The 64451-nt window shown below is 43.7% G+C and overlaps 1 protein-coding gene across 4 annotated transcripts; it reads right to left on the bottom strand.

Moving 5' to 3' along the window:
* Positions 1–9416: 9416 nt before the first annotated feature.
* HOMER2 (homer scaffold protein 2) lies at positions 9417–61923 on the bottom strand. Of its 4 annotated transcripts, none has more exons than XM_085070515.1 (10): positions 61661–61923; positions 39234–39390; positions 23988–24119; positions 17927–18019; positions 16790–16816; positions 16507–16691; positions 14856–15012; positions 12618–12728; positions 10640–10720; positions 9417–9700 (listed from the first exon to the last, which is right to left on the bottom strand). In XM_085070515.1, the coding sequence occupies exons 1-10, from the start codon at positions 61750–61752 to the stop codon at positions 9512–9514; spliced, it is 1224 nt and encodes a 407-aa protein (XP_084926641.1). In that variant the 5' UTR covers positions 61753–61923; the 3' UTR covers positions 9417–9511. The 4 variants fall into 4 exon arrangements, with proteins under 4 accessions (XP_084926641.1, XP_084926643.1, XP_084926642.1 ...); XM_085070517.1 differs by having other exon boundaries at positions 16507–16646; XM_085070516.1 differs by lacking the exon at positions 16790–16816.
* Between the last annotated feature and the right edge of the window lie 2528 nt (positions 61924–64451).

Here is a 64451-nt window from a genome sequence, read left to right as displayed (position 1 = left end):
ATTCAGTAGGATGTGTCTTGCTGCTGTGCCTGTACAGCCTCAAAACCAGAAGCTGGGGCTCATGCTGGCTCACAAAAATCTCAGATTTTCAACACACAGTTTTCCATCTAGAGATCATTTCATTCCAGACAGTGCTTCTGAGAAGATCTAACAGTTCTGAAAAGTTACTGAAATACATTCAATGTTCAAGAAAACTTTTAAGACCCAAAGGGAATTTCATAGCACAGAGATATGTCTTTGAAAAATTCAGAGGCAGAGGTCAGAGTGAAACACCCCTTGGCTGCAGTGATCTGTTACATGTTCCCAGCAATGCATTATTGCAATGGGATCGGAATGTTTGCCTTGCAAAGGTTAGCTATGCTTTTTAAATTCACCAGGACTCAGATCTCCACAGCCTGAACAGCTCCATGGCAGTGCAGCCCTGACACTGCTAATGACAAAGTGGAAAGCTGTGGCAGGCTCTGGCACAGCCCTAGCAGAGCTGCTTCACGAGCCTTTGGATGGCCATTTTTAGCCTTGCTCGCTGAAATCAAACCTGGCAGTGCACCTGGCAGGGCATTTTTTTTCCAATTTTGAAGGATGGTTGGACTTTGCTCCAGTGGGTTCAGTGGCTGAAGCATGGCTGCACCACCACTGCAGGTCAGGCTGGGCTTCTGTCATCACCTGGCTTTGCTTTTTCAGCTGCTACTGCCACATTTTTTTATCTAACATTAACATTTCAGTTGTTCTCAGGAGAAGAACAGTCCATTATGTATTAGTCTCACTGATGCTGCTCTTCTGCTCTGGTAAGCAATGCTGATTATGTAAAGGATATTTAATGTTGTAAATAATTAAAAATTTTTACAAGATTTTGGCTACTTTTTAGGATTAAAAGAGAAATAAAAGAAAATGTATGCAATGAATTTGAAAAAAGGCTCAAGTCGCCTAGGAAGTGGGGAGACAGTTAATAATATATAATTAACATATCTTCATTCCTTCTCTTCTTGGTACAGACATGCCTTTAGATGAAAAGCATGGAAAATTAAAAGTGTGTGGGACTGAATAATGTTGAATTTTATATAAGTTCAACCTTGTCACCAGCTACACGGGTTATGGAGAGAGCCATCCTGTTCCTGCTCAGGGATCTCATCCTGTACTCCCTTCATACAGTCCTCCCCCATGGTGCCATGCTGGGAGTTTTCCTCCAAAAGGAGGGAAATTATGGCCTATATTATCCCACACTGCTGAAGGAATCCAAGGTGTCCAAAAGGAGTCCATATGATAGGGTAGTTCATCCACTTAGAGTCAAACACTTGATTTAAAGTTCACCTCATGTTTCCATCACTCATCCTGAGGTGGCATATTGCAGCTCAGCAGCCCACAGCCAGGTAAAATGCTTTTTAATGTGTGACTGTGGAAGGACACACTCCACTGAGGGGGCTCCCGAGTTTTCTGTCAGCAATCCAGCCAAACATGAAAATTAAGAGATCCCAGACAGCAGCAGCAGCAGTTATCCCTGCTGGCAGCATCACCCAGCACAGCTCCCAGACCAGGCTGCTTCTCTTGGAACCACTGGTCACTTGCACAAGGAACAGCTGGCAAGGAACAGCCTTTCACACAAAACAGAGACTTTCTTGATGCTACAAATGTACCCTGGGCTTAATGAGGCAAAAAGGCTGCAGAAGTGCCAGGTGTGGCTGTACAAACAGGTCCCTCTGTGCCCAGCAGAAGCACTGCCCAGTGCTCATGAGGATGGATGGGAATGTCCATTGTGGGACCAGCAGCCTGCTAGGAACAGGATGGGGCTTGCTTCTGGCAACTGTGGGTGATGGGATGTTACACACAGCTACTTCTGTTGTACTAACATTCATAATTATGCAAATCCAAATACATACATGGGGGTGTTTTTCGCTAAGAATTAGAGACTTGTGTTTTACTACAACGCACGTAAGCTGGTTTTGTAGCTACTGGTTTTGTAGCTGCTGGTTTGTAGTCCCTGGTTATTTGGAGACTGCAAGAATTTGCTGCACTGCTTGTCAGAGCTGTTGATGGCTCCTGGTAGAAAAGCTCTGGCTAAAGGTCAGGGGCAGATGAGTTTCTTGCTCACCCCAAAGCTGACATTTGCAGCCCTGTAGCCCAGAGTAACAAAGGCACAACGAGCCTCAGCCACTTACCAATCTTCAAACGCTCTTATTTCCTTTGAGGGAGCCTGGTTTGGTGCAGAGACAGCAAACCCTGCTTCTGTAGGATGAATACAAGTGCTGAGAGCATCATTCTCTACTGTCTGTGGGTGCACTGCAGTGCCATTCCCTCCCAGGGATGTGCTGTTGTCACAGAGTCACTGGGCTCCAGCAGGGACCTTGGGGACAGTCCTGTCTGAGAGGGCTCCCATCAACTGGGAGCCAAAACATCCCTCATTTCAACACAGAAATTTCAGCTCAGTTACTCCTGAGTCCTAGGTAATTTCTCCAGGGAAAATAGCACCTTCAGCTGCCAACAGGGGCTGCTGCATCTGTTACAGGTATCACAAGAGGGTTTTCAGTCTGAGCACACCCCAAACATGGCCATAAAAAGCTGCTGCCTAACAACAGCCCTCTCTCAGCACACAACAAATCCAAAATTTCATGTCCAAATATTTCTAAGTTCTGCTTTTCCAGTCATGTAAGTACCACTGATCCTGCATCCCCTCTGACTGGGCTCATGGAGCAAAGTGAAGGAACACAAACACTTTAAAGCTCCACCTCTTGGAAAAAGAGTTCTCAAGATTACCAAGTCTCTATACCACGTGTACAGATCAAAATCACATATTTCTGATCAAAGGACAGCATTCCATTGAATTCAGACTTGCAGCCACAAAGACGTTCATTTTCTGAAGACAATTAAGACAGTGAGACAAGAGATTTTACTTAAACTATATATTTTTACATAAAACAACTTTATGTTACAATAAAATCAGATAAAAATCACAAAGTTATATAATAAGTTCATAAAGAAAAAAATCAAGTTTTCATTTTATAGATATAAAACCCAGCATTTACTGCTACTAGGAGTCTAAATATTAACATTGACTGTCTATGGTCAATTTGAAAAAAAAGAAAAAATAAGAGGATAGTACTTTTATACAGCAGACAAAATGATGAGGTAAGAGATGTTTTTACAATGATCCAACTGTAGTAAACACTTCAGTTTTCATTAAAACATATACTAAATATAATAAACCCAAATAAAAATATACATTTAGAGCACTGCAGTGTTTTCCCACAGTTGTATATCAACAAATTGTCAGTCATTCACTAAACTTTACTTGAAACAGTAAAAACAGGGTGTATGTTTATCTTTAGTACTAAAATCTCATAATCTAAATATTTTGGTATAGCAGACCACACTAGTACACTCTCAGAACTTTCAACTACAAGGGATATATTCATGTAAAAAACGATGTGCTTTGTTTGTCATTCATTATGAGCTTTATAGAATATTATGTTCATGATCACTATTAGGCAATTAAATGAAAACATCTAAATGCTGCAAAATACTCTTTTATTGAGCATAGCTTCCTCATCACATACCCAGATTAATCAAAATCCTGCAAACTTAGAAGCCTAGTTCACAAATCTTACACATTGGTCTTTTTAGCTAGTATATGGCTAAAATAATTATTGCTGACCAGTGTTAAAAAAAACCAAACAAACCCAACCCAAACAAAAATACAATAGTAGACAGATTTTTCTCAAGTGCCTTTCTTGTAGGTACCATTTTTGTTAGGTAACTAGATTAACTAAATTTCAAAATGTGCATATAAAATTTTTGGAGGTATAGGCACCTTCATCTGAAGACTGTATGTTCAGGCTACCTGTTAAAAAAAGAAATAAAAAAAAACAAAAGAAAAAAAAAGAAAGAAGAAGAGCTAACACAAACCACAGTAGAAAATCAAAGGCTGGACATCCAACATCCCCCAGGAGTGCAAGCAGAGCCCTCCTGGCCAGGACCAGCTCTGCCCACAGCCTGCAGGAGAGCCCTCCTTTGGGAAGCACCTTCGTCACATTTATCATTCACCTCCTGACTGCATTTCCCTTCAGGTACCTTTTCACTGACCACAGAGAATGGCATTGAGGATGTGCAAACTTCATGTCAGGTTTACATTCCAGCAGTGAGCCCAAAGCCCTGCTGAGCTCCTGGGGCTGCAGGCACAGCATCCCTGGCCAGGCTGAGGGGGCAGCTGGGGCTCCCTGGCTGCAGCTGGGTCTGGCTTATTCCTGTGGCTGGGTATTGCTTTGCCTGCTTGTTGAACATGATCCATGGAAAAAAAGACTGCCTTAGGGTAGCTTTCTGCCTTGCCATTGCTAAATTGTGCCCACCAGACCCTGCCAGCCCAGCTGGGACTCCTTGCTACCCCTCAGCCTCCCAAAAGCTGGACCTGCCCCTCTGCAAGGTCCCTGGCACTGCTGAGGCCCTGTAGGACAGAAACAGCTTTTCCTATTTTTGGCTGGAAGTGTCTGACCATAATTGCAGTGCTCTGTCAGCTCTGTGTGTGGACATCACCCTTCCATCCCTCACACCACCACCTGTGTGATATGCTGAGGACTTTTTGATATTTACAGGCTTGACAAGCCCAGAAGTGCCTGGACAAAGGTGGGTGAGCTGGTGGACTGGTGTGGCCAGCGAGACCTTTGGCACATCCACAGCTTATGGGCAGAGCACATCTTTCACTGAAACCTCTGCTGAAACAATTGCCAAAAATATTTGCTGCTGCTGCTGACTCCCCTGCATCTCTTCCCTTCAGATTCAGCATCAGGCACACACTAAGCTGAGCAATTTCACCCTGACAGGGGTTTTATCTTTGTTAATCCATTGGCTCAGGAAGACAGCACTCTATTCCTTACAAGCCATTGATGCTTTGAAGGGTTTTGCTGAGATAACTCTTTGGAAGAGCAATGTCTTGTAGCTGAGAAACTCCCACCACTGCAACAGTGACAGGAACAGGGAATTTTCCTTCTGTCACTTATCACGCAGCCAAAGGTGGCAAAAAATTAATAAAAAAATAAATAAACACTGGGGAAAAAAATAAACAGCATAGGGAAGAGAGCAGAAGCCTATGGACAATTTATGCCCTGCTGTGAGGGGGACCTGCATTCCCTGTGCCCAACAAGCCACAGAGCAAACACTGGACAGGGCAGGTGAGCACCTGCCTTAGGTGCTTTGGCTGGAACCCTTGTGACACAGTGGCAGTGGCAGGGACAGCAGGCAGAACAGCAGAAACCCTTCCTGCTCACCTTAATCCAGCCAGCAGCTTAAAAAAATTGTTCTCCCTAAATCACTCACATATAAACCAAATTGGGTGTCTCTCCTGAAAAAAGATATTGTCTAAATAACATTTGTTCTCTGGCCACAGATGCGCCCAGTGTAAAACTGTTTTTAGAAAGTGCATCTTTTGAATGCTTGGATACAGAAAATGACAGGTGGCACTGAATTTCTTAAAGAAAAGACAGTTTTCTTCCAGTGGTCTCACTTAGTAAAGGAGACACCAGTGAGGTGTAGACAGAACCCTGCAAAGTACTGCGTTTGCTGAAAATGCACTTCTAGGCCAAACAGACCTACTTGTGCAGTTGAGTCAAAATTGGCAAAAGAAGATTCAGCCAAATTACAAAAACCCAAAAAGGTAAACCTACTTTATTCTGTGGTGTGCAACGAAGTTTCAGTTTTTAATTTTGAAATAATTTATTCCTAATATGAGACTAAGGTATTTTTCCAAAAATGTGACACAATATATCTAATGGAACGTTCTCTCCCCTTGAAAACAATTCTATGCATTTTTAGGCCACTTTTGCTTTTATGTAATACAAGGTAGACATGATTATTTCTCATTTTGTCAAAGAACCTCAAACCTTACCATTATTCAGCAGCTCTAACACCTCAAAGCAGCGTCTCACCCAGAGGCCAATAAGATATTCTCTATCCCAGTGTCACAGGAGACCAGCACAGATTTTTCCTCCTAAAGCTCCCAGGCTGCTGATGCCACGAGGGCCAGGTAGGCAGGATGGGCAGTGTGGCAGGACCTGTGGTGGTGCAGCTGACAGAAATCCACACGGGAAGTGCTAAGCACACGTCCTTTGTTAAGGAAAGACCATGTCAGTGAGGTAGGAGAGATCCTGCCATAAACCATCCAGAGGGAGAAACCTGTGTCCAGAAAGGGAACTCACGAAGTGAGGTTCAACCTCCTGCCAACCTCTGCTCAGGCTGGGTAGAAGTGGAGCTCTGACCAAGGCATTGCTGACTGCACAGGGAAACCAGGATTTGCCCAGAACTGTGTGACAAATAAAACCAAACTCTCCAGATCCTCTCTTGGACAGGGATGAGTATTTCTCGGCCCTGGTAGTGTTCAGAGCCATCCCTAAGGCAGCTGAACTCAGGGGGAATTCCAGCTGTGCACAGGAGGGTCAGTGCATCCACAGGATGGGGTGTGCATTTTGGTGGGGGAAGGCTGGCTGCCCTGCTGCTCCCACCGGGATGGAGGAGGCACTTTAGTGCTGGGATGAGTCTCAGAGGGGCAGTGTGAGGCTCCCAGTTTGGCACAGGTAGAGCTGACCCACCAGAGAGCATCAAGCAACAAGCAGTGTGTGACACCGCTGGTCCCCTGGGGCAGGGACAGGCACAGGGACAGGCCAGAGGTGCAGCAGGTGCCCAAACACTCCTGAGAGCAAGCACTGCCTCTTCTTATCATGCTTTTTGCTCTTGAAGAGGAAAAATCCAGTGAAAAAGAGGGAAAGGTTAGAAAGGATGGAGTTTGGAGGGTTTCAGTGATTATACATGGAAGCTCTCAACTTACTGCTGTTGGGAAGGAAAAGGAAAGAAGGCAATTATAACAAGCCCTTGGATGCTTGAGGGATGGAGCTGTACAGGCATCCCTAAGAACTCAACATCAGAGCAAGCGCAGATATGGAATACATACATCTGGGGCAAAATAGAAGAGACAGGGCAGGGATTTCTTTAAAGACACTCCATTGTTCCTCTGGTGGGCACTAAGCACCCAGAAATAACTGCCTGTGTCAGAGCTATGCCCTGGCTTAATGTGCCAGCATTAAACTCCATCTGTTTAATCGATGCAATCCCATGGAAACACTTCCCTTGCCATTTAAGAGTGGCTTAATACATTCCTAATGAACTGGATCTGAGATAGACCTGACTGAAGTGGAAAACAAAGATCTGGATTAACCCAAACAATACAATTTTTTCACAGAGTCTTTTGCATTCTTTTACCCAGAATCATGTTAAAAACATAATTTATGTTAAAATGAAGAGAGAAGCCCTAAGATTGCTCAACAGGAAAGGGAAGATAGAGCAGGGTCCTTGGTGCAAAAGCACTGTGAGGAGTAGAGCTCTGACTGCCAGTACTGCCAGCAGCTCTTAATTGTGTTATCCTGTGGTTCCCAGCTGATGCAGGGACCAAAAGCAGCATGGGAGGAGAGGAGAAGCAGGATGAGCTGCCTGCGAAATGATGGTGTATAGCTGACTTTCTATCAAATAAAAAGACTAAAAATGGAGACTACTTGTGCACAACTACACAGTTTCTGACGTCATTTTCAATTTTGAGAAGTCTGATCTAACCCCACATTATGCAACTGTTGAATCTTCCATGCTGGCAAAGTCTAATTTTCACACTCCTACATGCTATGTACCTGATTTTTATTTTTATGTTTAAATATCAACAGCCTACAAAATTTTTTTTAAAGAGAGACATAAATGGTCATAATGGTTATGAAAGGTCCTAGCTTTACATCCATTGTTTCAAAGGCGTAAAAGCAAAAATACTCAAGATCCATTCTAAGAAAAAACAGGCAATGGAAATAATGTAACAGTAACAGAAGAAATGAAAATTCAACAACTGCAGACAGATCCTATCTCCACCATGGGGATTATATATTCATCTACAAGAAAGTATTCAATGCATGTTTCATCTATAACCCACCTTTCTTTTAAAGGTCACTTTAATAATCAAGATGTGCCAAAAAAGAAAAAAGCCCAGAAACTCCAAGAAAAGCATGGCCATTTTATATCAGCCACTGCTGGGAAGCACTAACATGGTGCTTAACCAAGCTGTTGTCTGAATCAAGCAAATAATAATGTCACATAGGCAGAAGTACTTTCCTGAACTAATTCAGATCCCATGTAAACACTCCCAGAACATGATTTCTTCATGGAGAAAGAAGAGAAAGATGCTGAAGAAAGTCCTAGGGGAAAGAGCAAAGCCTGGGCTGGATTCTCCTCTCTGGTCCTTTTTACACCCCTCTCTGTGATGGAGTGAATTTCCTTCCCACTGAAGGCCAGGGCATAACCTTACATTTCTCAAAACTCTCTTAGAGCTGCTGAATAATCAGTTCAAGAATAAAAGAGCATTTCTGCCTCTTGGATTGAGGGTTTTGGTTTTTTTTTTGTATAATCTAACTTGGTGACTAATTTCCACCCTACTGCCAGAGAACACAGAAATCATAGGAAAGGATTTTGATTTCATGTGACCATTGCCCTGCCAGCCTCCTGGGCAGAAATTTGCTTCTGAGCAACACCTTCCAGTAAGCTTACAATACTTTCCAGATCAACGTCTCCTTCCTCACTGCTGCAGAAATTCATAAAAAAATAATCAAGTTGCACGCAGAGGGGCATTGAGTCCTGTACAAACCAGCAACATATCACTGTTAAAAATAAATATCTGGTCCCAGACTCAGGTGGGCATTTTTCAGAGATGCACATAATGATGGAACTGTATGGGTTCAAAACTGAAGGCCAGAGAGAGGTGATGCTGCTAAGCAAGAGAAGCTTTCCTCACTGACTGGGTAAGACACATAACTTCAGGAGCTGAAACTCATTTCTGCCTTGTTGACTTTGTGCTGTATGGGTCCAGGCAAGAACATGCAACCTCTGTCAGAGGTTATCTGAAATCCACTGCATTTTTTTTTTTGGTGAATCAGGCCTGATTGACATGGTCCCTAAAGATACTAATATCTGTGTGAAGTGATTCTCTTGACTGCAGCTCATCACAGGCACATTTTACAAACTGCAGGGGCTCCAGCTAATCTCTCTGCTCCACCAAGGAATAAAGTCAATGTTGCTAAGAGTGCTGATAGTCTGGACAAGAAAAAGTCTTCTTTTCTGTTTCTATGGTTGCAACAGCCCTTAAGAAAGATATAAATTTCCCTGCAACAACTAACTGCATATTCATTTTAAGGTAGATCTAGTTCCAGATTCCTGAGACAGAACCCTCTACCTGTTCCCAACCCCACAAAGCCAGAGCAGCAATATAGAAAGTTTCTACTCTCAACAGAATTCAGTGAGCAGCACGATTGGTTTGGTAAATAAACAAACAAACAAAAAAAAAAGAAACCCACCAAAAAAACCCCACAGCAAAATTTTCAGCCTCTATGTACAAAACCAATGCAAACAAGTGGAACATTCTAGTTATATTTTGTAAAACACACGTTTGGGATCAACAAAACATCAAACATCCAGACCCTAGATTACAAAAAAGATCTATTGCCATCTAATTGTCAACCCCAAGTTTAGACAGTCCTTGTCGGAAATCATGTAATTCATCTATCTTCCCATCTAGTACATCTAAAAAATTCTTTAATTCAGTTTTAAGGTTGGTCTGCCTATGTTTGTTCTCTTCGACTTCTGTCCTTAGCGTTCTGACTTTCTCTTCAAGATCTTTGTTCTTTTTCTCAGCAGCCTTAAAGACAAAAGAGACAATAAGATGAATCACAGAGAAGAAGGATGAACAGCATTTCATAGATTAAAGCAACAAATGGCAGCTGGGCTGTGAGAGTTTGCATGAACTTCTGTAAACTGATTAACACAAGCACCTCTAGAGAGCAACTGACATGAGCTTGTCTGATTAAAAGCCCACGCAGGGAAGGACACAGATTAGCTGGAAAAGATGCTTTGCATCAGACTTTGTCATTTGGTTGATATCTTCAAACTCAGCTGGATTTAAATCACACACTGTGCATACATTTCTGTCATTGCTACAGTTGCAGAATTAGACAACGTGCCATCAATTACATACAGAATTATCTACGCTGGTTTAACCTTGAAAAAACAAACTTAGAAAATACTGTCTGAGGAATAAAGTTGCTTTATTCAGCACTTTGGGATTTATTGGTATTTTTTAAAGTTCCGCTTTGCGTGATGGCTAACTTATTGATTGGATTTTACTTTGTTGATGAGACTGTGCAGATTTGTTCTCCTCTCATGGATCGATTTCCTGAATTCCCACCAGACCTGACTCGAGGAGGTGATGCCCAAAGTCCAGCTGCTGGCTGGGGCAGCAACACCTGCCCAACACCTGCCATGGCCTCGGGGAGCTCCCAGCACAAGTGGCTGTGCAGCTGCATCACCCAGAGCAGCAGAAACACAGAATGCCTGGAAGGATAGCCTGGAATTGCAGGAGATAGGTGCTACCTGATCCCAGGCAAACCAATTTCTGCAATGGAGCTATTTAATCACTCCTGTGCTGGGTATTTTGCATGTAATTAGCATTTTTTGTTTTTACAAACTGGAGCTCTTTTGCTTTGAAACACTGGAGTCTGAACAGAGAAATGCAAACAGCTATGAGAAAAACAGTAAAGGTAGCAACTATTTTGAAATTAATTTCATTGCTAAACTGTACCTGTAATTGTTCAGATACAGATTCACATTCTGACATTAGCTCTGGTATAATTTCACCCTGCTTTCGGAGCTCTTCCAGTTCCTTTGAAAACATAAAAGAAAAAATATTAGTGCAAGCTTCAAATTAAAACATAATGAAAATTTGAAAAGATGAAATGTCTTTGCATATTTTATTGTATTCTGCACAGTATTTGCATGGAAAATAATCAAAATAATCTGCCTGCATTCCAAAATTGTTAATTTTCTACAAGAATACATTTTTTTCACTGAATTTTTTACTTTGCATTTCTAAAACAGACAATGTAATCCAATCTCCAGCATGAATTCCCTTAATTATATTAATAAAATTTTAACATAAACCATGTACCTATGCAAAAGATATATTAAATAACAGAAATTGGGAGGGCTGTAATGCTACAAGCAATTTATAGATGGTAGCAAAGAGCAAATTAGACAATTTCAATGATGTATGACAGTATATAAAAAAAGGACCAGTGGCATTACCAGCTTCACATATAGAGACATCATTACAGAACACAGGTGTGACAGGCTTTCCACCATGGTGCAGCTCTGAAGGGAGTTAATGGAAAGAGCAACAGCAGGAATCCATGTCTGTTGGAAATTCAGACAACTTGAAGTGCAAGATCCTCCTCCAGAAGCTGCCCAGGTAGGTGATGATCTCAAGAGAAAGCAGGGGTTTATCCCTGGGCCACCTGGATTTGTGCAAAGCATTTGACACACAAGATCCTTGTCTTGAAATCAGAGAGATGTGGATTTGGTGGAGGAACAAGTTGGTGGATAAGCATCTCCTACATGAGGAGGGCATGAGAGGGCTTCATGTGGGTTTGAATTCCAGATCATGGAAGGTTACTTATGGGTAGTTTACAGCTAATCAAGAACCTGCTAATATATTGTATGAATTTTTAAAGCAGGTTAGTATATTTTCTGTGTAAATGGAAGACAGGCATGTAATATTCACAAGTCAATCAATTTTCTGGTTCATTTGGTAGCATAAAAACATGAAACTTGAGGAGAATGTTAGGAGAGAGTAAGGATTGTTATTCATGCTATTGTCACAGAAAGGTTGGGATGACAGCATTGCATTGTCCTGTGAAATATAGGGCTGAAAAACATTATATTTATGACAGTGCATCAAAATCCATCTCCCTAAACTATTTCCTTGTGCCACCATAAAACCCCTTAACAGCACTGCTTTTAAGAGCACCAGCAGAGATGCTGTAATGGCACATGGCAAACTTTACTGCACCTGCTGACAGCTTTTTCTCTTCAGTCAGCACAGAACATTTGGTCACTGTCAGAATGGAAGAAAAAGAGCTTCCCATTATTTTCCCCACTGTTCAGGGGTTCCAAGCCATCATCCTCCTTAAAAAAATTAACACTCTGTAATATAAAAAAATGATAAACTGGGGTACTCTAGATGAATCTGAATTTCTCACTCTTGGCATTAGTCCTGAGATCAGGGGGAGACCATAAAACAGCAAAGCTGGAAACTATGAGCCATCCAGAAAAAGAAACAGGACTTGTTACACAAATGCCAATTTATTTTGTAAACTATGTGTTTTTAAGGATGGTCTTGATGTCTATGGGAATTTTTGGCACAGGGAGTGTCAAATGAATCTGTTCTCAGCACACATCTCCCTGGCACTGAGCACCAAGTTTCAGCACTCTGGCTCTTCTACTAGAACAAGTGTTGTGTATGTAAAAGTATACTTTTCTAACCCCTGCCAAGTTACAGTGCTCAGCCACAGCACAGAACACATCGTGAAACTCAGAGGGAGAAACTCCATCAAACTGTTGCTAAGGAGCTGTACATGGAAAACCCAGAAAGAGGCAACACCCCAAGACATCAGGCAGCTTCTGGTTGTAGGAGAGTCACTCCATAAATCTTCAACCCAAGAGAGGAGCAGACAGTCCCACTCAAAATGTGAACATGCCATTTCCATGTTCAGGGCACTCACCAGCTCTTTGTCCTGAAGCTCTGTTTCCAGCTCCTGCAGACGTCTACTCAACTGTGCATTTCTTTCCTTCTCTTTATTTATTTCATTGCACTGTTCCTCCAGTTCTTCAATCTTTAAGAAATGTCAGACATTAGGTGAAATTTTTCAAATTTCTGAAAATCTGGGGCAGAACACAGCTGATGAAATGGACATGGGATCTGTTTCCTAAATCATAGCATTTGATTCACTGCAACCAAATTATCACTTCTCTCCTTCAAAAGAGCCAATTTACACATCCACTAGGAAGCCCTGGGTCTGTATTTATTCTCTCTTATAAGTACTCAGGAATGCAGAAAACACTGAGCTGCTAAAATAAGTGGAACTGGGGATAAAATCTGCACTTCACTTCTCTGAAGCCAACACAAGGCCACAAGGAATGGGTTTTCTTAACACAACAAGGAGAAGAAATCTCTTGGGGGCTGCTTATTATTCTAGCTGGTGTGTGAGGGACACAACATCAAAACTTTGAGGGGAGAACCAGTTCAGAGCAACATCTGCTGCTTTGTTCTCTCACACAGGGATGTGCTTTGCTCTCTGCACACCTCCTGCTGCCAGCTCTGGACTCAGCTCCCAGGAGATGCACTTCCCACAGGCCAATGGACCAGCTCATTAAAGTATGTACTTTAATTCTCAGCCTCATGTAGCTTTGGGATTATAACTTCCCTCATTTGAAGGTAGAGCAGTATGCAAAAAATTCTGACCCAATTATTAAAGGAGAGGAACTTCCCAGGGCGCTGCAGTGGTGCAGTGTGAGCACTGAGCAAGGAACCTACTTGGGGGAAAAGCTCAGGAAACCTCCCTGTATAGAGGAAGAGAGCACATTATGCAGACAGCATTGCTGCACAGCCTGGCTGGTCACCAGCATGGTGGCTTTGAAGCTGCAGCAAGGTGGTGTTTTAATAATCTCTTCATCTCTAGGACAGCTACTGGGATGTGGTATGTGTTGATGAGAACAACTTTCCCCTGCAACAGTGTAGAAAAGGAAGTAACTACCCTGCAAATTATGATATTTTCTTATAACATACTGTTCCAGTCTCTCACTTCTCCCCTGTCCACAAGAGATTGGAAGCAGGAACCCAAATCATGTAACAACTAACAGTAATTTGTTCATGTAATGTCAGTTAATACAGTTCTGGTTTGATCTCTGCATTGCCACTGTGCACTCATTAAATAGCAGTGAATAAACAGTGAGTATCTGCCTCAGAAAAAAGATTGTTCCACGAGGATTTTCAGAGCCAACAGACAGCCCAAACCACCTCCAGTGCTGAAATACTACTTGCAGCCTACTGACACACAAAAAGACATCAAATTCCTTCCCTCTTCAACAGCAAACACTAAACAAAAAAATATATCCTCACCAGACTGATACAATCTGATGTCCCAGTGATCCATCTAAGCAAGCAGGAAAAGGATCCAGCTTTACCAAAAACATTTAGGATGAATGGGGTGAAATTATCCCTGCAAGCAGTGCTCATGGAACCCAGGATTCCCTGGTGCCATCCCTCTGTGGGGCTGCTGCAGACAGCACAGTATTATCTGAGAGAGATGCTACTAATAACCACTCTGAACTGAGACTTCACAAATTTAAACTTCTGAGTTGTTCTCTGCTCTAGCCACTGCTAGTCCTCCATCTTAGACAACAGAGAAATGTGCTCAGTAATGAAGGGGAAAAGGCATTTGCAGATGCCTCCTGGCAGGTTTCTGGATGAGATGTGTCAGGTGCTAGTGCTGGAGGACTCAGCTCACAGTCCACAGTGCTGAGAGAACAACTCACAGCCTCACTCCCCTTGCACCCTGTTGGGATTTGCTGCTAATACTGACTGATTGCCAGGCTGGGCTCCTGTGGATAACCAGGCCATAACCATGCCTTCTGCTCATCCATATCTGGCACTATTTAAGTGAACTTTGAAAGGAGATATGCAATAGCAGCTCCACTTTTCAAACCCTTCTGATTTCTCACCCCAGCCAGCAAGCCCTGCTGACACCAAGTCTCCCAAATCCCAAGGCAGGGAACTTCACAGGATCCCTGCCTGCTGTGTGCAGAGGGAAGCAGCTGCCTTAGCTCCCCATCCACCTCCCTTCCAAAGGGCAAGTCCATCTCCCAACTCCACAGCGAAAAAGCTGCAGAGATCCAAAGGAAAGAGCCCTGGTGAGAGCAGCTGAGTGGAGGGGCAGCTCTCCCTGGGTGTGCTCTGCTACCTTGCCCCTCAGCTGCTCGTTCTCCTCCTTGCAGGCTGAGAATTGCTTCTTCCAGTGCTCGATGCTGGCCGCCGACTCCTGCAGGGCTGTGGACAGCCGCGCGTTGCTCTCCCGCAGCGTCTGCAGCTCCGTCTCCCACTTCTTCACGTTGGATGAACTGAGAAAAACAGGGCACCATGAGCTGGTTTCACCCTCTGTTCCTGGGAGTTGTTATTCACCTGCCTGCAAAGCCCACCGCGGTGTGCTCACCATTAATTTGTGGCAGTGAGAGGCAGAGCAGTCAGATGTGTGTAATTGCCTTTTGCCATTACCTGCCTGAGGGGAACAAAAGCCTTCATTTGTCTGTCTCTGCCAGAACAAAGGGCTCTACCACCTCCAGCAGCAGTGACCTGGGTGTCTGGAGCAAAGCCCTGCTGCCAGAGCAGGCTGTAGGGTCCAGCTGGCCATAGGCACACAGGAGTGTCACCCCAGCAGTGCATGGTCCCTGTCACCTCCCGAGCAGGGTGGCTGCAGCACCAGGGCTGGGGACATGGCACCCTGCAACAAAGCTACTCTGCACATCTGCAGATGGCACAGCAATCCCGAGTGGAAGATTTCAGGGGCTTGACATGATCTATATTTGAATTTATTTTAATGCTGAGTCTTAACTATAAAAGTGTTACATAATGCTGCAGACTTAAACTACTCATTCCCCAAAGCTTCGAGCTGCAGCACGGAGCACAAGATTAGAGGGTGAATGGGAGGAAACTCCCTGTGTGCCACTTGCTGCCTGCATGTGGAGGTGTCTTCAGCAAGAGGAATGAGCTAATGTTGCGGTTTGAAATAGGTTAAGCCATTGAAATGTCAATAAAGAGAGATGTTGTACTTCAAACATAATATATGCAACCTTGGAATTGCTCGCTGGATAACACTGCTTACAGTGATGCTTTGTTTTTTAAATACCTTTTTAAGAGTAGCTTGATCTTGTTAGATTTTCCTTCCATTCACATGCACAAGGCAGACAAGGCAAGATCCCAATAGGGAATTATTCTATTTTAATGTTGTAACTTTGCATATTGCAACGCCTGTATTTTCACTACAGCTGCAAATTACTCTTCTCAGCATTTTCAAATTATTTATCAAAGCAAATAGCAAAAAATGTGATTTCAAGGGGCTCTGTCCACAATTTAGAAATATCCCCTAAGACGTCCAAGCAGTCTGATGAAATTATATTTCTCACTTCAACTTTTTATGGTTGAGTTCATTCCCTTTCATAATTTTAAATATCCATATCTATTTTCATCAAAGTAAGTGTAGCAAACTCAAAGAGGAAGAAAGATTGGCTTCACATGTTATCAGCAGCAATTGCTCCCCTATGGCTTTAATGTTATTTCTGTAGTTCTAAAACTTCACGAAAGAAGATGGTCATAATATTTGGCATCAGCAGAATAAAAGAGAGCTTACTTCTTCACAAACTAGATCAGGAATAAATAAAATGGTAAATATCTCTCACCTGGACACCAGGAGGTACTTGCTAAAATCTGGTCATTCATCCATTCTGCTGCACCATTTAATATTAATTACAATTTGAATAATTTCTGTTAATATCATTATCCATCAGATAACTACAGCACACTACTCCAATGCAGTTTAGCTACTATAGGAACTTCACCTTTGGGCTAGAGCAATTTTTAATTTATCATTCTCAGATTTGAGATGTGCCTCAGCAGGGCCACCATGTGATGCCTTCTCGTCGTCTGTGCCATTCACACTTGAAGCTCGAGTGGAAGAAGGTGTTTCACGTCCAGACTCCTGCAGCACAACACACAAACGAACACTGGGTGTCTCCTGCATCTCCTGCAAGACCACAACACCAATTTCTTTGTAATCTTGATCCCACACCACTTGGCTGAGACCTCGGCTCTGCTGGCAGAACAGTGGTAACACACACATACCCTTTTCATCTTGGCTGCAAAGCTGGTCTGTTCGAAAAGAATGAAAAAATTATAGTGATACACAAATGGAAGTTTCAAGTGTTCAAAACTTTAAAAAAGTTTTTTCCCTTGTGTTTTCTACAGGTTGTTTGGTTTGTTTTAAGATAATGAAACAATACAGTATGCCTAGAAGCACACAAAGTACAAACAAACAAACAAACAAACATAATATTGCTCCTTCAAAGAGATATTATTCACACACTGCTTGGTGCTGACCACGAACAGAAAACAAACAAAGTGAACTACAAAGATCATGACCAAAGTCTTTTCAAAATGAGTATCCAAAGTCAGTCACTCAGATATTTGGGGGCCCCACAAAATGGGGTGGTTGCAAGACTAAAACCATTCAGCAACTTTTTATGATCATTCATCTGAATTTCACTCTGATCAAAATCTGTTTGACTTTCCTCCAAACACTAGCCCAGGCCAGGAACACCTGCTGAGCAGGGTTCCCTCTTACCCAAAGCAATGCACATGAAAATACAGCCAACCATGCAGAGAGACTGGGGCAACACCCAATTTCCTCAGTTTGTAGGAAACCCAGATCTCTTGGTGGCACAAGGTGTGCTGCCCAGGAAAGTTTACTGTGCAGATATACAACACAAGCCTCTTCCAGCCCTCCCTACAGCACTGCTCCCACACCACAGCTTCCCACCACTCCAAGGGAACTCTGGACACAAAGTCAGGCTCTCCACTGGCAAACCAAAAGCCCCAGAAATGGTTGGACAGGTGACAAAAGGAAGGATCTCCATGAATCTCATTTACTGTCTGCTGAAGTGCTACACTGACTTACTTTCCAGCGACTCAAGCTATGTCTAACAGTACAAATCAAAGGATGTACAGCTTTCCCTGTTATTAAAAAAGTTTTAACAGCTCAAGGACAGCTGAAAAAATTAGATTTAAATGAAAGTAAAGGGCATGGATGGATGAAAAATATTCCTCTGACAATGCTAATGTCCAGCAGCTGACAATTACCTTCAGCAATTTCCATTTTTTATACTTTAAACTGGCTGCCAGAAGCTGGCAGAGTCCATTTGAAAATTTAACTTTAAATTATTTATCCTGTATGTGTACAGGTATTAAAGCTAAATTACAAACCTGTGAATGATTGCTTGAGGTCTCAATTTTCTCTTGAGATCTGTCTCTTGCTAGTTTGGCAGCTTCTTTTACTTCTTGGAACTTCTCTGCAAACTAGAAAAAGCATGAAAGATATTTATTAAGATGATTTGTGATCTACTAAGCTATTAAGAAAGATTGCTATCTTTATATGGTATAGGTCTCCAAAAGTGAACAACTAATTTTATTAATTTAAGATTTTTGGCAAGAAAAAACATTTTAATTCTTTGGCAGGATGGTTCTTCCCAAAGGAATGGGGGTGTTTCTAAAAAAGGGACACCTCTATAACTCTGGCCAACCACAGTAAAAACCCATGGAGGAAAAGGAGCTTTTGGTGTCTCCTGGTTTGATCTGGTTCTGTTTATTTCCTCCCCCTTCTCTTTTTCACTTGGTGTTGACAGTGTATTAAAGACAAAAGTATTAAAGACAGATGTTTGGATAAAAATATTATCAATGTCTTCCACTCCTAAGAGCAGGTGAATTCAATTAAAGAATGCAAATAAGCTCATCTGCAGGAGGTAAGCAAGGGATTATCAAGACATAGCAAAAAGGAGCAGAAGGTAGATGTGAATGCATAATGGAGTCATATGAAAACACTGCTTTTCTGGTCTAATTTTCTTATTACTTTCACAAATAAAGGTAGAAGACTTCAGGTAAAGGCTTGAGTGCTTCCTGGAAGAGGTTTAAATCAATCTGGGGGAGGTGAGGGGAAGGGAAGATAAAGGTGGAAGGTAACAATCCCAACAATCCCAAATCTGCGAGTTGCTGTAGGACATCTGCTCCAAAGCCAGCCTGGCATTTTTGAAATACAAGTATTATCACAGCCAGTCATGGTTGCAGGGCTTCAAACACTTCACACAGTGTTTAAAGTTTTAAAAGGAGGATTACAAAGATGGGGAAAAAAAGGTATAATACATAGTTTATTTTTAAAATTAAAATGTAAGCACTATAAGAATGGGTAACTATCTTTTGTCTAAAGCTGCTCGGTCTTGCTTGCCTGTGTTTTGAGAAACTTGAAATGCTAGAAAGGCAACACATTTTAAAAGTAAAAATATAAACAGATGTGTTTTATTGCAGTTTGTGAACAAAAGGGATTGCCACTACACCCTTGGATAATTCAGAACACTTACGAAAAAACTGTAAATACAAGCACGAAAAAACCCATCCAGTTTTACTGTTGAGGAATAGAAAGAATCATAATTCACTTGGTAATCTTGCCTTCTAACTTTAGACTTCCAGCAGGTATTTATCACCCTGTCTCTCACTAAAATGCTGGGACTGTAAAGAATCATTAAACAAACCTCAATTTGGTCTAAAAGAAATCTGGATTTACATGGGGAGCCACCCGTGTTTTGTACAACACAAATGGCAATTTCCAACAAACACACCCCAGCATGGTTAAACCCCAGGGACAAGCACATCCTAGGAGGTGAGGGACATTTTGGGTGTCCCCTACGAGCTGTGGCGATGCCTGTGAGTGAGGATGGAGCTCTGGGCTCCAGCTGCTCCCTGCACAGCAGCTGACATTGCACATGCAGACCGTGTGCCCTTGGATGGCAGCAGTTGCCATCTGATGGCATTGCAGTCTCTGCACGCACAAATGACTTGATTACCTCTGTAGCACTCCACAGATCGTTAAGAACAACCACATTACATTCGTGCCTTTAGTGATTTAACTCTGACTTTACACAAAGCCTATCTCCTGCTGTGGCAGAGCAGCTATAACCAGCTGATTATTTCTAAAATATTGTATCAATAGTAAGTTCCACATTTGTGTTTCTTGTGGATAGTATGAGGCTGTTTTGAGTCTGTCTTTTATAACAAATCTCTCTCTTTTACAATAAATCTCTTCATCTTATGTATGAAAAATTTATGAGGGTTCTTTGAGGACGATACGAAATATGAACAGACAAAAAGAATCGGAAGTGATCTATCAAATTTTATTTTGCAGCTATCTTCATAAAGCACACAGGAGACTGCTGTGAAAAATTATGTGTGCTGAGAAGAAAAGGACATTTTCCCACATTTCCATAATAAAAAATTGTATATGATTGAGCAACGCTAATCTTCAATACCAACCCAATAATGACCTCATTGCATAACAGATTTCAGTCATGTCTCTAGTTCACCAACACATGTATTTAAACATATTTGCATTTAGAAACTGATTGCTGTTCTGGGTGGGGCAGTGCCAGCCCAGCTCTGCAGCACCACAACACTCACTGTACAGGAGCAGAGCAGATTCTGGAGCCACCCAGAGCCTGAGAGTGTGGCACAGCCACAGGGCCAAAGCACTGGGAGAAATCAGAGCTGATTTCTCTCTAGTGGCCAACTGCTTCTGCCCCAAACACCAATAATTCACAAATAATTGGTACCACAAAATTAAGCCCCACCTCCAAGGTCTAAGTTGTCTTTGAGCCATCAAACCATTAAAACAAAAGAGAGTGCTTTTTAAATGTGGAATTCCTAATGAAAAAGTGAAATAATCTTCTGTTCAGTGAAGGAAAACTTGCTAAGTGTGGTCTCAAGGGGCAATGAAAATCTAAAGACCCAAAAACAACTGAAAAAATTCATAATGCTCTCCTTATCTCCATGCTTGCCCTCTGGAAAAGTTCCCCAAAATCAGCAAAAAAAAACCCCACTGGAGTAGGATGCCAACTGAATACCACCCCAATAATCCATCATGGATTATAGGATGTGTGTTCCCACACCCCAGGAAGCTGTGAGACTAAGCTGCAGTACAGAGAAGATTTGCTGCTCCCAACACTTGTGAAGCCTTTTGGTCAGGCAGCTGCAGCACTGCTTGAGGAGTCTTGGCCAGTGAAATTTAATGGGGACTCGATGCTACTGTGCATTGCACAAATTATTTAAAGGCTGTTCAAATCTGCAGTCATTTTGTCACCAGGAGAAATATATATATATTCAAATAGACCTCCTTAGCATTTTATACATTAAAAAGCATGATTTTGTTCGCATAAATTTTAAGCTCCTGGTCTGGCATTATATTTTATGTCTCCTGCTGACAAATTGTGCCAGTATCGGCTGGAACAGCTGCTCCCACCCAAAGCAGGCTCATAAATATTTCATCTCCCTCTCGGTTTGCAGGAGGCTGGGTGATGTGAGGCCCCGGGGGAACACCGCTGTGCTGTGACCCACAACACACACATGTGCTTTCCCTGCTCCTCCCGGGATGAGCCCTCAGCACGGGGCACATGGGCACCCAACAGGACTGTCTGCCCCAGAGAGTGGCAGTAATTTGCTGTCCCAGGCAGGGTGTGCCCAGCTCTGATGGCAGTGTGTGCTGTGTGCTGGGGCAGGCTCTGCCCTGAGCTTGCTGCCCTGCAAAGCAGTGTCTGGCACACACACAATGTGCAAGAGTGCAGAGAAATGAAGCCCAGCGCTTCCCAGGGGCCACAGGCAGCTGCTTTATGATGTGCAAAGTCTGGCTTTCCTGGGTTTCTCACCTGCACAAAGCTTTGTCCCTGTGCCCTTGACTACCTGCAGCTCCTCACATAGCACTGCTGCCTCAAAGCCTCCTGAGCGACAGCAGAAATCTTCCTTCACCTCTTGGTGTGCAAAATGCAGCCCTACCTTTGCTGCAGCAGAAGCCCTGCCTTCCCACACCCTCTGCCAGCTTCCTGGGATTCCTGCCTCAGTCTGGCTGCAGCAATGTTTGAGCAATGCCTTTGTGAGGCACAGGGAAGGAAGGGGAAAGGAGGGTCAGCAAGTGCTGTGAAAGGGGAAAAGGACCCTGAGTAGGACATCCACTTGGAGCCCTGGGATTCTCCCAATCAATGGGAATGGTAATTAGGTTACTGGGTCACAGCATGCAGTTTTCATTAATGGCTCATGTTTAATTTGAACTGCTTTTCCCTATAGGTATGGATTAATGCTTTAAGTATCTCAAGAGAAGAAAGGCATTAGAATGAGGCAATATCTTTTATTAGGCCAAGCAATACACTTCAAAATGCAGGCATTTTTAGGCGTGCTAACCTCTTCTCCTGCCTCATTATTATCTGTTGTTTTCAGCAGATATTTTTCACCTTTATTTATTTATATTTATTTTAAGCCAGAGCTATTGATCTCTGGTTTAGTGGAGTTTTAGTGTGTCCTTCCAATTCCTGACTAAGCACTTCAATTATTTCCCGTAAAATAGGCAAGCTTTAATTTATATCTTTTATAAGAGTATAATGATATTAATATAAAATGAAACTTGATTTTACTATTCCCAATACACTTATATAGCTGTAATCTCACTCTCAACTCTGATCTTTCTTACTAATGGCTCAATAATTAAACTGAGAAGCACAGACAATAAAGGAGTATCTTTGTCCCATTGCTATGCATGGTGGTAATAAACCAGGTTTTCTTACATTTTCCAGCTAGATAACTGTCAGAGTTTTGGGTTTTTTTCTTTTTTAAAAAATCATCTCAAGCTATTTTCAGAAGTACATCCCTTAAGCTCCCTCTCAATATTCTGACCAGAAAAAAGCCTTTCTGCTGATTTGGAAAGCTTTTTGTGCAAGTAGAAGGTTGCATTTTGGGCAGTGGGCTCTTCAGCAGATCATGCAGTGCAAACAAATGTGCAAAATGACCTGGAAAGGAACACAGCTGGTGCTGGTGCCCCAGTGCCCACACGTGTTACTCAGATTGGCTCTGAACACTGGCGAGCTGCTTTCTGATACCAGCAGCACATTTCCTCAGTATGTGTTTGAACAGGTTTGCAGAACATGGTAAAATTTCTCTGATTGGGGTGCAAGGACATCCAAATGTGCCTCCTGCCTTATCACAGTGTACCCAGTGCCTTATAACATTATTTACCTCTCTGCTGCTGAGCCAGGCTCAGCACCAGCTGCTCCACGTGGCACAGGGTGCATGTTCAGCCCCAGCCTGCACTGAGGCACCACGGGGCCATGCCATACTGCAAGGTGGAACTTCAGGAACCCAGCATTAACAATCCTGCAGTGGTGCTAATTCTCTCATTAGGTGTCCAAAGGTTGCACTGGATCATGCTTATCTGTTACTCAAAACAAATTATTCCCCAGGTCCACTTTAATCCTCCCCTATTCCCACACAGCTTATTAGCTGCTATGAACACCTCTTTGCCTCAGGAGTGAAGAATATGGAGAGGTGAACACTTGAGTAAGCATCATATGGGACACTTGAGTAAGCATCATAAAACACAACCATCTCCAGCAACACATTTTAAAATAAGTTTTGCACACGATGACCTTATCACCCCTGAAGAACAGATTAATGCCATGGCACCTTTCTGGGCATCCCAAGTCCAAAAATAATTTAACACATGAAAAGTAAAATAACTTTCACCTTTAAAAAGCACTTGCAAAAATGCAATTCCCTAGAAATGGTGAAAACTTAGCAAGACAGACTTACTAAAATAAATTCCTATAACAACTCGCTTTGTAGGGAAGTCCCTTCTGGTGCAATGCTCTCCCTTCACTGCTTTAGACATCACAAGAAACACCTTGCTCTCCTGATCCTTTCCTTATTAAAGCACAGGAGAGCACAGCAACATGAGAGGCTGTGCCATGCCCAAGGACACTGTGTTGAGGTCACTGATGGAGCCCAGTGCCAAGCAGCCAATGCTTCAGGAGTCAAGTATGTGTTAGATAAGTAGGGCTTTTCACTACGTGAACAAACACCTCAGCTGCTTGATAAGCACTTGTCAGGACCACTACTCCAATGACAGAGGAGGATTTTCAGGTGCTGCTTACTCAGAACAAGAGGCTGCTCTAGACTTTACAAGCCTGCCAACGTACCCAGTCCCTGCTCCAGGAAGTGTTTCATTAACACCAAACCCATGGTGAGGGGTTTGGTATTGAAGCAGAGGCAAGCCTGGCACCAGCCCTCCCTGGCTACTCACCCCTTGCCACCAGCAGCACTCCCTGCAACACAGACAGTGGGAGATGCCAGGGACGAGCAACTTGCACTGCTGAAGCAGAAACACACAGGTTGGATATACACAATTTTGCATTAACAAGAAGTAAGGCAGCCTTTGCAGAAATCCAATGAGCCCTGTTACCTTTGTCAGCTGCTGCTCAGAGGGGAAGCCCAGCCCAAACACGGTGTTGGCTCTGCTGTCTGCCCACTGCCCGAACTTCTGCGACGTTTTAGTGAAGGTCATGTTGGGGGTGATGGTGCTGTTTATGATCACCTGGCCACAGGCAGAGAAAAAAAGAATTAAAATGTGGAAGTCACATCGGAAGTGCATATCCTAGCAACGGTATCATCCAAAGCAATTAGCAGGCTAAATTGGGAAATTGCTGTGTTCGGAAGATTTTTTTTCTCCCCCCAAAACAAAACAGTTTTTATCTTGTCTTAGTTCTTGCAGGAGTTCTGATGCTTTGTCTTGTTTTTCAAAGCCCCATCACAGCCCTGCAGTTAAACATGGCTGCTGAACCCAAAGCCACAGCTGGGTCAGGAGCTACAAAACTACCCTGGCAGAAATGCAGATGCAAAATCCTCTTTTTTTTTGCATAAGGGAGCCATACAGCTACTCCTGCTGCCCCAACAGGCACCTGCCTGAGGGTCCAAGCAGGGCATCCACCAGCAACACCTGAACTCAGACCTGAAGGGCAGAGAGGTGTTTCTGCATTTTTCCATTTGTCCTCAGTATTCCACAAGCAGGATGCCAGAGACATATTGGAAGTTAAAAATAAACCAAACCAGACAACAAAAAACAAGACAAGGAGAAGCTGATAGCTTAACAGTGAGTTTAACTTGGGAGGGTGGTGAAGTGCATCACCAGCAATGCACACACAGTATCAAATTTGGGCCTGGGAACAGATATTTTGCCTCTTTACACGTTACCTAATATCTGCTTCATTACCAGCAACCTTGAAAGTAACAGTGGTTCTTGTAATTAAAGAAACAGCCAACAAGAGGAAGGCTGGTGGGTGAAGTCTCTAAGGAACTTAGTGGAACAAATACAAAATGTAATCTTGCCAAAAGGAATGAGATATATGTCAGTTCATTATCAAAAATCTTAACTTTATTTTGAAGATTCTTCATTATATGAGTCTAGTGACTTCTTCCCCTGGAAATTAATTCATGTACAATGTTCTTTCTGCTAGCAGAATAAGAGCTTTCTTTAGTAATGCATACCATCATTTCCAAAATGCAAATTATGCAGTAATTAAGCCCAATCTGTGGGACAGTTTAATTAACATGATCAGGAAGTATCCTGGCAACATCATTTAGTATGTATTCCAAGCAGTTTTTTCCTAAGCTATCATTTACATTTAGCAAAAAGTGTTAAATTAAATTTACAAGAGGAAGATCCTTACTTGCTTCCATCCCCTCCCTGACTTCAGACCTCTGTGCTGAAGCTTTCATTTGCTTTCTTAAAAATTACTCAACTTATCTCCCTCTTTTTGCATCATTCACTTGTGTTCTCCTCCAGTGAAGTAATGCAATAGAAACAACCAACATAAAATCTAAGTGTGATTTCAGAAATGTAAATTAAAATAAAATCAGAGTTTTTATGTAGGGGTTTGACAGTGCAAAGGGACTATGATAATATCAGGATTGAATGATACAGAAAGTCAAAAGAACAGGAGGAAAAGCCACCACAAACCCCCAAAATCAGGGTGCTTTCCAGAAACTTTAAAGAAAGTGCTATATATATATATTTATTTTTAAAAAATCTTACATCAGACAGATGAACCACTTACAAATGTTTTGTTTCTCAAGTTACAGAATTTATTTTAAAAACTATGAAATTCCCAGACATTTCAAGTCATAAAAAGTATTATTTCAGTCCTGCTGTGCCTATCATCTTTGACATTTGGGGGAAAAAAAAAACCAAAATGACCAGTTTGATTGAAAAGCAAAAGTTCCACTCACTGATAGCTGACCCTGAGAAGAATAAACTTCCTCCATACCTCCTACAATAATCATTGAGAAAATACAACCACATGAAAAAACCCACACTAAAGTTATCTGCTACAACACAGTTCAATATTATCAGATGTGATAAAAGGAATAATGAAAGCTGCAAACTGCAAACCAAGGAACACCTTATTGAGCAATGAAATGCACTACATTAGCTGAGCACCTCAGAAGTTAATTTTTTTCTATGACCAGTGCAGAATCCAAGGAAAGGCTGTGGTGAGCACACACCTCCCAGAAACTGACAGTTCATCTGTTAAATTTATAATAAGCTGCAATTAGTGAAACTGCCTGGAAGCTGGCTCTACCTTTCTTTCCCTTTAAACCCTCCTCTGTCAGTCAGGCACTCCAGAAACACTGCATTCCTACAGAGAAGTGAAAACCTAAGTAGAAGCTTAGGAGATTAAATCAGAGCCCATGTTTGAGTTCATAGGAGGTGGATGCTGCAGGTCCCTTGCACTTATCCACCTGCTCTTCCTGCCCATCCTCACCCCACCTGCCTGGAATTCACCTCCTCACAAAGCTGGCCCTCATTTCAGAGCAGGGACACCACACTGCCACAGGAACAATCACACTGGGTGTGTTTGGGAGGAAGAAAGGGTGCTGTGATTGCAAAGAACAATAAAAGCTGAGGCTTGCAGGGGTTCCTGCCAGGTAGCCCAGCTTATCCCCACTCCCAAGGCTGGCTCACCCTGGGCTACATGAGACCAGGAGGAGAGTGACCACCAGCATTTGTGACCACCACAACAGGAAAGGCCAAATGAACTGGCAAAATTTTCTTTTTTTGTTTGTGAAAGTATAAGCCAGAATTTTCAAATTTCAAAAGAAGGAGAGAAGGAAAAGGATACTATTTTACTGCAGGCAGGATGAGCCCCCAGGCTCTTTTCCATCCCTACCTGCAATCCAGTATTGTAATTCCATAAGAAAAGGCCACTCATCAATTCAAATGAGCCCTTATGCTATACTTTGCATTTGGTCCTCATTTGTATAATACACACACAGTGCAATTCCAGCTGCATCATAAAATGGAATAAACTTGTGGACTTTCATACAAGATAATGGATTCAGAAGACAAACTACTCTCTAATCAAATGCAATCAATCCCTGAAGTGGTTAAAGAAGTCTCCCTAAAGACAAAGGCAAAGAGAAGCATAATATAATAAACACCTTACAGAATAATAAACCCATTCATCATGCTCAGTTGCCTACATGTGGTTAAAAAAATCCCTGCCTTTGCACTCACCTACATGCAAATGTATCAGATGGCAAACATTCCTGAGACACCTGCATGAGCCAAACAAGATCTCACACTAATTTCACTTCCTCTGGGAGAAAATCAAACCTGAGAGATCTACATTTTTATCTGCAGATGACACAGAAGTACGTTCACAGCACCAGGTAGCGCTCCATCACCCAAAATGACTGCAGACATTTAGGAGCACACTGGCCACGTTCATCAGATAAAAGCGAATGCAAATAGGCTGGTGTAGAGCTCAACATTCACCGGCTGAAACACACCCAAGCTGCTGCCTTCCCACGGAGAGAAACTGCCAAATAAATCAAGCAGGAAGAGGTCACAAGACGACCTGAGTGCGTAGAAGGAGAAAAATGCATTGGCAGCTCCTGCTGCTCCTAAGAGATGAGCAGAGCCCACCAATGCAGCTGGGCTGCTCTTCGGGGCACATCTGGGGTGTTTGAAGGGCTCCACTCTGCTCACCCACACCTCAGCAGTGGGAAGGGAAAATCCCATACAAAAGGCTCCTGGAAATGCGTTTTGCAGTGCTGTCTCAGCCACAGAAGGAGAACAGGCTCGCTGGCAGCTGGAGCAGCACTGAGGGTTGCCAGCTTGGCTCCCTCTGCACACCCCGATCCCATCAGGCTCACCGGAGGGGAGAGCAGAGAGGAGAGGAGCTCAGCTCCCAGCGAGGAGAGCAGACACTGCCCAGGGCACTTGGCACAGCCCCGAGAGGAGGAGGAGGATGGATCTGCCGGGACACTCACCAAAGGGGAGATGAGCTGAGTCTGCCAGCCCTGCCACCAGCTTCTCTACCTAGGAGAAGACTGAAATAACAGCTGTGAAATAGCTAATAAATGTATTGGCCAATATATCTTGGAACTGTGTGAAATTAAATCAGAAAAAAGCACTTTATTCTAGGACAAGAGTGCCAGAATAGGAATTATTCTGAAATTTCCCCTTTAAATACACATCACCTGTTACTCTGAAGTAACCACACCTCCAGAAAAGCCCTAAGGCTCCAAGCCATAGGATCTACTCCTTAACACTATATTAAAACCTCCCCATTTCATTTTCACACCTCTGAATACGTGCTTCCAGTTTGCAGCCCTTGTGAAATTTAATTTCCTCAACCCACCAGGCTGCTAATCTTCAGTAAAGATGTACCCCAGTCTAAAAACAGCATTGAAGAAGGAAAGAAGCTGCTAATCCTCTGGCCATAGCTATCACAGGCTCAGCAGGTTCTTCCAGCTCATCAAGTCGACATGAATCAGGAGGGCTTGTGACACAGGATGTGAAGATGAGGAGTCAGAGGTGGATTTACAGAGAAATTCTTCCTTCATCCTAAATATTCAGCAGCACTTTTGTGGAATTAGCCCACCTACATTTCCATGCTCTCTGTTATCCTTTGCACTATCTACCATCCTTCCTACCTCTGCTTCCAGACAGGATGTAACATCATTTCACGAGGATGTCACTGGTGATAAACTGCTCATCTCACTTCCAGTGCTAGAAAGCCAATGTGCACACACACACACACACACACACACACACACTGTTAATTGAGACAGTGGTAATAAAGGGGAAAAAGAGAGTCCCTTGCTGAGACCACCAAACTAAGTAAAGCCAGGGAAGCACAAAGACACACAAACCTGAAAATAGCAACGGCACTTGTTCTGCTTTGCTTTATCTGCTCACCTGACACGTCCATGGCACTTTCCCTGGGACAGGCAGAGGGTGTGGAATAACTAGCTTGGGAGCACTGTGAGTGTACATTAAGGAGAGCTCTGGGTTTCTCCCCTTTGCTCTCCCTCCTGCTCCAGTGCACTGCTGCTGCAGGGCTGAGCACAGGGTGGGCAGCAGCTGGCAGGAGCCACCAGCAGCCCCTTGCTCTGGTCACCCTCCATTTACCCCTGCAGCATGGCGAGCCTGGCCTGCTGCTGCTCTTCAAGAATTTCTGTTCTGCACAGTTAACCAGGACAGCAGCTATTTCACCCATCACTGGGCTCCAAGAGCTCCCATAGCTACCCCAGGTATTTCTGTGGGAGGTGGGAGTGAAGCAGAACCACAGTGGTTCCTGCAAAAAGGGAGATGCCAGGACATCTTACAAGCCTCAGAGGATTTGCTGCAACCCTTGGCATTCACCTCCCAACCTGAGCTCCCTCTGCAGACAGGAAACTCTCCCTTTAGGGATAAAGTCTCTCACGTGCTGCTGCTGCTTGTTTTATGGGGAAAAGGGCCATTTCCACAGTTGCACATGGTGCTTTTTTTCTCCTAAATTGCCTTGCATCCCCAGGATACTTCCATGAATTATGAAGTTCGTTTTTAACCCCAAAAGCTAACAAATCAAAAAAATGCCATACAATTCTTGTCCTCCTTCATAAAGAGGGATGTAAAAATAGCCCCCCCTAATAACTGTTTTTCCTCTGATAAAATACCTGTGTTGTAAAGCCCTCACTAAGAACCTGTCTAAATGCAACAAAAGTGGGTTCATGATTATGTGAATTCTATTAAGTAAATCTCCTGCTACACCTACTCCATTGCTCTCTTTTTCTTCCCAAGGTAATTAACATCTCTGCAGAGTTGGCTTCCCACCTCCTCCACCCAGTCTAAATCTCTAAAATCTCCTATTTTTGCTTTGACATCTGACTAGAATTTTTTTTCCTTTTAGGCACAGCACACACATCCACCCACCCACACGATTCAAAGCACCAGCAGCTGTTTCATGAAGGAGATCTACAGCGAGGGTTTTCAAACCCCCTGGAACAAATTGTTACCCAGGAATTTCATGCAACAATTTACAAAATATATAAAGCAAGATGCTTGTGTATTATTTTCACATGAGATGTAAGATTCCTAACTTATCGCAGAAAGGGAGAAAAATACAGTGGAGACTCTTTGGTTTTTCCTAGTGACTAATATTGGGGTGAGGGAGAAGGCTGCTTTAACTACAATTAGAAAAAAATTATGAAAGTTCCCAAAGACACACCACATTTACACTTGGGGAGATTTAATAAAAGCATATAGGCTTTGTATAGAGTATAACCACATCCCTAAGTTAATCATTTAAGCACTGATAATTTTCTGCATTCTTCAATCTTGTGACAAGAGCCTCACTAAAGCCTGAAGGTCCCTTTTGAAAGTCAGGAATGGCACAACCATGCAGCATCATTAAAGACTCCTCTGCTCTGTAATAACCTACACACCCTGGGAGTGGTCAGCAACAGAAAGGCTTAGATCCTCTACAAGATCTGGAGAAAGTGTCCCTTGGCATGAGCAGTGGCCATGAAGGACAGGTACATTATTTTTTGGAGGCAACAGGATGTCCAGGTTTCTTTACAATGACACCACATGGTTTCATTAACCTCTCTGGCACATTCAGGTGCTCCTGAATCACTCTCAATCTGGTGATCAGAAACCACTCTGTGTGGGACAGTTACTGAAACACTTGTTTTGACAGAGCTCTTCTGAGTACTTTTACTGAGGGGTTTTAAAAAGGAAAAATCTATCCAGACCAAAGTTTCCTCACTTGCTGGTAAGTAGTGCAGGAAGAAATCCTTAGCGTGGATTTTTATCTTTTCTTTTTAGTGAGTAACAAATTGCATTTCTGGAAAGGTTTTTGCAATCTCCTGGATTCAGCTGTGTGTGGTCTTTCCAGAGCCAGTGACACACACACAAAACACACATACAAGCAGAAAAATGAGCCAGATAGGAACAAACAGTGGCAGATGTGCTGCTGCTCTTCTGTCAAGGATACAGCTGTTGACAGCACTCTGGTATGTTGTCTCCTAAGCTCACTAACCAGCTTCTGAAGGATTTACTTCCAGAAATAATCCAGGAAATGAACAGAGGATTTTTCACATTTCAAAGTTAATAACTTGGAAAGAGATTAATACAGAAACATTTAAGTGACATGAGTTCTACAGCTCTAGACTTCGAATTTTTTTCTACACCAGAACACAACCTCAGCAGATGATCATGATTTCTGGTTGATTCAATCTCAAGTGACCCACCAAATTTCCTGGCATTTACTTTGCTACCTTTCTCAGCTTTTGACAAGCTCTCTTTTTCACCTGGAGTCCTAGGTCTTTTTTTGGGCAAACATTTTTAACTTTTCCTCCTATTCTTGGCTCATCTCTACCAGTATTAGCAGTCCTGAAATTCCTATTGCAGCTAAGCCCCAACCATTTTTTTTCATCCTCTGAATACTCAAAGACCTGTTCACACAAGTGCACCCCACATAACCAGCTCTACCTATCTAAACCTGTCTCAACTGTTGACAATTCTCCTGCAGACACAACTCCAGGCAATGTACTATTCTCCCAATTATTAAATCCTGCACCTCCCTCCCCTCAGCCTGAATTCCTGAATACCTGATATCACCTTAAGCAAATAAAGGATGATGCAAGAGACTAGTCTCATCCTTGGCTGACAGCTCTGCTTCTCCTTTATGCTGTGTTTCTCACTCACCAAATTCCAAAGAAAATGTTCTCAGGATATTTGAACATTTAGAGAAACCAAAACTCAAGCAGCTTTAATCAAGCCTACTACACCCCTAGCACAGATACCACAAATATTTTAAGATCATCAGAGACTGCTGGTTTCCTTTATTTGATTCACTCTTATTTCAAAGATGTCTTTGAGAGGAATATGAAGTCCTGGTCTATGGAGTAGAAAGATCCAGCACACACCTCAGTGTGCTCACCCCAGCTACTGATCCTGGTGTAAAAATGTCCATTTCCTTTTCTGTTTGAGTGTGCCCTGCTTCAGCTTCCCCCAACCTCACCATTCACATTTCTCTTTGATCCTCCACAGGATCCCTCTGGAGCATCACACTTGGGGCACACCCTGCACCTTTGACAGCCTGACCCTGCACCCCATGCAGACCCTCCAGCCTGGAAGTTGCATCACAACAACTCTAGCACTTTTAAATGAAATCAGAAAATAGCTCTTAAAAATATTAATATTTTCTGTAAATTGTTTCACTGTCTGAGTGAAAGACAGGTTTCAGCTTAGGTTGTGCTGGTGGGCTTTGACTCAGGCCAGGACAGATGTTCTGCTCTCAATCTGATATCGTGCAAAATGAAGGAGAACTCCACAAAAGGAGCAGCTGCATCTCAGGGAGCAGTTCAATCCAGTTTCATCAGTTAAAGCAACAACAAGACCAAAAGGCACCACAAAAAGCAGCTTGAGACTCCTCCAGCATCTTTTATAAAGCCTTTTGTTTAGCACTACTGGTTTAGAACATGTCTCCAGCAGATGAGCATCATTCTCCAGCTGGGACATCTGAACCAGGAAAAGTCCAAAACTCATCTGATGAGACTGATGAAATGACACCAAATTATTTCAAAGGCTTTAGTACGGATTAACAGCATATACACACTGATACTACTGTAGCTGTTCTGCTCAACAGTATTTATCTATTCCATTATTATATATTCTGTTCTCTATTTGGGGTGGTCCTGTGCAGAGCCAAGAGTTGAAACCAATGAGCCTTGTGGGTCCTTTCTAACACAGGATATTTTATGATTCTGTGATTACATAATGCATATAGGAAATCATAAACCCACAACTAATGTTTTTACTTAATAGTCATCTCAGTAGCATAAAAGCAATGAGATGTTTATTGTAACATGCACACAGACTATGCATGCTGGAAGACAGGACTATGCATTAAAATTATATTTTATACCATATTTTGTGTTCCAAAAGACATAGCACAATTTTTATATGGGGCATTAATTAGTTCCATTTGTTGACTCTGGTATCATCTGCAGTGCTAACAGTCATGTTGAAATTAGCCCCAGTAATTCATGGAATACTTAACATACTATGATAAAGAGGGAATGAAGCCCATCAAATATGCTTTAATTTCTATATTACAGTAATCAGCCAGACCAGTACTGGAAATCTTCTTTCATAACATACAAAGGTTTCTTTTGTGGACAGCTATGGACAAGAAGGCAGAAATACTGGATCAGTGAAATCAGACCCTCAGAGGTCAGAACCTGGGCTCCTTTGCACTGGTTTACCCTAATTCAGTGTCACCCTTAAGCTGGATGTGTCTTCTGGGCATGGTGTCACACATTGCCTTTTGAGGAAAGGTCATCAGAGTGTCACATGCTGCCTTTAGATGAAAGGTCCTTTCCATGTTGGTTCTCAGTGTCAGATATTTAAGTAATACTGAGCTCATACTCCTCCCCCCTCCAAATTTTATGGCTGGTACACTTTCTGGGACCACCAGAAAAAAAGAGATTTCCCACCCAGCCTGGAGGAAACTGCATGGAGAGCAAAAACAGCACGGCAGAAGAAATTTTAGAAAAAAAAGAAATATCTGTCTCAGTTGCCCACTGGTGAAAAAAAAGCTTTGAGAAGATGGAATAAAAAATATTTCAATTTAATCAGCTTTTACTAGCCGGGACTCTCTGGAAATCACAGTCCTGCCAGTGCTGCAGTCAGCAAAATAATCTTCAGGGTGAGGAGTGGAGATTCTTGGCATTTGAGCAGGCAAAGGGCAGCTGGCTGGGACCAGCAGCACCTCACTCTGGGACACAGCACACTCCTGACAAGCAAGGGCCATAAATAAAACTAGGGCAGGCAAAACTAGAAATCAAAGAATCTCTGTCCCTTTGACAAAACACACAAATACCCTCACCCACACCTTTCAAAATCAGAGCATTTAATTCAGGATTTATCTATACACATTAAAAGAAAAGCCAGCACACCACTTTGTAAGGTCACTTTTCACATACTTTTACATCTATTTATCTTTGGCTACCCAAGGCTGTAAAAACATCCTCTGTAGTTTCACCACAAAACTACTAAACCCAAAAAATTAGGTAGTTAAAAAACGCAGGTATTTAATAAAAGGTAGGCATTTAAAAAAATAAAACACTCTGCATCACTGCTCCTAATTCATGGGGTGTGGGGTGTGGTGAACACACACTGACACTCTGAATGCCAAGTGAGAAGCCAATGTTTTGATTGTTGCTGCCACACATCATCACAAATCACACCCATGAGGTCCTAGAGGCAGAGTTAAATGCTGCCACACCAACGCAGACCCCTGGTGAGGTACACACTGCCAGAAGCCTTTTATAATTCAGTGCCAAAATTTTTGTAATATATAAATTACTTGGTAGGTTTATTCCTGAGAAAGAGTTGCTATTGGTTTAATGGCTGAATTTACGTCAATGGAAGAAAAAATATAATGAAAATATCTAGCCAGATGAAGGAATTTCATCTGTGCTACCATACCCTGCAATTGTTTTCCTTTGAAAGGAAAGATTCTCAAATCTAAGAGTCACCTTTTGGCAAAATACTCCAGGATATTTTTAACAACAATGCCTTAAAATAATTCCTTTTCCATGGGCAAAGAAAAAGATCTGTTTTGAGCCTCTGAAAGCATCACTGGAAGAACTCAATTTCCTCTTTGTGTGCTGAGGACACCTGCCTCAGTGGTGACAACAAAAGCGTGGTCATAACGAGGTGGGCAGCTATTAAATGAGGCAGCAATTAGGAGAGGAACAGGAATGGAGAAAGCCAGGAATACATCAAATATTAGCAGATTTACATATCACCCCTTCTTACCTCCCTAAATATCTGCTGCCACAGGCTGCTGGGGCTCTGTCCCTGCCAGCTGCATTGTCCTCTGTAAATCACACTGTCCCCTGCATGGATGCCACTTGATCAAACAGCTCCATCACACCATATAATGTACTGTATTCACTTTGGGCAACATTATGTGAATTCTAAACGGCAAAATTTGGCCCATATTCTTATTATTACTAACGGCAATTTACTTCAGAAACAGACCCTGAAACTGATTTTGCTTTCCCAGCAAGCAATTTTTCTGGTTCCCTCTTCAATACTTTCACATACTTATGCCCAACTTAGCTGGTGATCTCCAATGTTCAAGGTAATTATCAGGTAATAAACTCTTAAATGAACTAGTAACTGGGAATGAGTGTCAGCCGACTGGTTTTTTTTTTTTTCTCAGAAACATAATCTTTATTTCTGTATCATGTATTTACCACAATTACTCTTGCAAAGTAGTCATCTTTTAAATCCTGATTTTAATCTTTTCTAGTCATCCGTTTAAGCATCTCTCAGAGACAACTTGGGACTGGCATCTGCAATGACTCTTGCTGCGTCACTTCTCTTCGCTGCTGCCAACTCAGTATGTCTCACTATGCACTTTATTGCTGGCTATTAATTTTTAAGCTAGCTTTATGTTCCCTATTAACAACTCATTTCTCAAAAATGATGTTGTTGCAATCACAAGTTTTGTAGAAATACAACATGAACATCTGAAAAGAGGGCAGAGACTTGTTTCTGAGATATTACATTTCCATCTCAAATTCCTTTCCCTCTTCTCTATACTGTTTGGATAACATGCATTATAAAAAATAAATAAACCCACCAACCAGGGTACTAGCATGCATTATTCCTGAGGATGACAGAGGCAATTGGCCTGCATAATTTTCATACTGTCAAACTTTCTTTTTGCCTCCAAAAGGCAGGCCAGTTTTAATGAGGAGCCCCGTGAATGGCTTTCCCCACACACTGCACAGCAATTGGACACTTAAAACTTCACGTTCTCCCTGCATCATCACCATATTTTGTCTCTTTTCAACAGGGCTGACTTTTGTCCACACCACCAGGCACTTTCACACGGTGAAGTCTCTTGGCTGCCTCATTAACTCTGAACCAGTGTGTGCCCTTGCATTTTACTGTATCATTTCCTCCAGCATTCATTATGCTGCAGTTTAGCCTCTGGCTAGAAACTTCTTAAAACATCATGATGAAATTACTTGCTCGACAACATACAAGTCAATTATAATGTAATTAAAAGATACACTAATGTATTCCCTTGTTTGGTTATGGTATCTGGGTTAAGATCATCCAGTGCATTCTCATATGGTATCTGTGAAATCTTTTGCTATAAATTGTAAGCTCCTGTCCACAGCACCTGTTTATCTGTGAAAGACGCAGGAATTAGAAGAGCTGTTGTCTTCAGCTTTGCAAACACGAGGAATTAAAGTGGTACAAGCTGTTTTGAATCTAGGGTCTCCTCTCTGCAGTGCTTGATTCCCTAGGCATTTTAATGGCTTTATTTGTCATTGGGATGGGAGGATTTGGAAGAAACCTGGCACCTGCAGGCATGTGCTCTCTCCTGGCTGGCCTGCATAACAGACTCCTTGTTTTCAGCATAAGACTCCTGCACACCTCTCTGCAAGGGAAGAGTTAAGCTCCCTAGACTTCACTCTGCTTCCTATCTTTACCCTACTCTCTTTCTATTCCATTTTTCTCACTACCTCCACGTGTAGCACCCAGACTCTCCCAGCCTTCCCCAAGGGGTAAGGCAAAGGTAGTGTTGCACTGAACTGGGCAGCAGAGCCAAGCAGCAAATCTGCAGCCAGGCTCACAGACAGTTACCAATATTTACACCTTTAAACACACAGGCTCAGCAGTTCCCTTAATCCTCACCTTAGCCAATTGCTAAATCCTGCTGCTCCCCTCTGCCCTGCAGCATTGCCACTCATCCCCCTGCAGCCTGGGTGTACAGGGACAAGGGACAAGGAGGGGACAGGGACAGGCTGCACCTGCTGGGAGAAGAGAGGGAGGGATGGAAGGATGGGGTCTGTGAAGGGTTCAGACCTTTGAGGACAGCAGCAGCTGCCTGAGGAAGCCTCTCCTGTGAGAATCACAGCCCATCAGGTCAGTGCTGCATCAGAGGGAAAGGGCTCATCAGGGTGACATTCCCCAGCCTGCCCCTGCTCAGTGCCACAGCAGTGCTCAAGGGCTCCAGCAGCTCCAGGCTCCTCCACACCATGGCAATTCAAGCCTGCCCAGGGTGATGTGCTGAATGCCACAAGTAAAATCAAGCTTATGCAACCAGGTGATGGCCAATATATAAGTGAAGTACCCCATATTTGTGATCACTGTAAGATGTTTTTACTGTTACTGTGTAAGTCAATATAAGGTAAAAAAACCCCCCAAATTAAGACAACATCTGCATACAAATTGGATTTAACTGAGATTTCTCTGCAAACCAATGTGCATCATATATGCCTGTCTGAAATAAGCTGTTAGAACAGCCCCTTTGCAGTACAGACAAGGATGGAGAGTTATAAGAGATACATGTCCTTCGTCACTGCCTTCCTTCTAGGGCCAAGTCCTTTCATTTACTTGAGCTTCAGCTTTTTTGTCCTTAAAACAGACATAACTTATGCCCACAGTGATGCTGTCACATTAATCCATCTGGTATTTGCCACCACATGGAAGCCTTTATTCTAATGAGATGTACAGAAAGCAGGACAGCATCATCTGAAGCTGTCTATATTCCTCCTTACAGTTCTACCCAGTTTCATTTTTGCCTGGAAAAGTAGGTCAAAACACTAAACAATAGTTGTTTGAAGGGAAAAATGCAACTTTTAACTTATTTTGCCATAAACACCAGGTTTTTTTCCAAATTAGGGCTCTTAAAATGGACAAGGCAGGGTCACGGGACTCTCCATAGGTGAGCACAAAGGCAGCATCTATTCTTGACCTGTTCCTTAATCAGCAAAGATTCAACACAAGAGGAATAATTTATGTGGCCAGCAATTGATTCTTGCTTGGGAAGCCCCAGGGGAGAATTCTAATCATGGCAAGCTCACCTTCTGGGACATGTTAAAATAGGGGATGGGGGGAAATGTTCCTTCCGAGTGTCTTTTGAGCAGGTGACAAAGCAAAGCTTGGCTGCCCAGCTTGCTCTCCGTGCACACTTTGCAGTCCTGGGCAGGACCTCCAGCTGTGGCCATACGCTGCCCCTGCTGCTTCCCCTGCCACATGCAGTAATTACTTTGTTTTCATTAATTGGCTTTAATGCATGCATGCACACCCACAAATCAAGCCACCCACTGCTGGGAGTGCAGCAGTTTTGGCTCGGAAGTCGCACTTGCCTGGGTTTGTAAAGGCACCAGCCTCAGCCTCAGCATCCCTGGGGTGAAGCAAATCTGGGGGCTCAGCTTCCCCCAGCCCATCCCAGGGGCTGAGTGTGCTGCCTGCAAACTGTGACATTCCTGGGAATGGGAAGGCAGCAGCACAAACAGCGTCCTGATGGGGATGTATTAATGCTGCACTGGTGTCAATGAAACATTACCATCAATTAAAGCAGGCAGGATGGCTGATTTATAAGCCAATATATAACCAAATATAGCACAGGAGATGCTTGGAAAAACAAGTATGTGAAATAGGCATGACAAATAGAAAAGCTTTATTAAGGGATGATTTCTGTGATCTCGATCTCCCAGAACAGTGATATTTTAACATCCTTATCCAAACAGGAACACAGATAAACAGGCTGTAAACTCATCTTGTTACCCTGTGGTTTGTGCTTTGACAGAAATGACTGATGATTTTTTTACATGAGCAAAATGTTTTCATTTCTACCTCTGACTGAGGTCTGCTAGGAGAAAGTGGTCACCCATCAAGTGACTTTGGAGGGACTAATCAGAGGGATAAATGTAGTTTGTAGTAAAAACAGTTGTCTAAGCAACCTATTCAATCTGACTGATTTGGATTCTTACAGCAAATCCTTCAGCACACTCGCTGGTAATGCAAAACAAATTAAGAAAAAAGGTTGGGGGAAGAGCCTTCACGCCTAAGTTGTCACCTAAGGCTGATGAACTCCAGCGCGAAAGCTGAAGAAAATTAAGTACTAAACTGTAAATAGTTCAGCCAGGCAAAAGCGAATATGCAGTTGGCATTTACATTAAAAGCTATAGTCTGCGTGTATCTGTCTCCTCGTTCCTTTTAGAAAGAACATTTTTATCACCAAAAAGGCCTCAGCCTTATCTACCCTAATATAGGTGGCTGTTTCAGATACCATGCTACTGACTCAATTTGGACACTTAAACTTCTTGGCTCATTGATCATGAAGTTAAATTCGTCAGAGATACAATCAGCTAAGCCAGGCAAAATCACTTTTAGAGCGCCCTGTGTTTTTCCAATTATCACTACAAACCTCCATAACGGATTCCATAGAAAATGGAGTATCTATACCATATTTAATGCAGCCTCTCTGTGTCTGTGTTCAGCCAGGGCTGCCAGTCCCACACCTCTCCACACAGAACACACCAGGTACCTCCAGCCTCCTACCTTGGCTCCATCCACACTGATAATCCGATAGCTGTTTCTCGTGCTGTCATAGAAGTAGGAAACAGTTACAGCCTGCTTGCTTGCGGGAACCCAGTTCTTCTTCGTGCTGGGGTCAATTTGGAAGACATGGGCTCTGGTGGTGAAGATGGGCTGTTCTCTGGAATAGGGAGGGACAGGAGAAATGGATGCATGAGTCTGCAGAAGGTGAAATGTCCCAGCAGCCCAGCCTTGGCCAGGCACATTGAAAGCACAGTGTGTGCACTGCACACCAAGCACAGAGCATTGTCCTTTGGCAATCCCCCGAAAGACAGAGCAGGGACACTGCCAGCCACACTCCAGCCTTGGGTGCCTTTCCCTGGCATCACTAAGTGACATTCAGCACCCTAAAGTTACAGCCACAGCCCAAAAAACAACTGCTTTTTTCTCCCCATATTATACTAACTCAATACCCATCTTTTCCTCAAAGTATTTATTTCCAGGGAAGGACATTCACATGCATTCTTTCTTTCTTTCCTTCCCCATCCACAAATTTTGCCAAAAGCAACAAGCCCCCCACGGTTGGCTTTCCTCCTGCTGACATTCCTGTGAGCTGCTGCCCACAGCCAGGGCTCCTCTGTGGTGCCCCAAGGACTCCAGTGACACACAGGCGTGGTGTAATTACTGAAATATTAATCTCTCTCCTCAGAATCCCACTGTTCTGTGGATGTGCATGAAAATTTCATTACATGCCAACCAGTCAATCATCCTGGGAAGTGAGGGGGAAAGGAAACCCAACCAAGCCCCGGTGTTGATGCAGATATTGCCTTTCTGTTCAGCTCTCAGTGGATGATGCAGCACCCCTGACACTCTGCTCCAAAATTCCAGCTTTCCTTGGAGGCTTTTTCTCCTCAAGAAGACTGTGCACACAGTGGAAGGGTTTCATTTTACTTTCAGCATGTGAAAGTGCAAATCACACAGAAAAGCAGAGAAGATGCAGGACCAAAACCACATGTGATACATACAAAGTCATCTAGGTTAAAGATCAGAATTAAGGCTTTCTTAAATGCCATAAAACTAAATTCACCACCAACTATACCTTTAATCTAAGTTTAGAAGTAGAAGCGAACTGCAAATCAAGCTCTGAGTTTTTATATGCATTTTTATGCTTTTGGTTCTTAAAAGCTACACTATATAATATTTTATATTAAGTGTACCACTCAGTATATTCTTGTCCCATACAAAATATTGCATCATGAATAAGCTTGACAGAATCATGACAGGATTCAAAACCAGTGGTACTACAATAGAGTTACCACCTGGAAATTTAAACTAAAATTGAGGGGAGTAAATTTGCAAACATCAAACAGATGAAGTGATTTAAGAGTACAATTAGCTCTGGAAAGATGGAATGAACTTTCAAAGCCCAGCAAGGCCTCAGGAGGGAGAAAATGAAACAGTGGCTTTCTCCTTGCAAGACTTATGCAAAATTCTACATTTTTCCAGGGGCTGCCATGCAGGTTTCTGGATGGACAGCTGTGCTGAACCATGTAAAATACTTATTTAAAATAAACTGAAGTGACAATGGGACTGTCATATTACAGCTGTCAAAGAGTAGCATTTGCTTCAGTTCTTCCTTATCAGTAACTTGCTGAACCCAGCTCTCATTTCACAGGCCAATACTGATGCCATCCTCAGCTGGCAGGAAAGAAGGGGCAGGTTTCCTTAACATTTTAAAATACTTCCACTATCCATTCCACAGGATTAGCAGTGTAACTCCTACAAAGGTCATGGAGTTTGTCTGCAACAACAAACTCAGGGAGGGGAAGTTTCCTCCAAGCTGTTTCCTCTTTTAAAAAGCATACATTCCCTGAGTGAAGAATAATTTTGAAATTTATTTTGCCTTTTTCATAGTTCTATATTTTTAGTTGACTCCACTGAAAGTATGGTAATATGACCTAAATACTGCAGTCTAAATTTTAGGAAGTTTCCTCTGTGCAAACCTACTCCACAAACGACTCTTTACGTCATCTTAACTACACCAGGAAGCACTGCTAGAACTGTGCCTGGCTGCTCTGCAGCAGGAGCAGCAAGCATATAAAGTAAATCTGGAGATAATAAAAGTAGAAGGAAGGAAAAGACCCCACAACTATCTATCTCCATTTGTTCAGGAGTCTTGAAGCTGCTGCTGCTGAAACAGGAGCTGTATACATCCATCCTGATGGATAAATCACTGGATGGTGAAGCTCAGGGCTGCAAATAGCCATCTATACATTCATGTGGGGCTTTTTTTAAGAAGTAAAGGCAAAAGCCTCCATTTCTAATCCGTAAGGTTATTATCAACAACAAAAACCCCACTTGCATTTTGTCTGTCTCATAGTGTGCTAGTTGATAAATGATTAAAAGCAAGAAAACGCAATGTGTAAACTTAAACATTTTAAATCATTTGGGGTAGCTGATCTGTTGACCTTTACTTGGGACTCAGATTTGGAAGGGCCAGCTGGACACTCCACATGCCTCTGGCCTTTCTGCTGTAGGTGGCCACAGGTCAGCAAAGCCCCTGGAGTAATTTCTGACTCCCTGAAGAAGAGGAAGCACCCCCAGCACATAATATCTTGGATTTCCCAGCGTTGCCTTGTAATAACTAAGAAGATGCATTTCTGTGGCTGTGTCTACCCTGCTGCAGTTGTGTGCTCAGCTCTTGCCCCAAGCAGCCCAAACCCCTGACAGAGCCCAGGATTCAGCCCTGGCACTGGGAGCTGGTGCCACCCCTGTCCCACACAGCTCAGTGGGATGGCAGAGCCAAGAGCACTGACAAACTGCAGGGCTGCAGCTCTGACAGGGGGGAAAGGTGTGCACTGCATCCCAGACTCCTCTGGCCACTGAAGCACACACAGGCAGCTATAAAACTGTGGCACTCCATTTTCAAGTGAAACGCTGTATTAGAAACTTTTAAAACATTTTACCATGGCCCCACAGAGCTTCAAACTGAGAACTCTTATTCTGTGTTACTGCCTCACAACTTTTGACTTTCAAGAAAGCACTTTACTCATAGAGGAATGACTTCATTTCCCAGGGATCTCTTCCTTTCCATTTTATCAGGGACTGATCAGCTTTTATGATGAAACAACAGCAGTGCAAACTTGACACTCCTTTAGCACATCCTGCATGGTTTTAGCCCTGTGAGTTGGTCCTTCTGTGAGGCTGCCAGTTTGCCCAGGGAGGCAGGAGCAGCACTGCCAGCCAGGCTTGGACCCAAACATGAAGGCAAAGAGAATTTATGAATGTTTAAAATCTCATGAATTTTAACCAAAGTCGTTAATGATTGATTAAATACTCTTTAAAAACCCCAGCTGTTTAAAAATCAATTTGACAGTAACATCCACTGCTCGGAGTAAAGCTGCTTGAGAAGTCAAACACGAAAAGTAGAAAATCACACCTAATTATTCTTCATTTGGTAATGAAATTTAAGGCAGAAAATGCTTTTTTAATTATTAAATATGGCAAGCATGTTTTATAAATAGAATTGGAATATTCAAGTCATGGCTTTACACATTTTTGTCGACCTTTAATTTCTGTCCTTGCTTCATATCAGCCAAATCTCAAGTAAAAAGCAACCACTCCCCCTTAATGTCATTAACCTTTTCTGAAGAATTTAAAAAGCAAACCCCAAGATTCTCGAGCTAACTAAGTGCTCCACAGCTGTGTGAGATACAGTATCACTTTCTGGTTAATATACAACCATGCCAAATTTTACAAGTGTGTGACTAGCTGCAAGCCATGTGTTTTGTATCACTCTTCCTAATCAACGGGAATGAGCTCCCACTTAGGAAAAGTTCAAATTATTTAATTCAAATTTCCTTGTTTATCACTTGACTCATGAGCACAACCAGTGATTTGAACCACTTCAGCTGCAGAGAGTCTTTGCTGGCTGGCAAGTGGGATGGTGGTGGCCAATGGAGCTCTGGGTGGTGACATCCTGGAGAGCCACAGATCCTGGATCCATGTGTGGGGCCATGTGGAGCCAGCTCCAGCCCCAGGCAAGGCACTGATGAGTGAACACCTGCACTGGAGCAATCCTTTTTGGGGTAAAAACAGCACAGTGACCCCGTGGGTGTCTGCAGGATTAGCACCCAAATGCATTTAAATGCACCAAGTGCCCAGAGCACTTCAGGTGGATGCACCATTCATCAGGTTACTGACCACCCAGTAACTGGGACAAAATAATTTTTGTAGGGTCTGGAACATCAAGTATACTTGTGACAGGAGCTCTGGTATTCCACCAGAGGCAAAAACCACTATTTGCACGTTTTGCTATACACTTTTGCTAACAGATCGCTTCAGATTTCTATGATAAGGATTCCTAATTTACAGCACAAGATTATTTGTGCTCTCCCCACACTAACTCCCCACTTTGCCTTAACTGCCTAATTTATGAACTGAAATAAAAATATTTTTTAAAAGCATGTGTCCTCATATGTCTGCCATTTGGTGGAGGATGCACATGCCTGCAGACATCAGCCCAGAGATTTTGGAACATGGAGCTTCAGCCCAGCATCATGCACACGCTGAGTTTATACTACCTGACAGCGCCAGCACATCAGCAGTGATTTGCTCTAACAAGTATTAGATAATGAGAATCTCTCAAGAAAGAAGAGTAGACACAAATGCAAAATCCTACTTTGTGACCTGCCCCCATCACTGGGCACAATACCTGTGACAATAGTTTTATCTACTTGTAACTCTACTCACTCCTGTGTACATGTGCATCTCAAACTTTAAAAAACAACCAACTCCTCTCCCTGAAACACCAAAATTGAAGTAAAGGCAAGCCTCTGATGAAGAGGTAACTGCTGTGGGAAGAAGCTGCAGTTCATGGTGTCACACAGAGCAATTAGCAGAGTGGTTGCAGTTTATACACAATATTAATCTTTGCTCCAAGCAAAAGTGAGAGTTCATTATCCTCCAACCTGTTATCTCTATGCATTAACACTTGTGCCATCTTGGATCAAATCTTTTCAGAAGAAAAGAGAACCACACCAATTAGCTCCTTAATGATGACCAAGGATGAAGGCAGAGGACCGTCTGTCCCCTCACTGCACACACTCCAGTCCAGACAAGAGCATCCCCCTGTGCCACAAACACAGCAAATACAGCTGTCTCAGCCCAGTGCTGAGATGCTGTCACCTCAACACCCACAGCTGCCCAGCTCATGGCTGGGTCAGGGCCAGGACAGCAGGCTGGACCCACTCAGCACAGGCAATACACAGAGCTGGGGAGAGGCAGACACTAAATCTGTGCAAGTTTTGGACGTGATAGCAGCAAACTGGCATGATGAGAGCAGGCAGTTTATTGCCTTCCCAAACTGCCATATGCTAATTAATGCAGGTCACTCAGGTCTCATCAGCTGCCACAGGCAGGTTCTGGTGCTGGCTGCCAGTGCACACAACCAGCAGGAGCAAATGAGAGCCTGCTTCAACTTGCAAGGGTGCAAAACTCAGCATGAGGAGAGCAGGTGAGTAATGGCTCCATTTTACACCTGAGGAAACAGCCATGGAGAGAGAGATGGCATCCCAGGATAACAGAGCCACTGGCAAGCCTGGAAATAAAATTAATCACCTCATTTCCCCTCTGCAGCTTTGCTATCACTATCGTTGCAGAGCAGTTTCATACCACATCTACCCAGGGAAGTTTTTGACTATGCGAATTCAAAAGGCTAAATCAACAGCTGAATATTCACCACTCAAAAAAAGAGATGATTATAAGAATTAATAGTCTGTACAGAGCAGAGAGAAGCTCTCAGTGGATCTGACAGCTGCTCCTCCACACTGTGGAGGAAGGTGGGATGGGTGTCAGCCCTGCCAAACACCCATTGGTCCTGCAGTGCAAACAGTCCTTCCTCCTCACAGTTATTCCCACACAAAAATTACTTGTAAGGATGGAGACATAACCCTGACCAACACAGGGCAGAGAGAGAGGGAGGCTTTACTATCAGCTGGAAATGGAGATGGGAGAAATAGCCCAGACTGATGGGCTGGGCTAGGAAGGGGCAAGTGCATACAGGTTTTCCTGCTTTTCATTCTCTCTGTAAAAAAATATGCAGGTACCCCTGAAAGTGCCATTGTCAGCACTCACCAGCCAAGCCCTGTGCTCCCAGGTGGCACTTCCTTCCACAAGGCTGAGAATGAGAGAGAAACAGCTATTTTTAAAATAAAATTTACTCCAAGTCCTTCTTGTCAGTCTTTTGAAATTCCTATTTTACAGGCACACCAATCTCACGATGAGGTTGAAGTGCTGAATTTGGCAGCAGTGCTAATCAAGAGCAAGGTCATGCAACTCGTTCAAATATCCAGTCATGATTCTCTGGTGCCCACTTGATATTAGATTTGTTATTAACTCACTTGCAGAAATATAGGAAATTCGTGAAAAAAATCCATCTTTCTAGCTCTATTTACAGGCATTTTTATTTCAACAGAATATAATTAGCGAAAGTGCTTCTTGCATTTTTAAGAAACATAATAGTTCCAGATACTTAGACAGAAAAAAAAAATTAGAATAAAAGTACCTAGCTAAAGAGTTGTCTGTTAAAAGCACAGACATCAATTAAACTCATTTTTGATTTGTGGCTGAGTAAATCCAAAAGAGTAAAACTTGAGGACAAAAGCTCTCAGTATGAAAATCTTTGTAACATCTGTGAGGTCTCACAACACCATCAGACCTTTATGAAGTCAATATACAAATCAAAAGGCCTAGCCTGGGCACTGTGAAAGCTCACACTTTATTTTGGGCTATCTCCAGAGGTCTACTAACCTTTCAAGACACTGTGACTAAACACTGATACACAAGTGACAGGAACTGAGAGGACACTGAACTAATCCTCCATAGGCAAGGTTTCTTATTGGAAAAAAAGCAAGGTGAGGCACATGTGTGTGATACTGGTTGTGTAACCCATCATTTCAGAGATTTTTATCTGAGAAGACACTGTAAAAGGATCCATAAATCTGCACCTCAGTAATGTTAACACAGCCTGCCATTTGCAAAGGTGTGAATTCAAACTCCGCAAATTGGGAAAAATACTTGTACTCTGTTTACACCCAGCACTTCTACCCTCGTGACAAATGAAGCTGGATCAGCACATGAGCAGCCCCCAAAGTCATCCTATTGCTCTGGATTGGTTAAAAATTACATCCTCTGTGTTCACTCCAGCTCCAGTGGAGTTAATGCTTTCAGCACAGCCTCCTCTATGGCACAATGTTTGCATTGTAATATTTCAGGGAGCGATGCCATTGTAAATTGGAAGTGTAAACCCTGGAGTGGAGAGAGCAGGTCTGTAGCAGCAGGAGTAAATTCTCTCCCAGTACCTTCCCTGCAGTCCTCATCCAAGCACAGACCCAGGGCACAAGGGGATATCCCAGATCCTCAGCTCTGGACCATGGACCTGCCTGCATGGTCCAAAATCTACCCCATGCAGCTGACCTTGGGAAGGAATTTATTTTGCATTTACAAACCAGCAAAAAATTCCTTTAACACAGCAGTGGAGTCTTTATTACTACTTTTAATCCTTTGCACCTCTGCATAGCAGAAGGCTTGGGGTACTTTGAGGTTGTATGGGCTATTTGGTGTTTATTTACAAAATTAAGTCTTAGTGTCAGTGGATATTTGATCAAAACACATGGTACCTACAAAAGGAAGACTGAAGTGAAGGACCATGTGTGTGCAAGTAAAACCCACTGACACCACCAGGGCAGCATCTTTCTGACTTTTTCTCCTCCCATGCTATAGGAATTTGCACGGCTGATGAGGATAGCTTCACACAAAGCAATCTGAAAAGTTGACTTCAATCAGTGGCGTAATCAAAGCCTCACTATTGCAAAATAATATGATTAAACACTCCATTATTTCAAACGCCACAGCACTAAGCAGATCCTTGGAGGGGAGTACTTTTGTGCACTAATCCATGCATGTAATTATCGATATGCTTTCCCATGCCCTATTCAAATGCTCTCCCCTGAGGCTTTTCTTCCACTTACACTAGGGGAGGGAAAAAAAAAAAAAGGCCAATCAGTTCAGTTTAAAGAACAAGTTGTATAACTCTTTTTGATCTACTGCCTGAAGGATCAAATAAGGAATTCTACCAGCTGTAACGTCAGAAGCAAACGATAGGGCTTTGCTTGCCCTGGCCACCACCACGTGCCAGCAGCACAGGCAGGACAGGGCTGTCCCCGTGCTGGGACACGCTGTGACCCCGAGCTGCTGCCAGAGCACCTGGGATGACAACACCCTCAGCTCTGAGTGCTCTGTGAGGCTGCAAGGAAAAGGACACCAACAGATGGTTTCATGCAAGGCTGCATGTCTTTAACGAAACTTAAGGATGTAAAAATTAAAAGCAATTAAAGGATAAGCAAGTTGCTCTGGAAGGGATTAGAAAGATGCAAAGCAATGCCCACACTGGGCTTTCAGGGCTTGCATTGACTTGCCCATGCTGAGAACAGCACCAGGCTGGCAACAGCACTGCCACGTTTGGATGGATTGGATCCTACCAGCCTCTTCCAGGGGAAATCATCTAGAAGGCAAAAATCACCACATGTAGTCAAGAGCACCAAAGACAGTGTGCTAAAAACAGGAAAGAGGTTCCAGTGCAAGCACAGCCCCCCTGCTCACAGCTGCAGGTGGGTAAGGACAAGGTGCTGGGCACAAAGAGGCATGGCTAAAGCCAGCCCTACTCAATGCAGCTCATTTTAGACTATCTGAAAAGAAGCAGATTTCCATTTTCTGGTGATTTTAATAGACTAATAGAGTCAACAGCCAGAGTGCCTTGGCTGCTGCTTGCATGCAGGCAGCAGCTCTCAGGAACTGGGGGACACGATTCCTGGAACTCGTGGATTTCCTAGCAGCCAATAAGAGAACAGAATGACACATTTCTTCTGCTTCAAGTTAAAAATACAAAGGAAAATTCAAACATTTAGAAGCTAACAGTATTCACTTTGATCTTTAAAAATATAACACCATCTGTAGCCGTCAGATTTACAGTACAGATCTCAGATATGTACATTATTTGTTGGTATAAAAAGCTGTCAGCAGCCCCAGTGCAAAAGTGACAATCCTCTGGCAACCTCCTGAGTTTCAGAGAGAAGAACTACTAACCTGAAAAACTTAACCAACAGGTTATTCATGAGGAACACAGTATCTACAAAACTGGAAACCACCACTTCCCTTGCCACAAACCCCACAAATCTAAACCTCACAAATTTAAACCCCACAAATCTGAACCCCTGCAACATGTTAACACTGCAAAGTGTATGTATACGCAGGTAATGTTGGGAGAAACTTATGCCAGAAATTCCTCAATCTCAACAGCCACCTATTTCGGATCTCTACAGTCCTGTTCCCTTGGCACTTCTGATTTCTGCATGTCAATGCTTTCAACATTGTAGGTTACACACAGGTTATACAAAGTGTGGGTTATGGAAGGACTTAATTCCAAGTACTAGCACTTTTCAAGCTACGCAGGCTCCATAGCTACAGCTATAAAGCAAATATGCCAAAAAAATTACATCTTCCTGTCAGCAAAGTCTCAAAAATTAGTGTGGGCTGGCTGAAAATTTGTAGAATAAACAAAACATAGCACACACGCCTTTTATAAACTTATTATGCAAGATGAGTTTGGGTAATATGCAAAACCAATAAATAAAACATTCAAATTATTTTCTGGATATGCATTAGCCATTCCAAATCTAACCCCAGTTTTAAGGAGGTGACAGTCTTGAGGGGCCAGGCCAGGACACAAGCCAGGGGAGAGACTGGCAGGAGGAGTCAAAAGTCAGAACCCTTATAATGTCAGATCATTAATAGCTTTAAAACCAAAAGGCCTTGACCTTTTAAAAATATATATTCACTCTGCTGAAAAACCCTTCTTGCTTTTCTGAAGTTAAACAAGAAACCTTGGAAATAAATTCTTAACTGTATGATGCTAATGATGACATTTCTCATATTTGTAGTATTTAGCTTTTTATGCCTTGGAAATTAATACAACAGGAGAGGACATAATATTTTTTTTGCCTGTGATATACTCTGTCCTGCTGGTATTTTTTGATTGAAAAACTGCACTTAAATCTGGCTTTGCCTTATGAAATTAAGGTCTGCTAGACATTAAAAAATCCAATTAGTGCTACAAAAATTAAGGCATACCATTTCCTCAGTCTCATTTACACTAATACAGACTTTTTTCCTTCCTGTCAAGGGTGAAGGACACAGCTGAATGATGGGATTTTTTCCATCTCATTTATATATTGATGTAATAAGGGCAGACAGGTAGGCCCATGCAAGTGCTGATTCTGTCAGCAGCCCAAGTTGCCTGGACTGTGAATATTGTCACTTATAGATTGATAAATGGACTACATGGACTAATTGTATTCCAGCGTCTCTGGACAGATGGCAAATCTTACAGCCATATGGTGATTATTTCCATCGAGCTGAAAGTATATTAACACTTACCAAATGTTTAAAATTATAAGATGATCTGAAATATTTTTTTCCACGAAGGGGGACAAAAACAATGGGCTGGGCTGGCACTCTGGGCTGGGCTCTCTCCCAGGATTGCTGCTCCATGCAGGCTGCAGGGCATCGCGGTTATCGATGGAGCTGGCTGTGTGCTGGGCTGGAGCTCAGGCTGGGTGACACAGGGCACTGAGTGCCTCATGCCAGCTCTTCTGCACAGCCTTGTTTAGTGCCACTCTGCCTGCTGCCCTAGGAGCTGGCAGCACTGAGACACACATTTCCTTCTCCTGCTACTTCTCATTGCTTCTCTTCTCGCTGGTTGAAGATGCTCAAGTTATTGTCCTACTTTTGAAGGCAGCTGCATACCCAGCCCTGCCCCCTGCAAATCCAGTGGAGGATTGCCCAAACCCCAAACACAGGATCCCTGGAGTAGGACTGACTCAGCAATGTGAGCTTGCAGCCCAAAAAGCCAACCATATTCCGGGCTGCATCCCAAGAACAGGTCCAGGGAGGGGATTCTCCCCGTCTCAGCTGTTCTCATGAGCCCCCAGCTGGAATACTGCATCCAGGTCCAGGGCCCTGATGTAAGAAGGACGTGAAGCTGTTGGAGCATCCAGAGGAGGACACACATGATTAGAGGGATGGAGCACCTCTCATCTGCAGACAGGCTGGAAGAGTTGGGCTTTTCAGCCTTCCAGTACCTAAATGGCTACAGGAAAGCTGCAGAAGGATTTTTTACAAGGACATGTAATGAAAGAAGAAGGGGGAATGGCTTTAAACTGAAAGAGGGCAAGTTTAGATTATAGAAAAAATTCTTCCCTGTGAGAGTGGTGAGGCACTGGCACAGGTTGCCCAGAGAAGCTGTGGATGCTCCATCCCTGAAAGTGCTCAAGGCCAGGCTGGATGAGGCTTTGAGCAGCCTTGTCGAGTGGAAGGTGTCCCTGCTCATGGCAGAGTGGTTACAACTAAATGATCTTTAAAGCACCTTTAAACCATCCTATGACTACACATGCACTAAATGCATTTTGCTATCCCCATGGCTGCTCCCAAAAGAGGAATTGGCTGTGAGGGGACAGAGCTATGCTGCAGCAATCCTGTGAAACAGATCAAACCAGCTGAACAGTGACCTGAGGCTCACCCTGCTCCCTGCCAGCCACGGAACCCTTGCAAAGTTCTGCAGTGCTCCTTCAGCACCAAGCTGGTGGCTCAGTGTGTTTACCCCATGCAAGTAAAACTCACCAGGCTGAGACACATCCCAGGTGACACAACCTCCTTATGGCTGCATCCTTCACTAATACTTCTGCTCTGGGGCTTTGAACCTTGCATGAGATTTGTGCAGCAGTGAATTCACCCTTCAGAACAATGGGAGAATACATGCAGGAGAACTGATCCTCTTCTGCTCTAAGTTACTGCTTATTTATACCAAACAAATGTGAGCAAAACCAGCTCAAATTCTCCACAGATGTTTATGCTGGAATAATAAACCCATATTACACAATTTAAATGATTTTTTGCTTCATTTTCAGAACAAAATTCTGAGCACTGATTTGTTTTAAAATTGGATTGAAAATAATGTTTTGTATTCTGCAGTTATTTTTTTTTTTTGCATTCACTTTCATGATAGAAAAGTCCTTGCTAGTGGAAACAACCACCTCCTTTGCTCGGGGAGAAAAAATTTCATGTATCAGTTTTCCCTATCTGCCGTAAGTAAAATACAGCAAGTCAAGAGCTGGAAAGTGCACTCTTCATAGTCCCTGTGATCTAAAATTAATGCCTGGTGTTGGTATGGAGAATGGATCAAGTACTTGCTCAGCCACTGAGGACAAGGTGCCAGCTGGTGAGAAATTCTTACTACGCTTTTCACACATTCACACTTTAGCACCCAAAGAATTAAATCGATTTGATTTGCAAGTCCTCTATTGCAGGTCTCTCTAAACACAGGGCTTTTTAAGGAAGCTTTACTACCCCTGAAAGGCAGCAAAAGAGCATTTCAGTTGCCCATTTCTCCCTAGACAAGGCAGACTAGCCCTGTGTTTTTCCATGTGCCTGGAGCTGCTGGCACCCTGGGCTCCAGCCAGGCTGTCCCCCCAGGCAGCAGCAGCTCCAACGTCACTGCAGGGCAAAGAGAAGTGCCAAAGGGAGATGGAGAAAGAAGAGAGGGGGAAAAGTAACTTAACTCCAAGGTGCAAAGTTGGAACCACCTGTTTAGCTCATGGAAATCAGCTGTTCTTTTATGGGATAACAGACAGCACTGAACCATCTCAAATCGTTCCCGGCAGCTGCGTGTCTGTTTTGTCTTCTGGCCAATAAATTCAGAGGTCATCCTGTAAAGCAGCTGATGAGCATAAACTTTGCAGTACAGCCTCATGCCACTTGTGCTAATTTAACAGTTATTGGGAAGGGTGCTGGAAATCACTGCAATATTGCTTTGATATTTCACAAGAGAAGCCGTATAGAATTGCACAATATTGCTCTCCCTCCAAAGGCCAAGGATGCCAATTCATAAGGCAGGGAGGAAAGACCAAGCAGGGAATGCAAAGTGGATTAGATATTTTTATTCCATTCCAAACTCTAAGCTTAAAATATAAAAAACTTTGGCAAGTTCTCCCCCATAGAATTTGAAATGCTAATTTCTAACTCAATGGAGAAAAGTTCTTGCAAAGATGTGAACAATACGTATGCAGGATTATTACTTTGCGGCTGAAAAATTCAGAACAGACCTTCCCTGTAGAGGGAAAAGCAGATAACCACAACCACAGGAGGGGTGTTCACCCCAGGCTTAGGTCCAGCTGATGAAGGATGTTGTCCCTATAGTCCTCTGCAAAACCACAGGCTCTGCAGAAAAGTCTGGGGAGGCAAAACAGGGCGAGAGAGATTGCTGGGAGCTGCACACAACCACATCCTTGAAAGCTGATGCATCTCCCATAATATGCAATTTTGAAGGTCTCAGAAAACCTTCTGTCTGGGGAAAGTCTTGGAGGATCACATGGAAACTTTAAAGACGTTATTTGTCCTTCAGATCTCTCAAAAGACGAAGTGGAATTTCACATTTCACATTGAGCACACATACCCATTCCCCTGCTCCAAAGCACACAGGAAGGTTAAAGTGGCACAGAGGGGAGAGAAAAGTTCCCCAGGGAAGCTTGGACACATACACATTTCTGGATCTGCCTGGGAGGACATGAGCAGCCTCCCAATCCACCCCAAATAACTCCTAAACCAACAATTCCCTCACCAGAGCGTGGGATCTGGTCCTTGCTTCCCAGCTATTGTGTTCCATTGTAACTGAGATTACAGACTCAGCCTTTTAATTCAATTCCCTTGAATTTGGGTGGGTGTAGTGAAGTGACAGATCCCTGTTCTCAGTCAAGCCAGTTTCTGTTCTTCTTGAAAAGGACCATAAACCAAATTAGACTGGTTTTTATGAATGAGCATTTTTAGAAGACACTTTAAATACAAGTTTATGAGGAACACGTCTATAAACAACAGGCAACAGAAAATTAGCTATCTCCTGTAATGGTCTACATAAGTGACAAACAGCTGTCAAACATAAAATAATCATGGAAAGAGAGAGTTCGCATTCACCTGTGTGTTGTAAAGTTCTAGGCAACTAAATCTCCTTTATTATTTCACAAAAGAATAAATTTGTCCCTATCGCAGCTGGAGGAGAGGGGATTATTATGACAATCACTGAATTTAACATGAACATGACCTGAGTGCAAAATACTTTTATCTGCTCTCTGTACACCCAAGGACCACAGTTGTGCCCTTGCTGTACATTGTGCCCATAAGCACTGCCCACCTTCTGTCCTGTCTGGGCAGAAACCTCCTGGCAGGTCAGGGAGGAGTATTTCAGTTTTGGGGTTTTTTTATCAGGGGTTTGGACTAGCTGAGGGTGTAAGAAATAGGGATTTTACCTGGAGGGACAGTGCTGAGGTACATCCTGTGTGTAGACCACACAAGATACAGACTTATCACAAACAATATTAAGAGAGAGAAAAAAAAATTGAAAATAGGAAAGTGCATACATGCTATATTAGTGTTTGAGAGAGAAGGTGAGGTGGCTAAACCTCCTCTTTTGTATAAATATGGAATGAGATTAAGCTGACCACCTTGTGGCTCTCAAATTGTGAAACCCCAGCTCCACATCAGGATGTGCTACACAGTGGAAGTGTGCTAATGGAGGGACACCAGAACAATCCCAATTGACAGCTCTGGGAGAAAGTTCAGCTAATAGGGACTGATGACATCACCTTCAGGATTGGCATCACATCATCCTGCATGCCAGAACCTGCTCTGTCCCAAAAGGTAGGATCCTCCAAGGGCAACTGTCACCAACTCTCTGCAAGCCAAATCTGCCATTCGGAGGCATGGAACCAGTTTAAAATCTGGAATTCACACAAACTTAGCTATGTGATTGGTAGGACTTGGGGTGCTTGGGGGACACAGGGACAACTACACTGTTGCCATCTTTGCATCAGTGTCTGAACTACCCACCAGAAAAGAGCTCCTGCCTCATCTTCAGACATCAGCATCTCTGAAGTAAATGATCATAAGGTGTCAGACTCTCCCCACATTTCCCACACATCCTGCAAGCACAGCCCTGAGTGCTGGCTGGGGACATTCTACATTTCTCAGAGAACTTCAGCTTTTTTCAACTCCTGCTCTTACTGAACATGTTCAATATCACAAAACAGATCATATGTTCCCACAACCAACTGCAGGGAGACATTTTAGATGTGTGCCACAGATTCATAATGGGAAGCTGGAATACAAGAGCCTGATAAAACCAGGGAATGAAACAAAGGCAATGACAAAGTGTTGCTGTTACAGATTACAGAGCAGCTCACCAGCAGCAGAGTGCCTGAGTCAATCATTGAACACAATTAACACGAGGGGAGACAGCATGCACCATGAAGTACTACCTTTCAAAAGGAAAAGCTCTAAATACTCCCCAGCTCTGGCTACACCGTCCTCCTTTCAGGGATGAAACAATGAGTAATTGAATACTAAAAATAAGATGCTCACACCTCCACATATAAAATTAAGATTTCCCTTCAGTGCCAAGCAAGATTAAAATTTTGTAATTTTTCCCCCCAAGAAACACAGTGGTTCTGTATCTGAGGAGAATCTACTGCAAAGTGTTAAGCAAACAACAAGTATTTATTCAGTAAGTACTCATACAGCACCATTTCACAGTTCCACAAGGAAGGATCCTCAATGCAAGCAGAAGCAGCTTTAGGAAAAAATATTTTACAAGCTGGCTACATATTTTTAAATGTATTCCACAGAGGCCTTTGCTGTCTTGCTGCACTGAAGTACTAAACGTTGCCTGATAAGAATGCAGTTGCAGGATTATTATTATTATTATAATGAAAATGCTAATGGGGAACAACACTGGCAGTTCTGGAGGGCTCTCCCAGGCCTCTTGATGCATAGGCAGAAAAGTGAGACTTCTATAGAAATTTTCTTTTTGAATAGCAGAAGGGTTTGAGTTTCTAAATCCTGTAGGCTGCAGTGAAACTTCCAGATGGAAAGGAAACAGTTTGTCCCTTCAGGAATTCTTACAATCTCGCGTTTTGATAAGCTACATCAAGTAAATAAAACCAGAGCAGTGCAGGAGGAGGCAGGGAAGGAGGATGCAGTGCCACTGAAGGGAACAGGTCTGCACAGTAAGCAGCACTCACTGCTGCTCACACCTCCATCACCCTCTTTTCCCTTGCTCCCCTGTCTCAAATCTGCATACTCTTGCTCTGTGATAAAGCCACTTGTTTTGCAGCTAAAGCTCTTGCTAGCCTCCATCCATGAAGCCCACAAATCCTAGAACACCTACACAGCAGAGCCTCCTGCTCCCCTATGAGTCACTAAGCAGGCTGTCCCGCTTGCTGATGTCAGCCAGCAACATCCATTTTTTTTAAAACAAATCCTAAAACGCCCCGAGCATCAATTATTTAAAATATTATCTTCATTTTAATCCTGACCCCAGTGGCAAAATTACCATTACGAAGCAATTCTGAGTGATGCAGAGGGTCCAGCAGCCTCTGATAGTTGCTGCGTCAATGAGGAGTAAGCAGGCAGCTCCTCGTGTCACACATGAGCTCAGCACAGAGCAGCAGCGGGCACATTCCTCTCACAAACAGGCAGAGAGCAGCTAGGATGTGTCACCAGAAATACAATCAAAGATCAACTGCATCATCCAGTCTCATCCTGTACATTTTGCATGGGTGTGTATTACACAAGCCCTACTCACACCAGCCCTAACCAGGGGTGGTGTGTGCCTGTGGCGCAGCAGAAACCTTCCCAGATACTAATTGTCTATTCCCTGACTAATTGCTCTTGCCATTAAAAGTGCTTCTTTAATGCTCAAGCTTAAACACTTCCTGGCTTCGTCTGAAGGCAGTGCCCTTGTCACATTCTGAGGTTTGAGAACAGGATCATCAGCTGTTTGCAGTGTACGGCTGAATTATCAGACAAACATTGGTGAAATACATTCCTCTGAGCACATTTACATCCTGAAGAGCCACCACCAAATCACAGGATAAACAAGTCACACACGGTATTTGCAGTGCACAGTGCAAAAGGCGATGCAGAGCATTCAAGGTGAAAGCAGACAGAGATCTGATCATGTAGCAACCTTCAGGAGTGAGGACTCTGCACACACCCCATCACAAAGTCAACAGGAAAACCAACAGCTGATTCAAAATGCTTATGCGTCCCTAAGTGTATGTTCATGGGCGAGGCTATTTATCTTGGGCACTGCAATAACAGAGCCAAATGAATGAATAAAATGAAAACACAGCACTGCAGAAAATCTAGCAAAACCAGGCTGATGCCCTTGCTCTTGGGTTCTCAGCAAACTCACTGTCCTTCTCTGCCTGTTTCAGTCATGCTGAGAATATGTCTGAGCAGTTTGAGACACTTTATCAGATCTTGGATCAGTTAAAAAAGTTTCACTTTAAAGGAACTGAACATCAAATAGTACTTTTTAACATTTCAAATTATACCATTGTTATCAGGAGACCTACTCACCATTCTCTTTTCAAATAGAAAGAAGGGCTTGAGGGACATCCCAACTTTGTGGAGAATAATTTATTTATAAGAATTTTCTCAAGTGATGCTCAAATTAACAGTGGTAATTAATTAGGTTAGCTGCTGAAAGCAACTTGACTATGATGACTCTCAGCATCAAGTTTTCTTTCTGTTCACTCTTCCTACAGCATAGTGGACACAAACAAATGTCTGAAAAATCTGCAGCAGACCACTCAAACTAGTTGTGGTACTGGAAGATAGATTTCTCCTCTTGTAATTTGGTGAATTTATCTGTAGCAGACCCTATAAATTCAGTTATGTGCATCTGCCTGCACTGCCATGAACTCCTCCCATAGTTGTGAGAGGCAAAGTCACTTGGACCAAACACTGTTACAGGTTTGTTCACTCACCTGAACACAGCCACACCAAAACTCTAAGCACACACAAATCATTAGGAGTATCTAGCTATTTGGCCTCCTTTTTTTTTTCTTCCACCCACCCCACCAAGCTCCCTGCCTCTCCAACCTTATATAAATGGAGTTCAACATAAACAAGGGACTACATACTATTGAGATCAATGGAGTTTTCCCATCATTTCAGTGAACCCAACACACTGCTCTAGAGCACAAAGCTTTTGGGACCTGACTTTTCCACTGGTTTTTGTACAGACACCTGTTCAAGTCAGAACAACACCCATTTATATCCATCCTGCAAAATGGAAATAGCTATGTCAGGAACCAAGGCTGTGAAGAATGAAGCACCCCCAGCCAGCTGCTTCAAAAACCAGGAGAGGAACAGTCTCAGCATCTATCAGACCTCAGCTCCTTTCCTTGAACACCAAAACCACCACCAGCTAGATACAATCTGCCCCCCTGAGCTATGCTGGGGACTGAACTGAAGCTGCTGACCTAAAGATCTCAGAAAAGGAGTCCCTGAGCTCACAGTACCAACTAAGCTGTGTTTGGGCACACTCTGGTCCCAGCCCTGCTTTGCGGGACCCCAGACTGCAGTGACAGCCAGGTGCCACTCTCTGCCTGCCACTCCCAGGGTCCCAGGATGCCCCCTTCCCTCGCAGACAGATGGCTTGGCCAAACTTTGGAGGGAGCTGGTGCGAGACTCCCATGGATTTCAGCAGGAGCTGGAGGAAAGCCAAGGTGAATTTCCCCTGCAACAACACAACGGAGCTTCTCAGGCAAAGCTTATCACCATGGTTTCTAAAGTACTGCTGGTACCAGAAAGTGAACACCCTCCAAAATTACTGTCTTCCTATAGCATGAGCTTCATCACATCTTCTGCTTCGTTCATCTCCTTCTTTCCTTGTCCTTTTGCCTTTTACTTCCCAAACAAAGCGTGTTGGCCAATGGACATTAGTACTGCTGATAGCAGAAGGGAGGAGAGCAAGGCAGACTTTCCTGATCTCTTAAATGTCAGTGCATAATCAAAACATTACATATGGCTGCCCTCAGTAACACAGCCCCAACTGCACCTTACCGTGAATATATTACAAGGGAACACAGTTTTGTTCAAGATACCAATCTCCTTACGATGAGGTTACTTCATTGCCTGATCCAGGCTTGGAAACTTTCCTTTTTCAAGCTTTGTGGTGCTTGGCTCAAAGCTCACCTGGAGAGGTATGGATATATCCCAGCTGGAGGGGACTGAATTATCCCACTAACCCCTGAGGAAGCAGCAAAGAGAAGACTTCTCATGTCAGCCAAAAGAAAGGTGTGCTGTGAGCTAGGTCACCATTAACCTGTATAGCACACACTTCTACATGGTTGTGCAGCTTTCTGCAACAACTTCTACCACTCAGAGGCCTGACTGTCACTTTGATATGACTTATAAAACAGAACTAAAATACAATTTTAATGCTAGAGGGTATTTAAAATGGTTGAGTTTAAGTCCAACACATAATATAAGTAACAGCTTCAGCAGCAGTAAAGTGATTTACAGGTCTAATTCAAACTGGATACTTGTCACACACCTCATAACAGAAATGCTTTGTAATGAATAGATAAGAAAATACAAAGATAGTAAAGAAATGAAAATAATAAAAGAATTTAGGCACAGATGAAACAGCTATCCAATACCTTCTTAAATCAGGTAATACCTAAACCTCAAGCATCTTTATAACTAAATTTAACTCAGACTGCTTACACTGAGCTCAAACTGAATCAGACCACAGCTATTAGATGAGTAGGTACAGCCCACTAATATCTGAGACACTTCCTTGATTGTGTCAGCCCTTGGCTTGTAACAGCAAGAGACAAAGCAGGTGGTATTTTCAGAGACACATTTCTACAGCTGGAAATGTGTTACACTGTGGTTTTCAAATAGCTGAAGTTTAAGCTCTGAGACTATCGTGGTAACAGCAGTTACCAGATATGCTGGGTGGAAGAAAAAGGTGATTTGGGAAAAGATTCATTCCCTTTAAAGTAGACATTTGTCCAGTGAGATTCTTAACAGTGACATGACGAAAATACAATGATTTTCAGTCAGCAGTGACTTTCACATTGACTTTTATGGACATCAGAGCAGATGCTTTTCCTGGGACACTTTTTTACATTGTTTTCATACCCCCTGTATTACAGGCATTAGGATTTTTTAAAAAACATGTAAATTGCTTTTGTAAAACTTGACACTACCTTGCTGCCTAGTAAGTTGAACTAAACCAACAGTTTAAATAGCTCAGCTCACAGCTAATAAGCAATTTAAATAGCTTTGCTTTGCTGAGCTCAAGTAGCTGTATCAGGTTTCATAGCACCATCAGTCACTGCCAAATCCATAGGCAGCATTTAAATGAATCATTAGCAATAGTCACCCCCAGGAAAAATAAAAAAAGGAAAGTATAAGAAAAAATATTTTAAGAGCTAAGAATCAAGTAATTGTCACAATTTCTATGAGTACATGCCCCATATGTGACACCAAAGTGTGCACAGGAAGCAAATTCCACTCTAATACCTGGGCCAAAATATATTCTTCCAAGCAAGAACGACTGAGCTCTGTGTCCTGAGCACAACCTGCTTCACAAAGACATGTGAGTATAGAGGTGCCTGTTTCACAGAAGGGAAAGCTAGAGCATGCTGAGGTGAAGGATTTGCAGCACAGATGGAACCGGAAGAAAACTGGGAGGTTGCTCCTGTGTCATGTGCGCTAAGCCACAGCTGCAGTAATGCTATCACAAATGTGCTTCCAAGCTCTCCGGATCAGAAAGGTGAATGGCAAGATAATGATGTGAGACACTGGGAAAATGCATATTCACTAAACACCCTGCCTGAACTCTGTACAGAGTGCAAGAGTAGGTGCAACCCACGCCAAAACCCGGGGAATGAATGGCACTGGGAGCTTGAGCTCACGTGCACCAGTGTAAGACTGAAATAACTGAGAAACACATGAAATCAGGGTATTGAACTAGACTAGTGAACGTGCCTGCTCCCTGCACAAGCCTGCATGACCTGACAGTGCATGTAGCAGCTCAGACAGGAGCACAACCAGAGCTCTCAAAAGCCTTCCAGTCCTTCGCAGCTTGAACAGCTCCGGAGGCAGAGCAGGACCACAGCGAGCCCAGAACCACAACTGACTGACAGAAGGGATGGGGGACAACTGTGACCTTCCTCTCAATTATCTCCAAGCCACAGCTAAACTGATTACCAATATGGAAATGGTTAAAAATGACAACAGCAAAAATATCTGCCTTTAGAGACACCCAGGTAGAGTGACAGAGGCAGGTTTCCCGAGGATGGATGTTTCTGACCATCCTGGACTCCGTGGGGCAGTGCTGCTCCAGACAGGTTTTGAGATTTCTTTCTCAAACCTCAAGGAGAGTTTCTGTTTTATTTTCCAGTGAAACTTGGCATAATTAAGAAGCAGATGAGCCTCTTGTAATCCTGAAGTGAAACATGGGGAGAAACTCACTTAGATCCTATTTCTCCCTGTGCCCATGTACTTCTATTCAGTACTCCTGGGTATCAAATTCAGACACATGCATGTCATTTTAATTCATTATTTATCCATATAGTCTCGAATTAGATCACTTTGACAACAATAAACAATTCTATAGAGGGAATTTGGACAGTTAAAAGCAGCAAGAGGAAGCTCAGAAACTGAAGAACGATTCCTTGCCACAGAAGGGCGAGGAGAGGCAAGGAAAAGGTGGAAGAGAACATAATAGGATAAAAATAAAGTAAATTAAATGTGTGGGTTTGGAATCCCCCAAGACATTCTGGTCGAGAGGATCTCAAACCTATATATAGTTCAAGCCAAAGACACAACCTTAACCTCTGTTTCCTGATATTTAGTTCACAAATTGCCCTAATGCCAGCATTTGGCTTTTGTCCCCTCACGTAAGTTAGAGGATAGCAAAAATGTAGGACTAATTTTTGGAAAGACCAAGCTGAATTCTCCAAGAGGCCGTCACATGTGACCAGAGACTTCTGGCACGTTAAAAAACAAAATAAATAAAAGGGGGGAAATATTCACTCAAATTAGGGAGCAACTGGCACAATTCAGGCAAGTTTACAGTGTGCCTCCAGCAGCCAGAGCTGCCGCTGAAGCGGCGCGGGGAAGATGTGACAATGAACTCGCTGCACATCCCGCAGCTGCCCGGCCAGGGAGCGGACAGCCCCGCACAGCCCCGCTCCGCCACAGCCCGAGCTCCTCCCGCTCCTTCCAGCGGGGATTCCGCCGCCGGTGCTCTTCCCCCGCGGCGTGCCCGCTCCGCCGGCGGCTCGGGCGGGAGGCAGCTCCCGAGCGGGCGGCAGGGATTAATTACGCTCTCGAACGCCGGCTCCGGGCAGCGCTCCCGGGGCGGCCGCGCTCTCCCCGCTCCGCTCCGCTCCGCACCTGCGGCGGGCCGGGCGGCGGCGCCCACGCGGGGCCGGGGCGGGACGCGGTGCCCACGCGGGGCCGGGGCCCGGCGGACTCACCCCATGTCTCGGCACCTTTCGGCGGCGGCGGCACCCCCGGGCGGCTCCCCGCGCTCGGCGGCCAGCGGCGGCCGCGTCCCCACTTCGCACATGCGGCCGCCCCGGCCCCGGCTGGCTGCGGCTGCACGGCGGCTGCACGGCGGCGAGAGCCGTCCTGCTCCTCCTCCCGCCGCCTCCCTCCCCCCTTACATAACCTCCCTCCCGGGCGGCGGCGGCACCGAGCAGCTCCCGCGGCACCCGCCGCCCTGCCAGGCGGCAGCGCGGGGGCGGCGGGCGGGGCGGGGCGGTGGGCGAGCCCCGGAGCCGCTCCGCTCCCCGCCCCGGGCCGGGCCGCGCCGGTGGGCGGGTTGTGCCCCGGCGGGAGGCTGCGGGATCTCCTTCCCACCGTGCCCTCGCCGGGGGGCCGCGACCTGCCCGACGGGGACGAGGCGGCGAGAAAAGTTCGGGTGAAGTTGTGGGGGTGTCCCCGCACGGCCCGGCCCGCGGCCGCGAAGGCTCGGCGGGGACAGGGCTGAGCCCACCCCGGGGACCGGCTGTCCGGGAGCGGCTGTCCCGCACCGGGAGCGCCCCGCCGGCAGCCCCCGCTCCGCTCCGCGGGCACGGCGCGGTCCGAGCGCGGATCCCGGGGATGCCCTTCCGACCGGAGGCGATGCCGCGCCCAGGGATGCCCTGGGAAACACGAGCGGGCGATTCTCCCCCACTGTCACGCCCTCCCCGCGTCTTTTCACGCCCCGAATCCGCGTTCCCGTAGTTGAGTGCGGAGCCTGCGAGCCACGGGGCTGTGTCAGCCCTTTTGGCCACTGGTAGCCCCAGCCCCGCAGCCCAGCCCAGGGACCGCGCCCAGCCATCGCCCGGCTGCTCTGCCCACAAATGTGAATCCCATCGGGACGACTGAATCTCCTTCGGCCCTTCTCAGCCCCGCTGCAAATCTGTGCCACACAGGGTCCCAAAATTATGTGGGTTTCGTGAAAATAAAAAGAGGGACGATTCCTAACCAGGGAAGGAAAGATTGCACTGGTGTGGAATAGCCGTGTGATGGCTACCCAGCCGCGAGGGTGACACTGGCATCTGACCGGCAATCACAGGACACAAATCCATAGCAGAGCCGTGGACCTGCTCGTTCGGGTGTTCACAGAGCTGTGTACACAGACACACTTACTCTTTCGTGGAGAAAAGACGCCCAATTCACACATAAGACAGGCTTTTAACTTCACCCACACAAAGTTATAATTAATACTCTGCCATCAAGAGTGATTATTTTCATATTTTTTTTTTTTTTAAATCTCACGCTGATTTATCCTTTCTTTCCAAGAAAGTTTAGAAATTGTGGGAAAGGTTTCATGTTTGCTTGCTTTGACTTGGTGTGTAATAACTGGTGGTGTCCCCAGTATTGCCTCAGGACCTTATGGGAATCCTGAAAGGGAAACTTAGCCAGCAACAAAACACCTTCCAGCTATGGACAATGGAACTGTTTAATGACAGACAATTATTTCCTGATGTCTGGAACACCAAAATAGAATTTCAGTCCCATATACTCAAATAAAGTCCATGGTCTGGGGGGAAAGGAGCAGGGTGGATTTCTTAGACATTTTCACAAGGCTGTGGGATGTCACCTCTCCAATGTACCTGCTCTCTTTATCATGGTCCAACAGTTACTGTGGATGTTGAAGGGGACTTAAGTCCTTACCTGATGTCAGAAGCTCCCATGTCCTGCTCTGCCAGCTGAAGGTGAGGTTCCATTTGCTCTGAGACAGCCATGGCAAAAGTGGCAATTCTTTCGTGTTCACAATGACCTGCGTCCTTGAATATTGCTTTGATGTGACCATTCCTCTCTTCTAGGGGAAGCAGTGAGGGGTAATATTCTCTGAGGTGAAAAACAGCAGCCTAGCAATCTTGTGGAAAAAACTTGCACCATGAATCTGAGCATTTTATAACACTGTTTTTACACCATTTACCTCATTTTGTTAAATTACATACTCCATTCATCAGAGAGAAATTGTCTTGGTCCTCTCTGATTAATTAGCTCATTTTGGTGAGTATCCAAAAGCTGTGTTTTATGAACCAGTGCTGCATGTGACTTACAAGTATCTAATGGAATTGGATCAAAATAGGGTAATGCACTCACTATGTGTGTCATGGTAAGATGAGAATTGGAAATTGGAACTGCAGTTGCCTTAGCATTTTCTAATTTTTTAATCTTTTCCAACCTTGCATTCAAGACTGTGTTTTCATCCCCAGTTACAAAAATAAAGCTGAAGTTTATGGAAGCATAATCGGCTGTGAAATTCACATGATACAAGGTTTTGTATATTGCTTTTGTTCATAAGGTCTTCCCATGTCATTCATGCTCTTTGCAGAACTGTCTTCCAGGAGAGACAGAGTTCTAGTCCCATTTCTCCAGTACCCTGACACATTTGGTCTGGCAGACAGCAAGTTAGCCCAGTTTTCTGCTTATATTTGGGTTTCTCTAAGTGCAGTACCTTCATCTGAAATTCCTACTATTCTTCCAAATGGACAAGATATTCCTCTTTCTGAAGTTGGCACGCTCTTTTAGTCTTCTTTTCTCTGCCAAAAAGAGGAAGAAGTCCTGTCCTCAATTTCAGTCAGTGGTAAAAGTCCCATGGATTTGAGTAAGGCCCCAGTCTCATGCAAATGATTTAACATTATCAGTATTGAATCAAGCAATTTCTCTACAGACAGTTCCACCTTGAACCTCTCCACCCATCACCATGCCCTAATATGTGTATAGTTCCCACTGATTTGCATTATTTTTGTATAATTTAGTATTCCA

This window comes from Lichenostomus cassidix, chromosome 10 (assembly GCF_008360975.1).
Source record: "Lichenostomus cassidix isolate B80296 chromosome 10, HeHo_3.0, whole genome shotgun sequence".
Lineage (NCBI taxonomy): Eukaryota > Metazoa > Chordata > Aves > Passeriformes > Meliphagidae > Lichenostomus > Lichenostomus cassidix.
Note: the sequence above shows the minus strand (reverse complement) of the source record. Positions and strands in the feature narration are given on the sequence as shown.

Coding starts and splice junctions, on each gene's coding strand:
- HOMER2 (XM_085070515.1), bottom strand. CDS start 61,752: ATGTGCGAAGTGGGGACGCGGCCGCCGCTGGCCGCCGAGCGCGGGGAG. Junction 12,729..14,855: donor ACGAGCAGCTGAGGGGCAAG/GTAGCAGAGCAC, acceptor CATTTCTTAAAG/ATTGAAGAACTGGAGGAACA. Junction 9,701..10,639: donor CTGTATCTGAACAATTACAG/GTACAGTTTAGC, acceptor TTTGTCTTTAAG/GCTGCTGAGAAAAAGAACAA.